General features: G+C 41.4%; 2 long non-coding RNA genes across 5 annotated transcripts; both read right to left on the reverse strand.

Annotated features, from left to right (window-relative positions):
• Positions 1-5944: 5944 nt before the first annotated feature.
• Positions 5945-43010, reverse strand: LOC141572200 (uncharacterized). 4 transcript variants are annotated; one of them, XR_012497426.1, is made up of 5 exons: positions 42699-43010; positions 21618-21760; positions 16747-17017; positions 12160-12385; positions 5945-8195 (listed from the first exon to the last, which is right to left on the reverse strand). It is a non-coding gene; the product is annotated as an uncharacterized LOC141572200 (long non-coding RNA). The 4 variants fall into 4 exon arrangements; XR_012497427.1 differs by lacking the exon at positions 5945-8195 and having other exon boundaries at positions 9579-12385; positions 16747-16968; XR_012497424.1 differs by lacking the exon at positions 5945-8195 and having other exon boundaries at positions 9579-12385.
• Positions 43011-45558: 2548 nt separating this feature from the next.
• Positions 45559-52189, reverse strand: LOC141572430 (uncharacterized). The gene is made up of 3 exons (XR_012497791.1): positions 51980-52189; positions 51261-51391; positions 45559-50331 (listed from the first exon to the last, which is right to left on the reverse strand). It is a non-coding gene; the product is annotated as an uncharacterized LOC141572430 (long non-coding RNA).
• Positions 52190-72089: the final 19900 nt, after the last annotated feature.

A 72089-nucleotide genomic window follows, 5' to 3' on the forward strand; every position in this document is an offset into this window, starting at 1 on the left:
CAGCACAGTTCCAGGCAGTCTGTATATAAAGCTACCTTGGGTCTTTCTAGTTGTCGCTGAAAGAAAGTTACTATATTGTTTTTTTAAATGAATGTAAATCAATTAGGTTTGTTAGCAGGGTTGGGGGAATAGAGACTTCTTGAAAGGTATGACTATCCTAAGACTTGGCACCTTCTGTAACTCAAACGAAAAAGGAATTGCCAAGGGAGAAATCAGAGTGGCTATGTGCAGGCTCTACTTTTTTTAAATAATAAATTTTATTTTTAAAACGGTTTCATGTTCACAGCAAAACTGAGCAGAAAGTACAGAGTTCCCATATGACCTTCTGTGTAGGTTGTATCTTTCCCCCCAAACTTACTCTGTGCCACAGGCAAGTTACTTAATTCATGCTTCCATTTAACCAGCTGTAAATTGAGGGTAAGATGAGTTATATTAAGGCTTTGAGTTTCTTTCAGGAAGGTGTTCTGTAATGTCAAAATCGTATTAGGAACCTTAAGAAGAAGGTGGCTTCCTTCTCCTGATTTCTGGGAGCCAGCTGCAAAGGACTAGGATTTAAGGAGTTACCAAGACAGTCTGTTATTTAAAAAACAATGAGATCAGTGCTTCCAGATCAATAAATATGTGTGATTGCCACAGGGGAGATGTGCCTGCCTGTCTTCACCAGTTCATAAAGATGGCTGTCTAGGCACCAGGCTGGAGTGTCCGTCTCCCCACAAGGCAGCCAGGTCTCCTGATTTGTGACACAGCTGTCAGAGCTCCCAAGACTGTCTCCTGGCTCCTTGACCTTGGGGCAGGTAGGCTGGGCTGGAGCCCTTCCACCAGCTCCTGGGCTCTTTCTAGGGCCCATGAATCTCTTGAGGGGCAGTGAGGTAATGGCTAGAACAGCACACCAGGCTTCCTGACACCCCCAGGCAACAGTGCTATTCTGTACACATAGGGTAGCCAGCTCACTCTGTTAGAAAGCACTTCGTCCTGTTGACGGATGATTGTCAAGCAGGATGAATTCAGTTCCTTGCCTCACACTTTCCACAGCTTCTCCTGCCAAGCTCTTGGGACTTTGAGAGAAGAAGGAAGTTAACTGAGCTAATTACCTTCAAGAACTGTCCCCACATTGGCTGCTCAGGGAATTTCAAACCTCAAGACCACAAGCTGTCTAAGTCCTAGTGTGACTCTAATCAGATTCCTGAAAGGTGGCTACTGTAAGAGAAAGTAAGGCAAACAGAATCAACAAGCTAAGCTCTGGATCTGACAGGAAATCCAGCGTGCCAATGAAGATGTGGCTGGAGCTGAGGAAGCCATCTTGAAAGCAAAGTTTCGTTGTTTGCAAAGAGTTCCACACCCCGTTCTTCATCACGCTCATCATCATTATGGCAGAAACACAAGTTGCTATTTTTCTAACACCTGGTGCATAAAGATTTTAAAAAGATGTGGTTTTTGTTCTCAAGCAAATTATAGTGGGAATCATGGAAAGATCACAGACTTACTGCTCCGGGACGGAATTCTAACTTTGTCACTTAATTGGTTTCGACATTCTGGGCAAGTTATTTGACCACTCTGAGCCCTAGTGTTTTTTTGTTGTTTGTTGTTGTTGTTTTGTTTTGTTTTATGTACAAAACATAAAACAATACTAGGTGACCTGCAGGGTTATGATGAGATATATAAAGCTCAGGCTCAGGCACGCTCTCCTAAGTAGGTAAGTGGAAGACATATTCTTGCTGCACTTAGCACCCTGCTTGGCACATAGTAAACACTCAAAACATGGTAGGTACCTATACTGAATGCACTTAATGTTGTGCAGAGCACATAGTAGGCACACTGTAAATGTTAATGCTCCACACATACCTGCTTCTACAGAAATATAAAGCGTTACTTTAATCTTTTGCAAGGCATCTCATCTCACCTTGTTACTTGGGTTATAAGATTTATCTCTTATTCTCCAGAGGCCATATAGTTCTGACATAGGCACTGAAAATAAAACATATTGTTGGTGTCTGTGCAGACCACATGGAGCTTATATTGCCTAACTATATATACAGGCATGAGTCCCTCTGCATCACAGAGCTTCCTTTCCAGAGGTAAAGAGCTTGAAGCCTTGTCTTTCAACAAGGTCTTTCCTCCTGTTGTCTGAAAATTCTCCTCTGAAATCAGAGATTCTCTAGGTACAATGTCAAAGTTACCATCTCTAGTGAAGTGAGCAAAAATTATAGGTATTGTCAGTAGAAGAAATTGAATTAACCTGGCATCAGACATTACAGAGTCTGATGTAGAACATTAGAATCACCTGACAACATCTGCTTGGCTGCAGTCATACTCCAAGGTGTCATAGACCCTTGCTCTCTTGGTCACTGCTCATAAGTCCCAGAACATATCTGCTCTCCCATAGTAGGGGGTTAGAATCAGAATGGAGGGAGTAACGATCCCTGTCCCGTGATTATCAATCTCATCTCTGTTCCTATCGAGCAGACTTGTTTGTGTGTAAGTCTAAAATAGGTACTTTAGTCTGTATCATATTTTCCGACTATTATTCATGCCTGGAGTGACCTTTATACCCCAACATTTGACTTAATAACTAAACTCCTACTTATACCCTCTTGCCTGGGTTGGATATATCAAGACACCAATTCCTGTCACCTACTTCAACTCCAAGCTTTCCCTACCTCTCCATTTTGGCTTGATACCTCGTGATGGATCCTTTCACTGTCAGGCTGAACAATGCTGTTCTTATCTATCTATCCTCTTTTTGCACGGTGGACTACCCACCATAGTTCATCAGCCTCCTTTTCTCCAGGCCTCCCCTGTTCTGGGAGTCGCCTATACCGCATCACTAACTTATTTGATTTGTTTGTTTCATCCCTATTTCACTGTTGTATGTTTTATCTTTCCAATGAGATTTTTAAAAAGGACCATATCAGATTTTTTTCTTCTCTGCTTTACATAAATAACTTGGTAAAGGACTAAGCAAATATGGACTGTCTCTTTATTTTAATGCAAAAATGTTCTTTAAAATTGGCTCTTACCATGACTTATCCTAAGATGAAACAGTGTTGGTGTATTTGTTTTTGCATCCATCCCTGCACATGTTTGACCTCTTGGGTAGAAACCACTAAATACCCAGGTGATAGTAATGAAAGGGGAGGTAAGGGTGTTTATTGAGCAGAGTACTGCAATTGAGTCTGGAAACAGAAGGGATTGACTATAGCAGACATTCAATCAAGGATTGGTGAATTAAATATTCCTGACCTTGGGAAAAAAAAACATGCCACTCTCCCTCTCTTCATTTAATTTCAGTCAGCTCAAAACTTTTCTGTGTACCCACTGTGGTTAGGCAGGATTTCATCTACCAAAATTCTTGGGAACTCTCATTCCCTACTTGAAGCTGACTTTTAAATTCACACTGATGCTTATTTGTTAGTTAATTTTCTAGAATAATTGTATCCAGGGATCCAGAGAAAGAATAGGAGTTGGAAATTACAGTGGAAAAGATACCTTACTCTGTGCTCTACTCCTGACTTCAAACCTCAGATGTGCTCTGGAGAATTCGGAAGCCCAGTGAAGCTTGATTACTGACTCAAATAGCTGGTACCAAATCTCATCTCCTTATCCATTCTCCTCCTTTGTTTTACAAAAAGAAGCCTGAATTTATTCCAGGTAAAAATATGCCTAACTAAAAGTCTATATTTATCCTTTCTTGCAGCTAAGGGTGACCAGTGTGATAGAAGTGAACATTATGAAGTGGGATTCCCTAGAAAGTGCCTTAAAAGGGGAAAGACAGTGGGCAGGAACTTTAAGTTTGCTATTCCTCCCTCCTTTCTACTTTTCGGCTAATCTTTCAGTAGCCATCATGGAACATGAGTAGAACATGAAAAGGGAAGACACACATTGAGGAGGGTGGAGCAAAATTATAGATGCGTGGCCCTGGGTATTGTGGCTCCCATTTCTCCCTGGATGGCTGTCTTGCATCTCCTTAGCATAAGAAATAAACCTGTTTCCTTTAAGCCAATGTATTGGACTTTCCATTATAAGCAGCCAGATCTGCTCTTGATATAAACAGTATTTCCACCCTCATCCACTGTAACCCTATTCATTATCTCCCCTCCTCTTATTTTACTATTTAATAATCATTTGGGTTAAATATCTTTTACTTAACTAGAAAGAAAACCAAGGGATTAATGTTTGTCAGTCATTCATAAATCAATATAAATTACACAGTAAAATAAGTATACCCCCGGGACACATAAGCCAGTGGGGACATAGATATGTTCAGGGGGTGGAGGAAGAGAGAAACTTTGAAACACGGATCAACGAGCGAGGACAGGTAGGACTTTGAACCGTAAAAAGCATCATCAGTTCCTTAGAAGACAAAGGAGAGGATGACTCAGGGCACAGGGTAGGGGGCCTGAAAGAGATGGAAGGGGCCCCAAAATCAACCTTCCCTCCGTTGATATTTTGTTTCAAGTCCTGGTAGGGGCTATGTGGATGTCACCAAAATCATTCCAAGTGCTGCCCTCAAAATTGTAGTTCCTCCTTTATCATTTTCATATGTGTAATAGCTATTTTTGAAATTATTTTCAATTGGAAAAAAGCTCTGTACCCAGTGACTGAGGAAATGAGACTTTATCATAGAAGGAATCGTAGTGGTTAATATGTTACATAGAAGGTTGAATGGGGCATCAGCACTTAAAGGCCAAAAGTTTGAGATCGAACTGCATATGGGCAAAGCAATTCCTTTATTCATCGAGCATTTTTAGAGCACCTACCCTGTTCCTGGCAATGTGCTCAGCCTAAGGCACAAACAAATAAAGCCCAGTCCCAGCTTTAAGGAATGCAGTCTGAAAGGAGGGGTGAGGGGCGAAGGAACCAGAAAGAAAATGAATAATTGCAAAGTCCTCTCCACCACCTTGCTCTTGGACAGACTTATAGACATCCTTTAAACATCCTGTTCAACACTCCAAAGCAAGGCAGACCCTTTAACAAGGGCATCCAGGAAGGTAAGCAGTCCATTTATGCTTAACAGTTAAGGACACAGCAGTCAGAGAGATCTGGCTTCAAGTCCCAGTTCTGTCACTTGCTGATTGTGTGATCTTGGGCAAATCAGCACTTCTTGCAACCTATTTTCTCATCTGTAATAATACGTAGGTTCTTGTGAGGTGTAAATGAAAGAATGTACATAAAGAGATGAGTATATGGACTGACCCACAGAAGAACCTCAGAATGGTTAGTTACTGTTGTTCTGTGTTCCTCAGCTCTAATGAGCTGGGCCTTTAAGAAACCTGCCCATAGCCTTTGAGAAAGCGGGAGCCACCTGCATCTAGCAGGTAGTTTGCAGGCAGTGGGTTAAGGGAACAATGGTGGGGGATAGCGAGAAAACCCGTTCAGGGCACACTGATCTAGGATCTGAGAAATGCAGCACAGCTAGGGGCATTGGGATCTCCAGGAGTGAAGACTGACAAGTGGCCTCAGGAGGCCTGGAGAACATTTATTCTGTGCCAATGTGGGTCACCTGAAGATAAGGAGCTGAGATTCAATAATGGTCAACACATGCTGGCAATATAAAGGTGAAGAGGACTCTGTCCATGTTCAACAGCTCCTGGTCCACTGGGGAAGACGAACACATGTACAGACTGATTACACAGAGTGGCGAGCATAGTGATAGAATAAGAACATGCAGGGGGTTTTCAGCCAGTTTGCCTGACTTTTTTCTATGCCTGTAAAATGGAACAAGGATGATACTACTTACCTTAGAGGGTTGTTGTGAGAATTAAGTAAGAGAAGAATGCATACAAACATAGGTGTATATGCAGATATATTATGTGTATTATCTATAATATATATTCATATATATATAATACACTCACACATATAAACAATTTGTAAATTATGTAGTGCTATAAAAACATTAATTTATTTCATAATTAATCATTCGTATCTACACGTGTAACCTTTCTGTGGAAAACTATGGTCTTACATTTCTCTTTATCAGTGAATAATGCTGAGAACAAGGCTAACCACAAAGTGATACATATTTGTTAAAATATATATAATCAAAGTCCAGACTACAAGTCATTAAAACGCCCTCTCATTTCTGTCAATCCCATTTTCCACTGCTCTTGGCTTTAGAGAGCTACTCTTTGGGGGGGGGGGGGGAGGGGAATTACCAGGCCGACCGGGTGGCTCAGGTGGTTAGAGCTCCATGCTCCTAACTCCGAAGGTTGCCAGTTCAATTCCCACATGGGCCAGTGGGCGCTCAACCACAAGGTTGCCGGTTCGACTCCCGCAAGCGATGGTGGGCTGCGCCCCCTACAACTAGTAACGGCAACTGGACCTGTAGCTGAGCTGCGCCTTCCGCAACTAAGATTGAAAGGACAACAACTTGACTTGGAAAAAAGTCCTGGAAGTACTCACTGTTCCCCAATAAAGTCCTGTTCCTCTTCCCCAATAAAATCCTTAAAAAAAAAAAAAAAAATTACCCAGCAAACCTAGTTTCCATTTGCATAGATGGGTATCTTTCCCACTGGCTTCAGCAAAAGCAGCAAGTTAATTCAAAGGCAGAATTTGCCCTGAGATGGTTGCAGTGGGCCAAACTCTCTGCTCCCAAGATGAGCTGTGACCAGAAGATTACCTGGGAATCAATGATGGGCTGTGAGAAATGGACTACTAGGCCCAGTCTAATAAATACACTGCACTCCTACTCACTTGTATCCTGAAAAAAACAGCCATTTGAATGTAATATTTTCCCCCTTGAATTGCTTGTCTGAGGAATCAGAAAATATACATACATAAAGAACAATCCATATGACTGGCTCAGGTTTCTGGAAATACATTAGAAGAATTCCACAAAAATAAGCTCTGTTCTCTATACAGTCTGTATTTAAACGTAAAATTTTTATAATAAGCTTATGTTGACCACAGAGTTAACAGTTCTATGGGAAAAAAATGCTCTCACTTAGAACTAATCATTATAATTATATTAAAATCAAATTTGATTATCTGCTCCCAGATTTTTCAAGTTGTGGACTATGAGATTGTTTCATGTCCTGTTTTTCATTTGTAGCTCTGTGGCTACTTTCCTTAATTGTTTAAGTCAAAGCTCTTTCGACCCATTTAAGTTACCACAAGTGATGGGAGGTTTTTTGTTCTTTTTGTTATAGAGATACATCTGCATGGGCCCCCAAGAACAGGTGACAACTTAGTCTCAAGATGAATAGGTATAGCTATTCAGTTGGGCCTCATGGGAACAGGAACAGAGAAATCATCATTACCCTCACAAGCTTTAGATACTGACTATTCTTTCCACCTCTCTCCAGTGCTATCTTTATTCTCTCATGCTTCAATGTACTCATCATCTATAATTTATGGCATCTCACCCAGTTTCAAACATCCCTACCAAGTGCCTTGTTCTTCTGAGAGAATTTGATCAAATGGGCTCATCTTTTATCCCATGGGACACTACATAGGTTATAGATTGGAGGCCTTTAGGTCAGATGCTCATCCCTGAAAACAGCGATACATGGCTGTTAAAATATGGCAAGCAAACTGAGTTGCATGGTCCAAATATGGCTATCCTTTACAGAAAGGACTGTTTAGGCTCTTCAGAAAGTGCCCAGTGGGACTGAGACCCACATGCCCAAAGTGGTAAAGAGCTCATTAATCATGCTGTATTGGTTTCTCACTTTTCTGTTTTATTTTCCCCATTTCCTCATGTAGGCTTCCTGGGATCACCTCCCGAACAAATAGTCAGCAATCGAGTCTTTCTCTAAGAATGTGCTTTTGGAGGAACCCAAACTAAGACTTTTTTAAAAACTTGTACGTATGGGACACAATCCACTTGTCATCCATTAATTGGTCTTCAGATTCATCTTGAGAGCTTTACAAAAAAGTACATAACCCTGACTTCCAGCGTGAAGCTGAGCCTTGGATGCTGCTAAGCCCAGAGATCTCCATTCATAAAAGCATTCAAGGGAATTCTAACAGTAAGACAGCTGAGGAAGTACAACAATACGCAATCATAAACTTCCAAAGGTGGTTTTCAATTACTTCTGTTGTTCTATATCTGCAAACTAGCTTTCCTTTGCAGATGGCATGGACTAGAAACTCCTTTTTGATCAAAAGAAAAGTGTTACTTGGTGGTGGTAGTAATGGGGGTTGGTTGGTAATCCTGAATGTTTTCCTTCCTTTCTTAGCAATTCATTGGTTGCCTAGAAATAAATGATAAGAAATTAAAATGTGTTATTTAGAAAGAAATTTACAAGAAAACCTTGGACATTCATCTTATTCAAGGCTCTTCTAAAACCATATCTTACTTACATTTCAAGATACAATTCAAATGTCATCTTCTACCATAACTACCCCTATGAGTCAAAATTAGATTCTCCCGTCTTGATTCTCCCAGAGCCCTCTGCTTGGACATTTACTTAGAGCACTGCATTGAAACATTGTGTAGCTACGTGTTAGAGTCAGTAAGACTTATCTGCATGATTATGAGCTATTTGAGGACATTGTTCTTGCTATTTTAAAATTTATCTTGGAAACTCCGGTTCTTGGCATATAGCAGATGGCCAATAAATATTAAACGTGATCTTTTAAAATTATAAATCCAGTCTAACCGATCCTTTAGACTTATGCCCTTTGTATAGATTTCTACTGCATTGGGGATTACATATAAACTTCTTTTTATTTAAGATGTAGAAAACGGGACAGTCACTCCTGCGCTTACAAGAAAAAACTGGATAATAGACAGAATCAGAACCCATCAAACTGCTGAAGTCCCAAAGCAACCAACTAACCTGAAATCTAAGAAAAGACAGGTGCCTCCAAGGAGAGATGGAATTTAAGTTCTTGCTTACCTAGAGTAGATGCTGAATACCACATAAGTTAGGAAGAAAAAACTGGTAGTTTGAAATTTTTAACAGGTTGTGAAAGGCCAAGTATGGGCTAGCTTTAGATTATAGAACCCCTAGTAGCTGCAGATACAATAGCAAGTTTTTCCCCATAGACCTCACGAGTGTGCACAGGAGAGATGGGGGTCAAGGCAAGAGACAAGAGGAAAGCTCCCTTGTGGTAAAAGTTTGGGGCAGGGAAACAGCTACTACAAAAAAAAAAGCAGACTGTTTTTTCCCTAACTCCTCTTTGAAACAAAAGCCTTAAACTTTCTCCGAAAGTCTCTTGAAGAAAGAAAGGATTTTCCCAGACCTAAAAACTGGTGGGGGCCAGGGAGCTTTCAAGCTATACCTGTAAACCCTCCTAAAAAGTCTTGGAAATGTGTAAGGGTGGGCATCTCCAGAAAGAACTGGAAGACCTATGTGAACAGGTGGGGGAGGTGCAGAGCTATTGAAAGATAGGAAACATTATTGTAAATGTTAATGCTTTTTCTCACCCACCAGCTGGTGAAGCTGGATAGATGTCAGTTATACTCCTGATTGATTGAGCTGTGATCCTATCATTGTGGCCACAGTACCATTCCATCTGGCATTTAGACTCTGTGATTGGGATTCTTTGGGAAGATGGCCAAAACGATCATATCTAGCACACTGCAGTCTGCTTCAGCAGCCGCGTGTAAACCCAGTCCACAGCCCAAAATATACTAATCCAGACAAAATAAATTTTATTTGGGGTTTGATTTAGAAGAGATAATATCAAAGATGGGAACATTTTACATGAATGAGTGAACATAATCAGTGTGCTAAATTGTAAAAGTTCAACTTACGTTATTTAATAGGAGACTATTTAGAGTTATGGAAATTCCATAAGGAATCATATCTCATAATTATCATACAAATATATAAAACCAAATTACAGTTCATGCTGATAAATGCTGGGTTAGGTAAAGACACTCCGAGGTCATAAAATTTAGCAATGTGTAACATTTGCCAAGGCGACGATGAGACAGTGGACTTCTTTTGTTGCTTTTGAAAAAGAACTTTTACAGACCATGTCACCAAACGAGCAATTTATAAGAAGGAACACATCATTAAACTGTGCTCTCAGGTAATTTATATGCCACACTGTTCCTTGCTCATAACCCAGGCTTTTCTTAGTGAATCATAACATTGTCTTAATTATTACTACCACTCTCTGGTAATTGGTTTCCTTCCCTCTCATCCAGGAATAGGTTTTAAACCAAACCTTTGAACTCTTTTGCAAAGCACATACCATAGATGTCATGTGAATTGTCATCTTAGAAGCAAATTAACTCACATTTTCCCTTACAGTGTTCTCAGGTAATAAGAGTCCCAGGTGCCAGGAACAACAATGAAAAAAATGACTTCTTCCGTAACTACCACAAACTCTTTAATTGCTCAGTAACGCACAGCTTTTTGTTCTGAATTTTGTAAGGAGGTAATTCAAAGCTTAACATTTCTGGAGCCTTTGAAAATACAGTCTCTTATGAATATGATCTATCCTGGAATTCTTTATTCTTAGACAAATAGGCAGCAACCAGTTGATGCCAGCCTGACTTCATGCTGAGTTCACTTTACAGCGGTGGAGGGCAAGATTGATCTTTCTGGCCTGTCTTCAAAACAGATGCTGGCTGTAGTTATTCACACAACTGTGAATGAGGTTATTTCTATGGAAATCTAGACTTTTTCTTAAAAGAGTCTTGGGTGTAGCCAGGGTATCATGTAATTGGCCTGCCTGAATTGTGCACTTTTCAACCAATTGTTTTGATATCATATAAATCCAGTCAGAGAGGTAAATGAATAAATTTTGAAGTAGCTAGTCCTTCCTGAAAACTGTGAGGTGATCTTAGACCATGGACTCATGTTCCTTTGACATTAAATAGATATATTGGAAAAGTACCTGGGTAGAGAAGGTGAGTATAGTGCGGGGCAATACTTCCCAGACCTTAATACGTATACAAATAGCCTGGGGATCTTATTAAAATGCAGATTCTGACTCATGGGGCTTGGGGTGGGACCTGGGCTGCTTTATTTCAAACACATTCCCAGGTAGGGCCGATGCCGCCAGTCTAAAACCCTAGACGTGGGCCCAGTTATCAACGTCTCAGCTAGAATCAAACGTGATTATGAAACAGGTGAGAAACACCGGCGAGTGGCTTGGAGCACAGCTTTATAGTTGGAAAGACCTGGGTTTCAATCTCACCTCATCTACTCAACAACCAAGTGACTGAATTCACTGCACCCCTTGGAGCCCCGTCTGTAACCCAGGGATAACCGTGCCCACCTTAGAGGGCTGGTGTTGTATACAGAAATGTATAAACGACCTATTGTATTCCAAGTGCACAACTCAGAGCTTGGCATAGAGCAAGGGCTCAATACATGACTTGCGAGTATCATCCTGTGTCTAAGCATGGTTATGATGGACAAGAGGTGACCTGGGGTCCTTGTCCACGCTGTCTACCTGAGCTGACAGCTCACCTCCAAACTAATGACTGCTCATCTCATTTTTCCTTTTAGTTCGGTGATATGAATGTTGAACACTGCTTTTCCGAATTTCCAGATGGTAAAAAGTGCGTGCAGTCATAAAATAAATGAGCTTCAGGGGTATATTATATTGCTCTATCATATATATGCTCCCATACATAATTCTTTTTAATTATGACTTGCACTGATTTCTAAATACTATTCTGTGGCTATCTCCAGGCCCAAAAAAGTGATAAAATAATTTCAAGCCTCACCCAGCTGTAGTTTCACATATGTAGCTGAACACGTGGGCCTCATTCCTGCTCCCAGAAGTGGCTGCTCCCTCTACTCTGTGTACTATGGTCACTTCTGCTGCTTTTCCAAGCTGGCAGTACCCCAGTAGGCCAACCACTGCTGGTCCTCCATGTCTGGTGGGCCCCAGAGCTCCCCTCGCCCCACTACCAACTCTGAGCTCTTCAGGTGCCCACAGACCTGTCTTGTGGGGGAGTTTGAGGGGGGAACTCAGCGGAGAGAGAATGACTTCAATCTTCTTGTGAGGCATTTTGTTTAAGGTGAACCCGAGTGGCATGCTCATCTCCAAATGAGTTACAGAATTTAGTAAAAACTGTTTTTGTCCATTTACAGGCTCTTTGTTGTAGGATTCAGACAATGACTAGGAAAACAGAACAAAACAAAACTGTGATTAATATTTACTGTATCACCCTTCCCCTCTGGTAATGAGCTCAGTGTGTGTGGTGGAGGTGGGGGAGGGCGTCCCCCAGCCCCTCAAACCCCTCACCAGACGTGTCTCAGCTCCTGGCTGCTGGTGTCCAGTCCCATCCCAGACATGCTCTGTTGTTCCTGATCCCAGTGGCACAAAGCTTGCTTTCTTTCCCAGGAGGCTCCCACAGAGCCATGCAAAGAGATGGCTGATGGTCAGTCTCACAGACTTTTCTGAATATCCTTTCACTCAGGTCATACTTTGGTTCATTCTTCTAGTCTGAACATTGAAGTTCTAAGAACCTCTGAAGAGGAAAATTAGGGGAAAGAAAAGAAAGGAAAATAACATGTATTAATTACATAATATCTTTTTACTTAATAGGCACATGGTTAGTTTCTTTACATATAAATTCTATCTACAACAATCTAATGAAAGAGTTTGCTTTTCTATTCCTATTTAATAGATAAAGAAACTAAAGCTTATAAATATCAAGTAACTTGACCAAAGTTACCAGGTTAGTAAGTATCAGCCCGAGTTTGGCCTCAAAGAACATGCTGTTTCTACTACACCACAAAGACCTATATATTAAGAACAGAAGTGCCCACAGAAAGAAAGTCTATTAATGTGTTGAATGTTAATGAACATTAGTCAGTTTGATAGACATTAGCTGTGACATGTTTGCCAGGAATATGACCCTCTTTTTTGCAGAGTCTTGCTATTTATAGGCATTAAAAAGTGCTTCATTGGGTTCTGGCCACACAATGTATTAATCACATTTGGGTACAGTATTACTAGTTACTAAATTCTCATGTTATAATGCCCTATTTGCATGATGACACACAAGTGGTGAAATAATGAAGCCATTTAAACTATTGCTTACCCTTGTGACAGTGAAAAGATTTAACAGGTCTAAATTTTTACAGAATTAACTTTTTAAAAATCTAAATTGATTAAAGGAACTGATTGATTTAGGCTTTGAAATGTCAAGAAACCAAGCTCTCCTCAGTTCTCGTGAAGCACAGAACAAAGATTAATATCTATATCAGTGGTCCTGAACCCTCAGAAAAAAATCAAGGATCTCTTAAAATTTGATTTAAAAACTCAAAATAATACAAGTACATGGTGTGTTTTGTTTTGTTTTTTAAATGGTTTAGAGAAGATTATAATGACAACCAGTAGTCTCCCATCTCACTCTTTAGCGTTAAAGTGCATTTGGTTTTAAATCTAAGAAACAATTAAAATTGGCTTAAATATTTAAGAAATATTTTATCTCACATACTGAAGTCCATGCACAGAGCAGGCTCCAGATGTGTGTCTCAGAATTGGGACCCCACTACTCAGGAATCCTTAGTGTGTAGCTTTGTTCTCTCATAGTAACAAGATAGCTACAAGCTCCACCTGTTTAGAGCAGGGAACTAAAAGATTGTCTCCTTAATTAAGAAACAGATGTTCTTTTCTTCAGTTCGATGAGACCCCTCTTCCCTACCATGACTAAAAGTAGCCAATTCAGGCACTGTTTGTCCAGATCAATAAGTCTACTTTATCAGATCCAATGCCCTTTTGAAAACAATGTTTTCATGCTGCCCTCTTTCCTAGCCTGATAACATGTGATGAATATCATAACCCCTTGACACACAATTTCAGAAAGTACTTATATTAACAAAGTTTCTAAGACAAGCTCAATTATGTGTAGATTTTTGGGTAAAAGCTGAATAAGACACTCTCCATCCCAAACCCAAATCCATCATATATATAAGCTTGTGATGCGACTATCCTGTTTGCTTCAGCTTTTACTCTGATTTCTGTCTGCATTAACCAGTGCTGGGAAGTTCTGTGCTGCCATAAACACTCACTGTTGCTGCCCGAGCCTGAGGGGAGGGACTATCCTTTTGGAAGGAGGATCTTGAAGTCCGAATCCTCTTCTGTATGACTCATCAGTACTGATTCTTACAGGTTTAAACTCAGGCCATTGTCATAATTCATGAAACTGCTCTTCCTGGGATCTCAATTCCAGGGAAGGAAATATAAACAAACAGTTGAAGATACAAAGTTCAACATCATCTCCTTTAGGAAAGTACTCCTCAGAATGGATCTTAGAGACCTCATAGTTTTGGATTTTCTAAATTCAGCTTTTCCCTGGGTCATGTTTTCTCTACCTTACTAAAGGGGAAGGAGGGGAAGATAATGAATATTTATTAAACTCCTACTGTGTTTCAAGGACAATGTCCATGTGACACACTATTTAATGCTCGCTATGTAGGACACTCTGAGGCAGCTGTTTCTGCACTGGCTCTACAGATGACAGACTGCCTCAGAGGGTAGAGAGCAGCAAGAAAGTGGAGCTGCGGGTTGAGCTGGGTCCCATGTGAGCCCAACGCCCAGCCTCTTTCTAGACATTAGTGAAGTCATTCTCACCTTGTCTGCCACCTCATTTTTATTCTTATTTAAGTTAGAGTGTTCTTGAGTTCCCCTTATCCCAGGAAAATTCAGACTAATATAATTTCCAAGTCTCCAGGTCTAACTTCCACATTAGTTGCTTGAATTCCTTTTCTCACTCTGCTTAAACAATTTCAGCCTTTGGAAAGTTTCTGCTCTGGAGGTAGCCCAGCCCCTCTTCAGATGCAATTGTTGTTAGAAAGCTTTTTCACAATTTGCCTTCCCAAAGCTTGGCCCACTTGTCCTGCCAGTTCTGCTCTCTGAAGCCTCCTTAGAAAAGTCTAATTCCCATTTCACATGGTGGCCCTACAAATATTTACGCTAAAGTTCATTTGATTGTTTTCCATGCACAGTAAATGGGTCCACTACAGATCAAGTCATCAACACTTGATGTATTTTCTTATTTTGGAGTGCCCAACTCTTTCCTCTTTCTTCCCGAACATCAAGCTTTCTTTAATATATCACTTTGCAAATGGTGCCTATTTTCTAGCTTCCTGTCCTCTGACTGGTGCTTTTCTCATATACTTAGGTTTGATTTTTCTTCCAATTAGCATTAAACTCCATGCTGGCTCTTGTCCAATGACTGTACATCTACATTTATCAACCTGAACATTTTATTGAATATTGAGGAGGGAGGCTTGACAGCAGCAGAAAAGCATCACAAAAACCAGTTGGATTCTCTTCTCCTGTCTTAAAGTGTGTTAACTAGAGATAATGGAGAAAAACTGTATTTTACAAATATTTTTGAGTCTTAGAAACAATGCAAAAGAGAACAAAGTGAAATTTCACTGTAATCAATTTTGAGTTCAGGTATACTGTAAACCAGTGTGGCTCATGGACCAGTAGCATCAACATTACATGAGAATGTGTTAGAACTGCAAATTCTTGGGTGGGCCCTTAAACCTACTGAATCAGAATCTCCATGGTGGGGCCCAGCAATCTGTGTTTTAATAAACTCTCCCAATGATTCTGATGCACTGAAGTTTGAGAATTCCTATAAACTAACTGGGCTTATGTCCTTGATGAAAACAATATCTTCGGCATTCTTTACAAATTTGCAAAGTACTTTCGCCTACATTATTCAAACTCTCTAGACTCATTACCTTTCATGAAAAACAATGAAATTGAACTAGATCAAGGATGGCAAATAAATTTCATATTAGTCACCAACTCTGATCAATTTCTAGTGAATTAAGAATAATGGTTTCAGAGTCATAGAGACTTAAGAAAGTTATTTAACTTTTACATTTCTGTTTCTTTGTCTGTAAAATTGGAATTATATTACTATCTACACACATCCAGGCTTAATGGGAAAACACGCTCATTTGGTGATGTCCACCATGGGCAAGGGAGGGGGGACTGGAGGCATTTATACCACATAGTTACTTATCCTAGACTAAAAATTCTCCACTCTAAATTCTCTAGCTATAATTTTGGGGAGAGAACTTAGGGAAATAAGCCCTTTATTGAAATGAAAGTCATCCAGTTTTGAGCAGAGGAGGGTTCCTAAGAAAATGTTTCATTATAATTGGACCACAATAAGATATCAAACAAACTTGTGGGGAAAGGAAATCTCTTTTTATCATTTTCCCTCTCAGAGAAAACTAAAGAAAATAAATAGAAATATGCAAAAAGCATAAAAGTTATCACTTAAAAATACAATTTTCTGATCCCTAAGGATTTCAGCAAATGAAGCAAAGAAAGTTATAATGTCTCAAGTATCACAATAGTAAGATAACAACTAAGATTCTAAGATAACTAACTATGATCCAATCTAGACAGATTGACATAAATATCCAGGCAATTCTTCAGTGATCCTTTCCTTCTGGCTTCTTGTACATCTTCCAGTGTCATCTATCCCATATCTGGGAACTGATCTAACTAAAATCTTGTCCTCTTTGTAAGAACACCCAAAACTTAAATACTCTGTTTAAGAAAAACATTGCTCACCCACTTGGACCCTCCCACTCAGTTCTGTTTTCTAGTCTGAGTAGCAAGTTTAGCTCATCCTTGACACTAAGTGAGGTGATGATTAACACCTTTGAGCCCCAGTGGATGATTTAAGCTTTATTTGCTCAGATTATCAGGTCCACTGTCTATCTGTTGAATGACTTAATTAATGAATCCTTTTATTTTTCTTTTTAAAAAGATTTTTATTAAAAAATATAGCTAGCATACAATATTGTATTAGTTTCAGGGATACACCATAGTTATCCAACAGTTACATACTTAAAGAAGTGATCACCGGGGCGGCCACATGGGTCAATTTGTTGGAGCCCAAGCTCTGAATGGCAGGGTTGCCAGTTTGATTCCCACATGGGCCAGTGAGCTGTGCCCTCCACAACCAAATTGAAGACAACGAACTGCCACTGAGCTTCTGGAGGGGCAGCCAGATGTCTCAGTTGATTGGAGCGTGGGCTGTCAATGACATGGTTGCTGCGCCCTCCACGGCTGGATTGAAGGACAAGGACTTGGAGTGGATTGGCCCTGGAGAAACACACTATGTCCCAATATTCCCCAATAAAAAAATAATTAAATTTAAAAGAAAGATAAAAGAAGTGATCACCATGATAAATCCAGCAACCATCTGACACTGTATGATGCTATCACAATATTATTGACTATATTCCCCATGCTGTACATTACATCCCCATGACTTATTTGTTTTATACCTGGAAATTTTGACCACTTGTTACCCTTCCCCTTTTTAAATGTATCAATTAGAGTTAACATTCAGTATTAATTTATATTAATTTCAGGTGTACAGCATAGTGGTTGGACATTTATATAATTTAAGAAGTGATCCCCCTGACTAGTCTAGTACCCACCTAGCACTATACGTAGTTATTACCATATCATTGACTATATTCCTTATGCTTTACTTTACATCCCCATGACTATTTAGTAACTACCAATTTGTATTTTTTAATCCCTTGACCTTTATCACCTTGCCCCCCAACTCCCTCCCATCTATCACCCCAACAAGTCTAGTACCCATCTGACACCATACATAGTTATTACCATATCATTGACTATATTCCTTATGCTTTACTTTATATCCCCATAACTGCTTTGTAACAACCAATTTGTACTTCTTAATCCATTCCCCTTTTTTCACCCACACTTCAAACCCCTCCCATCTGGCAACCATCAAAGTGTTTTCTGTATATAGGAGTTGTTTCTGTTATGTTTGTTAATTTTGTGCTTATATTCCACATATAAGTGAAATCACATTGCATCTGTCTTTCTCTGTCTGACATGTTCTATTCAGCACAAGACCCTCCACGCTGCTGCAGATGGCAAGAACACTTTCTCTTTCATGACCAAGCAATATTCCATTGTATACATGCACCACCTACTCTTTATCCATCTACAGACTCCCAGGCTGCCTGCACATCTTGGCCACTGTAAACAATGCTGCAATGAACATATGGATGCACATGTCCCCTCGAAGTAGCATTTTGGGTTTCTTCAGAAAAATACCCTGAAGTGGGATTACTGGTCCTTCATTGTCCCTTCTTATAGCCTTTGTTTTAACGTCTATTTTGTCTAGTATAAGTATTGCTACCCTAACTTTTTTTGTTGTTTTTTTATTTCCATTTTCATGAAATATCTTTTTCCATCCTCTTACTTTCTGTCTGTGTGTGTCTTTCAATCTGAAGTAAGTCTCTTGTAGACAGCATATACAAGAGTTTTGTTTTCTTATTCATTCATCCCTCCTATGTCTTTTGATTGGAGCATTTATTCTGTTTACATGGAAAATATTGTTGACAGATATGTAGTTATTGCCATTTTATTATTCATAATTTTGATTCTTTTCTCCATTTTAAATAAGTTTCTCTAACATTCCTTGTAATACTGGTTTGATGGTGATGAACTCCTGTAGCTTTTTCTTGTCTGGGAAGCTCTTTATACGCCCTTCAATTTTAAATGATAGCCTTGCTGGGTAGAGTACTCTTGGTTGTAGGTCCCCGCTTTTTATCATGTTGGATATGTTGTACTGATGTTTTCTGGCCCGAAAAGTTTCTGTTGAGAAATCAGCTGACAGTCTTATGGGAGCTCCTTCATAAGTTCCTACCGTGTTTCCCCAAAAATAAGACCTAACTGGAAAATAAGCCCTAATAGGATTTTTCAGGATGACATCCCCTGAACATAAGCCCTAATGCATCTTTTGGAGCAAGAATTAATATATGACCTAGTCTTATTTTCAGGGAAACATGGTAGTTGCCTTCTCATTGTTGCTTTTAGGATTCTCTCATTGTCTTTAAACTTTGCCATTTTAATTATAATATGTCTAGGTGTCGGTTTGGGCTTATCCAGTTTGGGACTCTCTGCATTTCCTGGATTTGTATGTCTATTTCCTTCACTAGGTTAGGAAAGTTTTCAGTCATTATTTCTTCAAATAGGTTCTCAATCTCTTGCTTTCTCTCTTCTCCTTCTGGTACCATTATGATGTGAATGTTGTTATGCTTGAGGTTGTCTCAGAGGTCTCTCAAACTATTCTCTTTTTTGAAATTTCGGGTGTTTTATGCTACCTTATCTTCCAAATTGCTGATTCGATCCTCTGCTTTATCTAATCTGCTGGTGATTCCTTCCCCTGCATTTCAGTTATTGTATTCTTCACTTCCAACTGGTTCTTTTTTATGGTTTCTATGTCCTTTTTTATTATGCTTGCTATCTCTTTGTTGAAGTTCTCACTAAGTTTCTTGAGCATTCTTATAACTATTATTTTGAATTCTGTCTCTGGTAGGTTGCTTGCCTCCATTTTGGTTAGTTATTTTTTTGGATTTCATTTGCAATGCATTTCTTTGTGTCCTATTTTGACTGCCGCTCTGTATTTGTTTCTATGTATTAGGTAGATCTGCTATGTCTCCCAGTCTTAACCAGGTGGCCTTACGTAGTAGGTGTCCTGTGGGGCCCAGTGGCATAGTCTTCCTTGTCACCTATTTCAGGTGCTCCAGGAATGTCCCTTGTGTGTGTTTTGTGAGAGATTGACCCTGAGGCTGACTTGCTGTGGGGTTTGGCCACATTCACAGTTTATAGGCTGAGATGGTGGGGGGGGGCCTTACCCCACTGAGCAAGATTCACCCCAGCAGGCTCTGGTCCCTGTTGAGACTGCCCTTTGGGTGTGCTACTTGTGGGGTTAATTGGGCAGCACTCTGCTGTGGTTTGAAGATAACCTCCAAGTACGTTCATTCTGGGGCCTCTTGCGAGGGGCTCCAGTGCACACCCAAGTCAGCCACTGCCTGTGAGCAGCTGGGGGCTACCTGGTAGGAGCTACAAAGCAATCTGCATTTGGTTGTTGCCAGTGCTGGACATGAAGGCACATGGGAGAGGCCACGTTTTGAACTGAGGACAGCTGCCACCAGTACCAGGCCTCGGGTAGCTCTGAAAAAAGCCAGGACACCCTAAGGCCTGCTGTCATCTGCTGGCTCCCTTAAGATTCAGCCACTGATAACACCTTGTGTGGTATACAAGTTGGATAAGGCAGTATGTCAGAGAGTCACTAGAATGGAAAGAATTATAGTCATCAGGATAATGGAAATTCTGGTTTGGTGCCAGTGCTGAGCCTGGAGCAAATCAGCAAGACTCAGAGAACACCAAGGCCAATTGCCACCCACCTAGGGCCTGCAGGACTCTGATAGTTTTCTAAAAAAGAGTGCAATGGAGGTGGAGCTGGCTGGGAAAGTGTCTCCAGTGGTGCATGAGTAGGGTGGGGTGGGTTCCCAGTGAGTCAGCAGGGTGGAGTAGCTGAGCTCCTTAGGCCAATCAGATTCAGATTTGGCTGGAAGGGGTGGGCTCAACACAGGAAATATAGTGCCCACCTGGGGGCTGCATGAACGTGGACCCACCAGAAAAATGCTGACTGTCCTCCAGTCTCCTCTCAAAGCCACACACCTCAGTCTGCCCCCTGTATGTCTTGGAGGCTCCCTGAGTCATTCTCTCTGCTGGAGTCCAAGGTGGGTGCTTGCAAATGAGTGTTTGTGAGCAGGCCATTTAAGAGGATGTCTGGGTTTCCCACAGCTTTCCAGCCTACCAAAATGGTTGGAATCCCCACTGTTTTTGACAGCCAGATGTTTTGGGGCACCTCTTATCAGCACCAGTACTCCTGTATGGGGAGCCTGGTGTGGGGGGCTGGGGTTCCTTGCTCTCCTGGGAAGAACAAAGGCAGCCTAGATATCCCTCCACATTTGCAACTGCCACATGCAGGTGTGAGGCCCATTCCACATCTCCGCCCCTCCTACCAGTGTCGACCTGGTTTCTTCTTTATATTTTTCGTTGTAAGACTTCTGTTCGGCTACACTGCAGATGGTTCTTTGGGTTGATTGTTCTATAATTTAGTTGCAATTTTAATGTGTTCATGGAAGAATGCAGGCACAGTGTTTAACTACTCCACCATCTTATATCTCTCCCAGTGAATCCTTCTTTACAGTTTCACTCCACCAAGCCGCACACACATACAAAAAGAAGTGGTTTTGCAGAAGTCTACATATTATACTTCCAATATAATGATAGATGAATCAGATAATAAAAGGCTGGACAGCAGAAATTAGTACACATTCTCATATATAGGAGATTGGTCATTGTCTAATAGGTCCTGTTAGTAGGGTTTCCGGGCGGGAATTCCCATTTGTTCTCAGGAATTTTTTTTCGCTTTCCCATTCCTGAATTCCAAGAAAAGTTGGTCAGGAAATTGGGAAAATCGGCTCCTTGAACCCAGGTAGTTGGTAGTATTGGCCGTCACTTTGTGGAAACTATTCATCGTGGAGAACAGAAAACAATTTATATCTCGGGATTCGGGAACGGGAAAGCAAAAAAAATTCCTGAGAATGAGCAGGAATTCCCCCTTGGAAACCTACCTATTAGTAACCATTTCAAATAAGACATTGCAGACTAATCTGAGAATTTTGAACACACACTCAAAGGGCACTAAATAAGTTAGTTTTAATATAAAATCATCCACTACTAGTGGGACATAAGTATTCTATATTTCTATATTCATGACTGATTTTCCCAATGTAATGGCAATATTTGGTAAGTAAGAAGAGATCACTGTATTTGGATTTTATCCAAACATCTACCTTCAGTAATTTACTTACTTGGTTACAGTCTCAGTTTCTCTATATTCCTCTTCTTAATGTTGCTATAGGAGACGGGTTCAGGATGTCAATAAAGAAGGATCCTGAACTTACCTCCTCCCATGGACACACCCAATCTACAGCTACATATGGAACAGTTTCCTCTGAAAAAGAAAATTAAAAACTAGCTGAGCAACACTTACACATTGGGAGAATGAAAAAAATCTAAACAAATAAACAAAAACCCCACATCAAAGTGGATAGGAGAGGCTAAGACACAATCTTGCCATAAACCCCACCTCAGCATGAAGACCCACAATTGGGAGGGAACTCACAACCCCAAGCTTCTCCCTGAGGAATGAAGGGTTTGAAACCCACATCTGGCACCCAAATTTTAAGACCTGCACTGAGAGACAAACACCCAGAACATCTGGCTTTGAAAGTCAAAATTGCTATACCACACTGATTTTTAATCCAAAAATTGTTGTGCAGATGATGGTGTTTCCATATTGGATTTTTTAATGTAGATATAAATAAACCCTAAGATAATCATTTCAAACTAGAGCTATAATAATGACACTACAGAGAGTTCATGACATTTTTATTTATTGTTTTTACAATTTTTATTTGATAGTTGCTCTCCTTTGTTTTGCTTTTGTTCTGACAAGCAGGGGAATGGGTACTAAGGCAATATGCTGATGGGTAGAAAACCGTAATAAATTGTACATCAAGGGCCTCTTTTCTGGGCACTTGTTCACTTAAACCATATGTAGTGTCCAGTAGCCTGGCTATTGCTTCCCAGTTCATTGGCAAACTGTGATTTCAGAACCCTGGAATACCTCGGGCATGTTAGCAGTCCCAGCTCTGAGAATCTTGTCCAAAATGGCAGCTCTGGTAATCCCACCCAGGCAGCCGTTCCCATTGCTTAGGCATTCAGTGGCATGCACAGAGGACTCACTAGGCAGAGAGCTGGAGAAGCTGAAAGAGGAGGCATGCTTCTCTCATCTGTTGGCCTCATGCCCAGGGCATCAGGCTACTGCCTGAGTGATATCACTAAGAAGGGGGCAGAATAACCCCATCTGTCTCTAAATATATCACTCACTGAGCTTGTCCCTTATAACTCATTATTCAAATGAGATAATGACATAATGCACACAATATCCATGACATAATTTATATAAAATCCCTAAGCACAGTGTCTGGCACATAGTGAGATGTCAATAAATTTAACTCTTAGAAACATTATGAATAGTTGTTCATATGAGTTGAGGCATTCAAGCCACTTTAGACAAGCAGCAACATACTGAGCCGTGAACAATCATTAATACTCATTTCAACAATAACTCTTTAGATTCAATACCAAGCCCTGGTAGGACATGTAGGAACAGGGTACAGAGGAAAAAGAGTGGGACACTATGATTTGAAAGATGCAGGGCTTTGAAAATGGAGGGGCGGAGTCAATAGGACATTGTGATAGGACAAGATGGGGATACGATGGTCCTATTGGGCAAATAAGAGCTAAAAGTGGAAGAGAAAGGTGAAAATACATGACATAACAGAAAGAATCCTGCTCAAGAATCAAGAGACATAGTTCTCATGTAAGCTCAGCCCCTAGCTGGCTGTGTGACTTTCACAAGTCACTCAGCCCTTCTAGGTGTTAGTATATTCAGCTCTGAAGTGATGGAATGAAATGAGATCACCCCTAGGGCCCTTCCAAGAGTACCATAGGCAAAGTTTTCCTATCTTGCTTTAAATTAGATTCTATATATAATAAGTTTATAGTATAGACGGAAACTTTGAAGAGTTCTGTAAATGTAAAAACTGTCGGAGCTCTATAAAGTGATTTACAAATGAGTGAAAATCGAAAATCTACACTTTATAAAAGCACATTCAACAGTGTCTGTTGTCTCAAGTTTCCAATAAATCTTAACTGGCATTTTTCATGTATGATATGATTGGCAACATAAAAAACCTAAGGGAAACTAGGGGAAATATTATAATTAATAAGTAACTTTATGGATAAAAAACTGACATAAAAAATCAATTGCAAAAAAATCAGTTGGTTTTTATATACCAGCTATACAGATCAAAATACATAACTTAAAATGCTATTTGTAATATTTTCAAAAATATAAAATATCCACAGATACGCCTAATAAATGATGTGAAAACTTTATGGAGAAAATTATAATCCTTATTAAAAGATGAGCTAAATAAATGAACAAAGAAGCCTTGCTATCACAAAGATGTCAATTCTCCTTAGTAGATCTATAGATTTAATGCAACTCCAATTAAAATCCTATTCGGATTTTTGTGGACCTTGATCAGATAATTACAAAATTTAAAGGGAAAAACAAAGGGCCAAGAAACACCCAAAAGTCCTTTAGAAGAAGAAGAACACAGGATAGGGAGGGATTGGCCTACCATATATCAAGAGTTATTATAAAGATAATAAAATCAAGCAGAGTGATACTGGCTAAAGGAGAGACAAACAGTTCAAAAGAGAAAGCCTAGAAGCAGACCTGCACGTACAGGTAGATTCTCCTTACATATAACAGAGGGGTCATTGTGAATCAGTGGGAAAGAAGAGACTAGTCAATAAATACTGCAGGAACAATGAGTTATTCTCATGGAAAATAATAAAACTGGATTCCTACGAAGCCTAATCAATTCTGAATGGCTTGAGACACAAAGGTGAAACGCAAAATATAAAATTTTAGAGTGATATATAGGAGAATACATTTATGACTTCAGTTCAGGGAAGAATTTGCCATACTACACACCAACCATAAGAGAAGGCTGATAAATTCAACTATAGTAAAGTTAAGAATATTGAGCCTTGATGAACGTAATATCATTCTGTTTGTGAAAAGGCAGCATAAAGGAAATGAAAAGAGAATCCAGAAACCGGAATAAATGTCTGCAACATATAACCAATAAAGAATTACAATGTATAAAAGATATAAGATGCTCCTATATTCCTCATATCAGAATAAAACCGATAACCTAATGAAAAATGGATAAGTATATAACAGATGAGGAAGCACAAATGACAAATAAACATACGAAAATATGCCTGGCCTCATTAGTAAAACTGCAGTGAGGTACCATTTTATACCTATCAGTTTGAAAAATATTAAGAAGCCTAAGCATATGCCGCTGGTAAGAACAATGGCAACGCTTATACATTGTCAGTAGGAGTTTAAATTGGCACTATCACCCTGAAACACCATGTAGCATTATCTACTACAGCTGATTATGTCATACACTGAGACCTGGCAGTTTCGTTACTAGGACGAAAATCTAGAAAAACTCTGCTCATATTCCTCAGAAGACATGGACAAAAATGTTCAGAACAGCATTGTTTACAATGATAAAAATTTGAAACAACCCACATTTTCACCGACAGGAAAATGATAACCAAACTGCAGTATACTCATATAATGCAGTACTATATATAGTGCTATATATGTCTGGGATGACCATATAGCCCTCATCCAAAAATATATGCAGCACTATATATGGTGAAAATGTGGGTTGTTTCAAATTTTTATCATTGTAAACAATGCTGTTCTGAACATGCTTGTCCAAGTCTTCTGATGAATATGACACACACACACACACACACACACACACACACACACACACACACGATTGAAAATATCTGGAGTTAGTTTACATGCATCCATATAGATAAACCTCACAAATGTCAAAGTGAACATAACACGCATGTTGCAGAATAAACTCAGTGTGAGTCCACTTAGAACGCGTTAAGGGATATTATCATATGTGGTTTTAAAACAAACCCTGGGATAAGTAAACACAATATTCACTATAGTGGTTAAGTCTGGGGAGGGAGAGGGTTGCATCAGTGAGGGCTTCATGGGGCTTCACATGCCCTCCTGGTAATAATCTCTTTCTGACACTGCAGTGGTGAGTGTGCAGATGTTCGTTTTTGTCTTTTTTAAAATAATTTACTCATACGCTATAAATATTCTTTTGTATGTGTAAATATTTAATTTAAGTGTTTTTAAAAATTCTCTGATTTTCTATGCTAATGAAATGCTAAAAGATGGGAGAGAAGTCACCTAACCCCTGCCCCATAGTTTCACAACAAAAAAGAATGTTCCTTTCTGCATATCTCTCTGTAATTAAACATTTCTTTTCATCTCCTTGCTTGCTTCGATAAAGCATAAAATAAATGTCCTTTAGGGAAAACCAGGGACCATTCTAGCTACCACCTCCATATTTGAGACTTGTTTGCTCTTTATTTAAATGATAAATCAGCAGTAACTATTTGGCCTTTCTCTGAACTATAAGAAAGCAGATTGCAAAGAGAAGGATCAAGTCTCAACCAAGAGGACACAAGAACAGACAGAACGGGTGATAAAATGCCTGTTACTTTTCAAGAGCTTTTACACCAAAAGGGCAACTGTTCTTACACATATTTTACCATGAGGTTTATGAGAGAAGGGAAAAGACATGGACACAATTAGCAGCTCTTCGTGAGAGAATCAAGGCAAGGATTCAATTTTCCTGATTCCTAGTCCTGCATTCATTTAAGAAAAAATAAACACATTAAGTTATTCATGAAGGACAAATTCACTGATGGTAAATAAAAGTTTTAGGCAGCTGACAGGCCAATAAGAGATATTTTTGGATGACGGATATATGGTCATCCCACCCCTATGCAATCTCTCTCTCTCTCTCTCTCTCTCTCTCTCTCTCTCTCTCTCTCACACACACACACACACACACACACACTCACGCACAGAATGGTGGCTTCTCTGTGTCAACACACCATTTTGACACAGAGAAACGAAACTTTAATGACTTGACATAGGTCGTTACTTTAATTTCTAGCACTATAAAGATTTGCTTAGCATGGCCTACGAGGACCTGCGTGATTGGGCCCCCGCCTGCCTCTGCCACAGGAAGGCCAGATTCACTTTATATCATTAGCCCTTTCCAACATAGTCTTATAATCTCTTACTTTAATCTTCTTTCCAGGTTAATGCTTTATTCCTCTCTTTCCTTGGAAAAGTAATTTAGTGCAAGCCTCATTTTTTTGTCTGGTGGAAAATAAAAATATTACCAATTAATATCACAAGATTGTTAAAAAATGTCACAGGACTTTGAATGTCCCTGTAGGGGAACTAGTGGCCATGGGAGGGAGGGGGGTGAATACTAAAAAAGGAGCTTATGACGGAGTATAGGGAACTTTGGGGATGATAGAAATGTTCTATATCTTTATTGTGGTGGTGTTTACACAGGCATATGTGTTTCCAAATGTCCACTTAAATAGGTTCGTTGATTGCATATAAAGTTACTCCTAGATAAAGTTGGCAAAACTTGAGAGTGTGTCTTGAATAATTAGAACAATTGCCCTCCACCCCCCTCCAGGGCTTGTTAAGAGGAGGCAGAATCAGCTTAAGGATAGCACTGCCTCTTAGCATCCTCTTTGGACTACACACAGAAAAGATGGGGGGAAGGAGGAGGGAGGAGAGGAAGGTTCAGGCCTGGGGGGAAGCCTGTAGCCTCATGTACATTCAGCGGTAAGGGGCAGGCAAGGGTAGAGAGGTGTCCTCCCCGCAAAGCCTAGGGAAACATTGAAGTTCTAAGAGAATCACTCATAGATCTAGGAGTTCCTGTAAGAAGGGGAACTTGGTATCTTGTTGCCCTGCTGGATTCTTGCTGAGATGTAGAATCTGCAAGCCCACTCGGGATTGCCACAGGCGCTAAGTGGGGCACGATGAGGTAGTTCTTGGGAGAGTCTGCCACGCATATCCTGGAGTTTTGTGATGTAAGTAAACATTGAGCCTGGTGCCACTTATTTCTGGATATGTCTGAAGGACAAAGTCTTATTGGAGAACTTCAGTAAGGTGAGAAGGGACCCTGGTTGATAGTGCCTGGGAATAAGATGGAGGAGGCCACCAATCTCTCCAGCTCTCACAGCCATTAGAGTGAGAAAGATAACCCTGATGGTTCTCAGGATCCACTGGAAGGAGTCCATAGGTTAGAGCAAGGAGCAAAAGCTACACAGTGGCCAAACGAGGCAAAGCTCTACATGGAAAGGGGTAGGAGTGTGACGCACTGGTAGCAAAGATAGGAGCACAGGCCACCTCTTGGAGGGGTCCTTGCTGATGAAGGGAGTCAAGGTGAAGTGTTTACACCACCCATCTCCCCCTCAGGAAAACTACATGTGTTTGCTCCACCATCCTAGCAGAGTGTCCAGGAGCAGACAGAACCAGACCAAACCACCATAGCACCTGGGACACTTGGTCACCACCAAATGGCTAGGTATTGAAGAAGCTTCTTCCTCTACTCTCCTCATCTGCCCCTATCCTCACCAGGAGCATTAGGACTTGAAGTACAGGGAGGGACAAAACATTTCAAAGCCTGGGCATGACTTGCCAGCTGCCACCTTCACTCCAAGCAGACTATGCTGAGGGGAGAAGAGAACATTTTGGGGTTTAAGTCTGAGCTTGAAGTTTCAAACTAGATAGAGCTTTTAATAATAAAAAAGGTGACCCTAAAATATAGCTTGTGTCCAGCATGTCATTAAAGAATTAAGGAATTGGAAGATTTGGTTAGCATAGCTCTGTTGGAAACAGTGATTTAAACATAAATTCATTTTATGTGTACAGCCTACTGAGGGGAGATGAGATAGTTGCATAAGGAAAAAGAGATAATGCTTGGTAAGTCCTTAACCAAGCTCCTGGTTAAGTGGCTGATGTCCATATTTATCCAGGTAGTGAGGAACCATTAAAATGAGTTTTACTTTATTTCATGAATTTAAAACCCATTCATTATTCTACTCATTTAGCAACTATTTATTGAGCATCCAGAATGTTCTAGGGCAATAAGAGGAATGTGGTCCCTGTTTCTTGGAGTGTGCTGTGTGCCAGGCCTCATGAGGTTCCACAGTGCCCCTGAGGACCCATGCTGACCAATTTCCACAGTGTCATCTGCTCCCTTGCTGCACCTCTCAGACCCGACCTTCCTCTTTCTATCTGCCCTCTGGGATTCCTTCTAAACCACTTTTCTTGGCCCAATAAAATCTCAGCCTTCTTAATAAGACAATTCTTCCCATTTTAAATAATGTTTTGGAAACATAAGCCTACCAGTGCATATTGGAAAACGCACAGGATCTCAATCAGCTTGGGTTCTGAGTGGGAACTCATTCCCTGTACCAGCTCTACCTCTTCCCAGCTGGGTGATTTGACTGTGGGCAGGGTCTGCCTCCCAGCTTCAGTGTTCCTGGGGAGAATATCATCTCCACCTCTTAACAGAGCTGTCAGCATTAAATGATATAATTTATGGAAAGCACTTAAATACCCTGTAAATGATACTTATTATCATAACACAGGTGAATTTGAGCAAATCACTTAACCCCACTGAACCTTAATGCCCTGGTTTTTAAAATGAAGTTATTATTACAGACTCCTCTACTTTATAAGGTTGGTGTCACACCCATTGAGATAATAGATGTGAAAAACATTTTATGTATTATAAAGATGTATTCAATGGTAAGCTATTGTTATTGTTTTCAATAATGTGCTGAGCAGAAAGCCTCTTTTAAAAAGACACCAAAGAAAAGTGAAAAAAGAGGGAAGAGAGCCATGGTGTTGCTGCTGCCTTTCTACGACATTTATAAGAGATCTGGAAATCATCCAACTCCACGAGTTAACTTGATTCCCCTTTGATTCGCAGAAGTGAGGTTGGCGCGTTCTGGTTTGCTCATCTCTTCCTCAGCCTTGACTTAACATGCTCAGAGTCAGTGGAGAAGACACCAGGTTTGGAATGAGCTGGAGCCTCTCCTCGCTGCCTTTGGACCTCACCCTGGAAGGCTTCATCTCCTCCCAAGAGTTTCGAATCCTCCCATGGGAGAAAGACCAGCTCTCATGAAGCAAGACCAGAGTGTGAATGAGCATTGTTCTACTGGATGTGGGAAATGGTCCCACAAGAGCAGACATGGTGCCCTGGCAACTGCCATGCTACTGATTGCTTGAGAGAGAAGCAATTATCTGCCATGGGAAAGACTTCCCTGGCAGGGCGTCCTCTCCAATGGAAACACTCAAGTGGAGGGAGGAGGTACTCAGTGCACGTTACATTCCTGAAAGGCCCAGGAATGAAGCTCCTCGCACTTATTTACTCTGTCACTGCCAAGGTCTAAACTTGTTGCTTCCCAGAACAGAGACCAATCCTTCAACATCTCGGGCTCTAGGGTGAGTGGAGGTAATATTTGCCCCATGAGCTACAAGGTGTAAATGTAAAAGGAAACATGTGTGAAATGCTTAGAACAATGCCTGATGAATAGTAAAATCTCACTAGATGTAGGATGACCATATCATTTATCATCTTCTATAATTTATCTGGACATTTTTGAGAGTGACCGGGTGTTGGAGCAACAGGTATAACCAGGACTGTCACAAGCAAACCAGGATGGACAGTGCAGTAAGGGTGTGATATTAGCTAGTATTGGTCACAGGGCTGGGTATGCAGACACCAGTGGCTGGGACTCAGGTACTATGGGTGTGCCTGGGGCTGGCTCACTAGGTCACTGGGGTCACTGACACTGCTGGAGGGTTGGGTGGAGGTACCTGTCCCCACTGATCTTCTCAGTTCCAGAGAGCCAGGGAAGGACAGTTCCCAAGTGCCAGCTCTCTCTGTTGTAGTAGGGGAGTCATCCTGCAGCATCGGAGTTCTAGCAAGGAACCGCTAAAGACCACGGCTCACCCTGGGGCCTCAGTGTCACAGGGTCCCTCTTTCTCCCATTGACATTCCACAGGGACAGGCCAAAAAGCACCTTTTATTCTGCTCAGCCTATTTGCCAACTGATGTGGGGAGGGTAAAAAAAAAAAAAAAAAAAAAAAATGCAAAGAAGACATCTTCCCCTACTTGGCACATCCTGCCTAATTAAGAGGTTGAGATGGAGAGTCGGTGAGACGCTCATCTTCTATGTCCCCAAACCATCCCCCAGCATGGCCACAATTTCCAACGGGCCTTAAAACATTTTGTGTAGACACCTCTTATAATCTACTGCTCTCCCCAACTGCCATATTCATTTGTTTGCCCATTCATTCATTCATTCATTCATTCATTCAGCAAGGCCTGTAGGCCAGATTCTGTTCTGAGGACCGAGAATATAGCAGTGTGCTTGATAGCCACATGGCTACTGTTATTGGACAGCTTAGAAAGAGAACATTTCCATCATTGCAGAAACTTCTATTGGATGGCACTGTTCTTGAGGGAGGAGAAAAATAAACATAGAATAAACAAGTCCATAAACAATATACATTGCAGATCGGATGGTCATACAAGTGCCTGGACAAATATCAATTAAAACAAGGTAAGGAGATGGCAGACAGGGTGGTGGAAGAACATCTTCTTGATAATCAGAGATGTTCTCTCTGTTAAATGTTCAAATATGTCCTTAATAATTGTTTAAAAGGCACAGCCTGGAGCCCCTCTACTGTTGACTTCTCTACCAAACTGTCTGTCCTGGCCCCTCTTTTGGAACATTCTCCACAATACAGCAATTAAAAGATGAATTCCTAGCTTCAACCAGGACCCTGATTCTGCTCTGTGCCCTTTACTATTCTGGTTGGTCAGTCCTAAAGCCACAGTGTTTACATAAACCTTTGGAATATCACCCTTGCAGAAGTGTTATTTAAGCATGTTTCAGAAGAAACAATGGGAGTAGGCATGGAGATATGTGGAACAAAGTATTTCAGACAGAGAAAATAGCAAGTGCAAAGGCCCTGAGGCTGGACCCTACTTGGTGTAGTCCAGGAAAAACAAGGTCACTGTGGCTAGAGCCTGGTGAACAAGGCTTCCAGAAAGTAGTAGAAGATGAAATCAGAGACATAAGGGAAGTTGTGGATCACAGAGGGCCTTATAAGTCATTTGTATCGGTTTTTATTGCCACAAAAATGGGGCATAAAAAACAACCACAAAACCCAGTGGTTTAGATCAATAAGCTTCTTTTACTGCTCCCGAGTCCATAGTTCAGCTGGGCTCTGATGATCTTTGCCAGGCTGAGCTCATTGCAGCTGGACTTGCTCATTGAGGGTCAGGTGTAGCGAGGCCCAAGGCTGGCTGTTCTACGACAGCCTCATTCCCAGGTCTACCGTTGACTGGCTGCCAGCTGGGGCAAGAAGGGGACAAGACCACATATCTCTTACTATACGGCGGTCTAGCCTGTGCTTGTTTACATGGGCACTGCAGGGTTCCGAGAAAAGTCCCGGCTCAGAGGTGGCACACTTTCCTTTACACTGCATTCTGCCACAGCAAATTACAGCGCCAGCCCAGATTCAAGGGGTGGGGAAATAGACTCCACCTCTTGCTAGGAGGACCTGTTAGTGTTGCTTTGCAAAGGAGGCAGATACAGGGAGGGGTAGAGAATTGCAGCCATTTATGTAATCAATTTACTACACCATTGTAGACTTTGACTTTGACTCTGAGTACCAAGGAATGCCATTAAGGTTTGCCATTAAGGGGAAGAGGGATGTCCCATGATTCAACTTATGTTTTAAAGTGATCCCTCTGGCAGCTGTGCTGAGAATATATTGTAGGGGGCACAGGGAAGAGAGCCAGGGAAACCAGTTAGAAAGTGTTGTAACAAACTGAGGAGGGATAATGGTGACCTGGGAAATGATACTAGCAGTGGAGTTATGAGAAGTGGGAGATTCTGGATTAGATTAATGTCCAACCAGTGGATTAGATGTGAATTAGAGAAAGAGAGGTGTCCAGGATGGCTCCAAGGTTGTTGGCCTGAGCAGCTGGAAAAGTGGAGTTGCCATCAACTGGAGTGGCGAGAGCTATAGGCAAAGCAGGTTTGTGAAGAAAGGTTAGGAGTTTCTGTTGAACTATTAAGCTTAGTGTATCTATTAAATATCAAAGTGGCAACGTTGGTTACACCAGCCTGGATTTGGTGTGGAGAAATAAATGTGGGGGGTGTTGGCATAGAGGTGGTATTTAAAGGCACGAGATTGGATGAGATCACTAAGGGAGTGAGTGTAGTTAGGGAAGGGAAGACAAAGGACTGAGCCTTGGCGCCTCCAGCATGAAGAGGAGAAAACCTCACAGGAGCCTGAGAAGCTACAACTAGTGAGATGGAAGGAAAACCAGGGAACACAGTAAATGTGTAGAAAGCACATAAAGAAGGGGCGAGTGGACCAGCTGTGTCACCACTACATCCAGCTCCCATGGGAGAAGTTCTTGGAAGATCGAGGGCTTTGGAGTGTTTCTCTGGAATGAAAAAATGTCTTTCCTCAATCGTATGTTTATTAATAGAAAAACATGTGGACTTAGTCTTTGCCGGAGGGTATCAGTAAAAATGGTGAGGTTCAGCTGTTGCTAGAGTTCTCTAAGAGGCTGTCTCTGGCTCCCAGGACAGGAACATCGGCCCTTTGGCTGTGCAGGGGTGCACGTACCTCCACAGAAAGCTGAGGAAAGAGAAGCACCACTGCCCAGAATGTTGTAGATACCAAGAAATGTTGAGTAAAGAGTGAGTGAAGGAATGAGGGAACAGATGAATAAATGAAGAGTAACTGTGGTCAGAAACTACAGTCAGTGAATGAGAAAATGAAAGTGAAAAGGCAAATCCTGGAGGAGCCTGAGAAAGAAAAACATGGCTGACTTGACCCAGGACGTTTCCTGTGAGATTTGCATTGAGCAGAGCCCTGGTCTCTACCTCCTCACATCGTTTCATCCTCTACTCCACCCTCAGAGATCCTTCTTCTCCTCCCTCCCTCTACAAAAGTCCCTGGTTCTTCCTGAGAGGTACATGGACACTGAGCACGAGGTCACATAACCTAGATGTAAGGCCCAGTTCTATCAGGTACTAAATTAATATCTGAGTTTCATAGGGATTATTGTGAAAATTTCTTTTTACTGAGGCTGGTGAAAACACCATGTAAACTGTAAAGTACTATCCAAATATAAGGAAACTTATTTTCCAGAGAACTAACTGAGGAAATACTCACTGTCAAATAGTGTCAGAGGGGAAAAGAGAGAGAGTCAAAAGACAGCTTCACACTGAGGCAAATGTGAGAAAAGGGAGAGCGTAGACCTATGAGAAAGGTGGCAACGCAAAAAGAAAACTAATGGAAAGATGGCGGCCAGAAGTTATAATTGGATAACACCATTATCCCCCAACTCTTAGTGAAATTTATGCATTTGTGAGACTTTTGTCATAGCTGGGTTTTATTCCACCCCCCAAAGAAATCTGCAGCTTTGAGGTAGATGATGTGGGAGAGGGGAGGCCGCAGTCTCTGGAGTGGAGACATTGAGAAGCCTAAGGATGTAAGGGGGAAGATGCAGACAACAGAACAAAATGCCTTTGGTCATTTGCTATGGAGTAGAATTCAGGCCAAAGAGTAGGACAATCTCTGAAGGGAAAGCAAGCCTAGAGCAGCATTTAGATCACAAACCTGTGTACAATGTGAGGGGAATTATTTGGTGTGTGTAATAGATTCCATAGAACCTCAAATGATATGGCTGAAGTCATCTAGGAGAGATTTATTGAAGAAACATTATCTCCCATTTTTTACCTTCTTTCCTATCTCCCCGATCTATTTGTTTTCCTTGTATTGTGTCTCCCTCTTTTCCCCTTCCCCTGCCTGTGCTTGAGGGTGGCTTTACAGTTTTAAGGATTGAATCTATTATAAACAGTTGTCTCACCAACACCCTCACTGGCTCCCTCTCCCGTGGGGCTGGGAACAAGCCCGGCATGATACAACGCAGACTGTCTTGACTTGTGCATGACCCCTTCCCCACCCCACTCTCATGCCATACCATTCACCCTGTCAGACAAAAAGGAGAAATGCAGGCACCGTGAGATTAACCCAGAACAATGTACACAGTTTCCAACATAAACTGTGCAGCTCAGGGCTCCGACCCTGCAGAGCATCAAATAACTTTTGCTGAGCCATCCAAGCCCAAGAAAAAGCAACCTACTGTGAAAGAACAAAGGCGTCCTTAGCTCAGGCCTGTCCCCACCAGTCAGGAGAGGCAGGCGACAGCACCTCCAGGCAAGCATGGTCCTTGGAGAGCTGCCAAGTGGACTGCCCTGACCATGACAAGGCAAGGGAGGGGCCCAACAAGCCCCAGTCAATGAGAAACAGATCTGCCCTAAAAATAATAATGAATGTAAAGGCATAGTTACAAAGCCTTGCCTCTGAGCTGGGCTGGCCCCTAGTCAGACCTAACGATATATTCAGAAGGAAAAATCCAAGGTCAGGATTTGGAATCCAAAGATCTTGCATTGGTTTTACCAGCAGGCATTTCGAGAAAGGACTCTTGGCCCTGACAGCTGTGCTTCTCCAACAGACTCAGCACTTGGCAGCGCTGGAATGACTGAAAGTCGCCTATTAGGGAGCAGAAGGATGGACTAGATGAACTTAGGAGGTCATACCATTCAGGTCAAACAGGCAGTGCTAACAAGACTGGTACCTGTGAAGGAGAAAGAATCTATTGGTAGGGGAGCAGAAGCAAAGATCGAAAGAGGGAAGCAGGAGTGGGGGCATCCTTCTCGAGCCTCAAATATTTGTTGAACTCTCCTTGAGAGCCAAGCACGGTGAAGGAAGGGTACAAAAATAACAGACACTATGCCACCCTTAAGATGCTTATCAGATTATATGTATTTACAAGAGCTTTAAAAATAAGTTTAAGGGGTTAGAGATAATTATTATTGTTACCAAAGATGCCTGGAGATCATCTGGCTCTTGGGCCAACAATGATTGATCCACAGAGCTGCCTGGAAGTCTGTACTGAGGACGTTTGTGATGATGGCTTGTGTGGGTACAGGCTCAGCAAAAATGAGTGCCTTGATCTATCAGTGTGGTTTGTCATGGCTGGAAGAGAATGCTGTGTATTCGATAACTGAGTTCCAGTCTAGCAGCCTATTTTACAAATATGAAAGCTGAGCTCCAGGAAGGGGAGGTGGCAAAGTTGAACAGAACCAGCACTAGACTGTCACAATTGTTGAGCCTGCCTTGGAAAGCAGGACACAGGAGCACAGTGGGGAAGGAGCAGGCATCCAATGGCGCACAGGGGCCCAATTCTGGGGAGGGGGGAGAGAGCGGAAGGGAGGGGCTGGGAAAGCCTCAAGACACTGCCCAGCAGCCCCACACAAACCCACATTTGCTTTTCAATGAAACAAGAGTTCCTGTTTTACCTTCCTCCCTTCTCTTTCCCTGAGCTTACTGTAAAGTCAAGGGGAAAGCTCCCAGGAAAATGGCAAAACTTTTCCATAGACCTACCTGGCTTGAATTCTGAAGGGATATTATTGATTTCTTACAAAGTCAAGTGTCATAAGCCACAGCTTACTATGATTAGGCGGGAGTTAAGGCACATTTTACTCTGCATGCTAATACGCTGGGTTGTGTGTGAGTCTCTCTGTATGAAATTGAAGAATCCATGAAGATGGCGCTGTCATCTCTGCATTTCCTAGCACCTAATCAAACTGTACAGGTTAGGCATGCAGGTGAATGCTTATTGACTGGAGAAATGAATGAAGGAATGAATCATTTAATTTCATTGGGGGGAGGGGCGGAATCCAGAGATTTAGGAGTCAATCTTCTGGGGAGGGGAGAGAACAAAAATGCACTTGTAGTATTAAGTCTTGTGTAAGGATGGTGGGCTTGGAACTTGTCCATTCATCCATTCCAGCCAGGGAGAAAATACTACTACTACTAATAATAATAGCTAATATTTATTAAGGAATTACTATGTGCTTTATGAGAATGAATAAATCAGAACAAACATTTTAAGAAAAATCTCTAAAAATCTCAGTAGCTCAACCCATGATCCACTACAGGTCGGCCGGAGCAGAGAGAGGAGTGATATGCCCCGTCATTCAGACACCAAGGTTCCTTCCACAGAGAAGCTCCGCCTTCCTTGAGCCCTGAATCCTCTGTATTCACCCAGCAGATGAGGAGAGAATGTGTGCAAAAGATCACCAGAAAGTTTTAGGGGTGAGGCTTAGCCTATGTAGCATGTATCACTTCCATCTACATTCCACTGACCAGAGCTTAGTCTCACAGCTTCACCTAGGTAAAACGAGGCTGAGAAATGTAGTCTATTGATGACCCCAGAAGGAGAGGAAACAGAATTGTTGCGTATCTAGCAAGTCTCTGCCACAATGCATTATCTCATTTAATTCTCAAGACAACTCAATGAAGCAAATACTATTTTTATTCCAATTTTGCAGACGAGCAAACTGAGGCTCAGAGAAGAGAGTACTGTCCACATAGAAATAGGTCTGACTCTAAAATGTGTATTCTAGACCCATTAAATTACAGCATCTTTAATTATGCAAGTAGGACAAATTACTTTGTCCTAATTGAAGTTCTGTTATGTTGCCCTATTCTTCCCTCTTTCTTCCTGCCACACAGATCTTCAGCGCTGATTTTGGCTATCCTGGATTTAAACTGCTAGTGACATGTAGCCATTTGGTCCCCAAACTTGCATTATCTTATCTATTTCTCGTTCCCCTCCCATGTGGTAGGTATGATTAGCTCCACTTCACTGGGGAGGAAACTGAAATTAGATAGGTTATAGAGCTTGGCCAAGAACATACAGCTAATGAGAGGCACATTGAATACTGTATCTTGCTCTTTGGCCTGGAACTTTGGAAGATCTTTCTCTGAAATTGAAGGGGAAAAAAAAAAAAGAAAGTCGAATCCTAAAAAAAATCCAACAGTCCACTTTCCCGTAGCACATCCCAACGTGTTTGGCACTGAGGTCACCAAGGTCAGACAGGCCTGATTCCATCTGCAAGGTAGGAAAATCAAGAGCATTCAGGAGTTGCTGGCCTTATGCATTATAATTGGATTGGCACATCAATTCTTGAAGAAGTTCTCCCAGCCAAAATCATCCAGGAAACAAAGAATCAGATAAATAACAAGGCTGATGCAAGTCTAGGGAAATGGTCCAGACTCAAGTAGGGGATGGTCTTTCCAGGCCAACAGCATTATTCATGGCTGGGTCACTGGGTGCCAATGTGGAAGCAACAGCCAGAGCAGGTTTGTTGGCTGGGCTGTCTTCTTTCCTCTCCCAGCCTCACCCCTTCCCTGATCAGGCCACCCTTTTCCCAAGCTGTGAGCTCACAGAGTTTGTTCCTTTATCCCACCCTCACTATGCATGCAGGTGCCATCAGATTGGTCCCTAAAGGAAGAAAATCAGACCTAAAGCTAATTAGGACTGCTACACTATAAAAAAAAATAAATAAATAAAATAAAATAAAATAATTCATGAGAATAACAATAATGCATCTGAAGACTTGGTCAGATTGACAGATGAAAGAAAACAACAGTGGTTTATGAATCTTTAGGGCATTTGTCTTTACAGCATCTTTTTTTTTTAATTAAAGTTTGTTTTAATTAAAGTTTACAATTGTTAGTAAAGTTAAATAGATTTCAGGTGTACAATTCTGTAATACATTATCTGTATCTCACATTGTGGGTTCCCCACTCAGAGTCAGTTCTCTTTCCATCACCATATATTAGACCCCGTTTACCTTCTTCTAGGGCCCCCTTCCCCTCTGTTAACCCCTAAACTACTGTCTATGTCTATGAGTTTTGTTCCTTCATTTGTTTAGAGAACATATGATTTCACTGATATGTGGTATATAAAACTGAAAACAACCAAAAAAACAAGACAAACAAATATAGCGTCTTTTATTATGCAAGCTACAGTGGTCATAGAAGCATAGTATAGAGTCCCAGATCCTGTGGGATGCCAGTGCCCTGCCTTCCCTACACTAGCCAGACTGAATTCTTTCTCATGCCTACAGCATCAGCTCTTCCTTCCCAGGTTGTCATTCACCCTGTCATATACTCTCTCTCAGACCACTCTCCATGAGATTGCCAGCCACTGGCATGATGGCCTATGAAGATGTGAACAGGTCTTTGAGCTCATCGACTCCTATACCCAGTGAGTCAACTGGGACCAAACTGGTTAAATGACTGGCCCAAGGTCACACTGCTTGTTTGGGGAGCCAGGACACCCAGGTCTCTAGCCTTCAAGTTTGGAAAGTGTCTCTGTTATACTATACTTGGCTGTGCAACTCCAGGTGCATGAAATGGTTATAGAGTCTACTCTATTTCTCGTAAAACACAAAACCTACCAAAATGCCTCAGTCAAAGGCTCCCTGCAGTGCTACTTGCTGGATGCCTGAGAGGTTAGTGGTGTCTCTCTCAACGGTGAACGATAGCTCTTTCCCTCCCTCAATTTCTCCCAGGGGCCTGGGTTCTATAATTTCCCACTTCTCTCCATGTGAGCTGCACTTATTTGCCACCTACCCTGTTTCCCCGAAAATAAGACCTAGCCGGACAATCAGCGCTAATATGTCTTTTGGAGCAAAAATTAATGTAAGACCCAGTAGGATAGGATAGGATAGGATAGGATAGGATAGGATAGGATAGGATAGGATAGGATAGGATAGGATAGGATAGGATAGGATAGGATAGGATAGGATAGGACAGGACAGGATAGGATAGGATAGGATTTAAGACCAGGTCTTATATCATAGTAAAATAAGACCGGGTCTTATATTAATTTTTGCTCCAAATGATGCATTAGAGCTAATTATCCGGCTAGGTCTTATTTTTGGGGAAATACGGTACCTAAGGAGTCTGTCTTCTGTCCTAATTCCCACAGCAATGAAGTCAGTTTACCCTTTTCTGTGCTCTCCCTCACACTCTGCCAGAAATCTAATACCCTGATGGAGACATAAAATCATCCTTTAGCCACACACCTAAAAGTTCTCCACATAAAGATAAAGTCACAGATGATTTCACCAGGGCTTGCAACTGCCAACCTCCTCACCCACTTGCCGCACTATTCTGCCATGCTCTGGCCATACTGGTCTCTGCTCAGTTCGTTAGAAAACACCAAATTCTCTCTTTTGTCTCATACTCTTTGACATGCCATTTCCTCTGACAGCATCTCACACCACAACCCACTCTTCCCTCACCTGCTGTTGGCAAGCTTCTTACTTATGTGTCACGACTCAGTTTATGTGCTACTTTCTGCAGAAAACCTTCCCTGATGCCTCTCATTAGTATAACTGCCCCACTAAATGCTTTCAGATAACCCTGTACTTTTCTTTTATACCCTTTATCATAAAGGTGATTGTACAATTATTTTTATAATTTTAATGTATTGCATATGTTCTCCAACAGAACCTAAGTAAGCTCAATGAGCAAATGACCAGAAAGAACAGACGCTGTATACACACGCATTCTACTGCTCTCAGGACACTTCGCTGATGTGCCGTGTCACGAAATTGTTTGCATATATGTGGAAGCACCTGGCAGGACTGTAAACCCAATTGTGGCAGAAACCCTTACGGTGATGGATACATCATCAATGTTCATTGAATGAATAAATAGATGGATGGATGTTGATAAAGCCCTCACAAAAACTTGAGGAAAGAGAGGGGTGGGTGCCAGTTTGCTAGTAAATGCTTGACAATAGATATAAAACATTGCCAGTATGGAAGTATATCTGTTATTTCTCTTGTCACTTCGGTGTTTTTGTTTCTCTTTCTTTCTAGGAATCTCTGTATTAGTTTTCTGTGCTGTCGGACAAATTATCAAAAGCACAGTGGCTTAAAACAGCACCGGTTTATTACTGTACAGTTTCTGTGGGCCAGGAGTCCAGCACAGCTTAGTTGGATCCTTTGCTTAGGGTCCCCTAAGACTGCAATTAAGGTGACGGGCAGTGCTGTGGTTCTTGACTGGGGAAAGATTTGCTTCCCAACTCCTCCCTCAGGTTGTTCGTAGAATTTATTTCCTTGAATCTGTAGGTTTCATGGCAGCTTCTTTTTTTCAAAGTCAGCCACCAAGGAAGGGAGGGAGCGAGGGAGAGAGAGAAAGAGAGAGAGACTCTAGCAAGACAGACACTACACTCTTATGTAATCACCTGCCCATAATCAGTTATGTCCATTATGTTTGCCACATTCCATTGCTTAGAAGTAAGTCATGGTCCTGCTAACACTCAAGGGCAAGGGTTTGCACTAAGACATGAATATCAGATCATGGGCTGCCTTAGAGTCTATCCATCACAACCCTCTAAAACAAGGGTGAGAGATTGATAGATAGATGATAGAAAGATAGATGATAGATAGATAGATAGATAGATAGATAGATAGATAGATAGATGATAGATAGATAGATAGATAGATAGATAGATAGATAGATAGATAGATCAATCCCTGGTGATAGCATAACTTTTCCACAAAATTTTGTAAGTTAACACTACTGCACAAAATCTAACTGAAGACTAATAATTTTTCACTAAGAAGACTTGCATATACATATGTTTGCATTTGTATGTGTTTGTGTTTTAAGGGGGCCAGTAAGATTGTAAGAGGAGGGAGAGAGGCAAGTCACTTAGTTTAGATCAAAGAGAAGAGAGGAGGTAGAGGTTGCTCAGCGAGGAAGAGGGCACCTGCTAGAAGGAGGGAGGAAGATGCAGTTCCCAGCAGAAAGAAGCCAGGAGAGCACTGCTCAGTCAGGTCCCCATCCCACCACACCCCCTGGTTGTGCTCAGGGATTCCCCTGATCCTTAGCTCTGACACTGACCCCCACCACAAAGAACCTTGAAATTAATGCCTCCCTCAAGCTGACCCTAAAAACACTCATTCAGCCTGGTTTGCATTCCCTATGTCTGTACCCCATGCTCCAGGTCTCCTTCGAGTCCCATCCCCACTTTGACCCAGGCTGGTCAAATTACCAGGCCCATGTAGCGCACTCAGACCGATGCCTTAATTCCCACAAAGCACACCTCATACACTGCAGGTGAGCTCTCCTCCCAAACTGTCCTCTTGGCCTTCTGTAACAAAATGCCATAGGCTGGATGACTTAAACAATAAAAATGTATTTTCTCACAGTTCTAGAAGCTAGAACTATTTAAGATTAGAATGCCAACCCATTAGCTTGCTGGGGAGATCTCTCTGCCTAGCTTCTCACTATGTCCTCACATGGCTTTTTCTCTGTGTGTATGTGTGTGAGAGAGTGTGAGTTCTCTGGTGCTTCTTCTTATAAAGATACGAATCTGTGGGATCAGAGTTCTACCCTTATGATCTCATTTCACCTTAGAGACACCATCTCCAAATACAGTCACACTGGGGGTTAGGGCTTCAACATACGACTTTTGGGGGGACACAAACATTCAGTGCATAACATTGACCAAGAAGGCCAGGGTCCAACCCCTTTCTAACCAACCACCTGCTGTGGCCTCAAAAGAATGAATCTCTCAGTGAAACAGAAACACAGGGCATCCAGCAGGAGGAGGCCCAGAATTCTCCTTCAGACCTGGGAGGCTCTGTATTTGTTTTCCTTAAGGGAGGAGGTCTCCAATACTTGATTTAGGAAACTTCCCGCCAGCCAGATGGATAAGGACAAAGGCCCGAGATGGTCTGGACTAGAGCTTGTCACCAGAGCCTTCATTTATTTTTTATGTTTTAAAACCACACTATTTTAGTTCTAAGTCAAGATAGATGACCACTGCCAAAGGCACGCCTTCAATTACCGCTATCACCCGTGATATGTCTTTCATTACATTATCACTGCTAATTTTGAGATACAAGAAGTGGTACACATGTCTAATCCTCTATGTCAGATGGTACTCTTTTTGAGGACAAAACTCCCTTTTTTCGTTAATCCATCTTTCCTAAAACTGCCCCATACAGTGACATGCACAGAGAAAAAGTCCATTCTTATTTTGTTGTTGCTGTTGTACAAATAACTAACATATCAGTTAATCAAATAATCTATGGTCCAACAAGATGTTTGAACTTCACAATTCCTCAGTTTTCCCAATGCATTTTAAAGACTTTTAAATTCACTGTCTGCTGCAGACCCTAGAATCTCAAAAGAAAGGGGTCTTGCTAAGCAAATTAGGAGTGCTAAACAAAAGCGAGGCATGTTTTTTAACCTATTTTAAGAGAACAAAATGCTTTCAAGTGCTTCAGAGGAATCTATTTTTACACAGACAGGATCACTGAAATATCAGTGGAGCCAGCTGCCACCAAGTAAGTGCCTCAGATAGACGGGCTCACTGCAAACCCTTCTCACCCACCATACTTACCCCTTTTCTGGCTAACAGAGAGTCCCTTGAAGTAGGTAACTTCAAAGAGGCAGCACCGTACACTGGCAAGTCCTCAGATCCCTTATCTGAAAAGCCAGTAAATGAATCTGACCACACACAGAACGTCTAACAATAGTAGTAGCCGTTCCCATGCAATGGGCCTTTGCCACTCGGGTTGATCTCTAAAGAGCATTGCAGTTCTACCTGGTGTGATGGAGAGCATCGGGAGGTCTGGGTTTAAGTGCCCCTTCCCTCTGTCACTTCCTAGCTGTGTGACTTGTAGCAATTCACCTGCTCTCTCTGACCTTTAGTTTCTTTCTAGATCTGTCCTTCTATCCTGACAAGAATATTGCGAAGATCAAATGAGGAAATGAGATAATGGGTAGGCGAGCTCTTTGTGAACTGTAAACAGATATACAGATGTTAGTTCTCTATTTTAAAGTACCCCATCAATCAGATTATGATTTTATTAGCACAGGCCATTTCCCCCAAGCTAATTCAAGTCATAGGAATTTGTCTGAATTGTGTTAGCACATCAAGTATATATCTGATTACCGGCTCCTTATGCAGACGCACTGGGAAGCAATCGGCTGTAATAGTTAATAGTACAGCATTAGAGGCAGCTAGACCTGGATTTGAATCACACTTTCATAAGCTAGGATTTGGGGAAAGCTACTCTACATCTCCTAGTCTCAGTTTCCCAATCTGCAAAGTAGCATTAAATAAGACAAATAATATCTATGTTATAAGCTGAACATTGTGTCCCCACAAAACTTATATGTTGAAATCCTAACCCCCAATGTGATGTTAGTTGGAGGTAGGGCCTTTGGGAGATAACTTGGGTTGGCTGAGGTCCTGAGGGTGGGGCTGTCATGGTGGAATTCGTGTCCTTATAAGAAGAGACCCTGCGGGACTCCACCCATATGTCAGCCTTTAGCCCACTTGCTCTCAAACCCAACCCTCACCTCCCTGCTGTGCTGTGTAACTTAAGGGGTTATCACCATGTGTTTCCTGGGTGCCAGTGTCCCCTGGACTCAGTTGGATTCAGCCACTGAGAGGTACTGGGAGGAGTTTGGCGGGAGGAGAGAGGCAGAGGTGAGGTTGTTTTCCTCATTCTCTGTTTGCAGCAACAGCTTTATCTCCTCCAAAGTCCCTGCTTCTTCCACACAGCTCACTATGTCTCAGCTTCCAATGGGTGCCCTGGCCCCTGGGCCCTCAGAACCCCACTTCCCTTTGTCCCTGTAGTTTTGGGATGACAGGAGCTTCTGCTGTCGTAAAACTCTGAGTTACCTCATTGTCCCCTGCTGGCTTTTCAGCTTTTCAAACACTTGTGTCATTAATTTCTTGGTTCAAAGTCTCAGGTTTCAATACTCAGAGTGTTGTCATCTTTCTCTTATTTTTCTACTCTAGTAGGTTATCTTAGTCTGCTTGGACTGCCATAAAAAAGAAAAAATACCATTGACTATGTGGTTTAAACAACAGAAATTAATTTTCTCAGGGTTCTGGTGACTGGAAGTCCAAGATCGGGGCGCCATCATGGGCCAGTCCTGGTGAGAGCTGTCTGGCTGCCTTTGCTTTGTGTTCCCACTGGGGATGGGGGGAGAGGAAGCACTCCACTGCGATTAATGTCAATTAAAGATTAATATCAATTTTATGGGAAATCCTGGCTATTTAATCAATATTTTGTACAAAATAACTTAATGCTCAGTTAGTTATAACACGGTTCAATTAGTGGCAGATCTTACTATATTAGACACCCTGAGTCAAATGTCCAATATATATTTCACATATGTAATCTCACTTAATTCCAAATAAGTTATGTTGTTTTCCATTCCCCTTCCTATCTGCTCAATGGTCTTTGCCCCTAGCAACTGAGAGGTGCCAGGACCTTGGGTTCAGCGCTCAGCCCTTTCTCATCAAGCTCCAGCCTCGCTGCACAGGGAAATGCCCTGCCAGCTCTCCACAGTGACCTGTATGCTACACGCACAAAGGACTGCCTACCAGTTCCCAGAGTGCCCAGCCTTTCATGAGTCCCTGAGATGGTTCATACTGTCCCGTGCAGGGAACGTCTTCATTTCAGGATCAGCTTGTTGTCACCTCCTCTTGGAAACCTCACGTCCAGCTCACTCAGAGAACTAATCACTTCCTCCTCTGTGCCACCTGATGTGCCCTTGGTTCCTAAAATTACTGTAGGGATTATCTGATCTTATATTGGTTCACAAGGTATACAACCTCTTCCCCTGCCAGCCATCGTCTCTTGGTCAGCAGCTCACAAACACGGAATCTGGAGACTGATTTCTGGGGGCAAAGGCTCTTTGCTTGCAGGGCTTGGGTCTAGAACTCAAGAGACCTAAGTCCCAGTCTGAGCTCTGCCACTTCTTAGCTGTGAATTTAGGGAAGCAAATTTATTTTGAGCCTCAGTTTTTCCTCTGGCTGAAATGGGGACAGCAAGTACAAACCATGTCTTAGGGTCATTTTAAGGATTGGATTAGATAAGCCATGTCCTGGGCTGGTGGCTGTAGGAGATCCTTACAGGGGTTGGTCTCCTTTCCTTTTCTTTTTCTCCTACAGCTGACCTAGGCTAGTGAGGCCTAAGAGTCATGTCAGGCCTGTGCAGGGGTAAAGGGCCTAAAAGTAAATATTCTAGGCTTTAGAGGCCATATTTGGTCTTGCTCATATGTTCTTTTTTTGTCTTATTTTATTCATTTGTTTTCAACGCTTTAAAAATGTAAAAACCATCAAACAATCTGAAAACAGTTTATTGGACCAGGTTTGACCCCATGGCCCCCAGTCTAGTATGTTGCTTGTGCTTAGCCTGAGCTCAAAACGGCCCCTTCTTGTTTCCTTTCTTCTACTTTTCTTCTTTTTCCTTTCCTTTCATTTCATCCACGTCCCTTCAGTATGGGAGTTAAGAACTTAAAGTGTGCAATCAGACAGGCCTGGGTATAAATCCTGGCCCCACTCCCAACTGGTTTAGGGACTCCAAGCAATTTACTGCCTCTGAGCCTCAGTTCCAACACCTTTAACATCACCCTGCGAAAAATCTCCTCCCAGAGCTGGTGGGAAGGTTGAGAGAGACGGTGGTTCGGTTCGACAGTGGATTGCTGAGTGGATTGCTGAGCAAGCTCCAACGTCTTCTGAGAGCCAATTGTTAAATTCTCAGGAAATTTACAAGCCAGCTCTTAAATCGCCGGTGTCTTGAAATCAGCCACAGTGAGCATCCTTACACCGCAGAAATTGGCAAACACTACAGATCAGCCTTCCCCACTCTCCCAAGCTGGTTGTTCAAGTTTGCCGGCACACCACGGCACTGTAAGTGCTTTCCTTACTCACTCTTCTTGCTTCCTTGGCTCTCCCTGTTTCCAGTTTCCCACTGTGAGGAATTAATGATGTACCAGGAGGAATCCTGAGAGAGGAAAACATGGTCTCCCAGGGAAGTCTCAACAATAAGACCTTTACATTTCACACATCCACTTAGCCACTGTTGTATTTTCAGGCTCCACTTCGTTACCCACTCAGTGAACACCAGTTATGTTGAAAAGCATTTGGTTTTCACAAGGAGGAATCAAGGATTTCCTTAAGTGCTCATGAGTTACCAAAATGCCAAGAGCCCCAGGAAGCCTCCAGCCAGATGAAAGCAAATGGAATTTCTAAACATGCTATGTAAAACTGATAGGTTCTGCTAATAAACCCAAGAGAAAAAAAGAATTAGTGAGGGAAAAACACTTAGGTAAGCTGAACGGACATTTCAGACTGGAAATCTGGTAGATTTTCTTCTTCCTGATGGCAGAACATTAAAGTTGTAATTATCTTTTTGTAGAATAAAATACTCTTCCTTTTTTAATTGAGGAATAATTGACATAGCATTATTTTAGTTTCATGTGTACAACATAATAATTCCATATTTAAATATACTGCAAAATGATCACCACAATAAATCCACTTAACATCTCTCACCATACATTATTATCTTCTTCTTGACTTATAATTTTGGGGTTCACTATTTGATTCAAAAAAATGAAGATGCAATATTTAAATTCTTTTTGGAAAATCCATTGCTTTGTTTCAATTTAGCAAACTATTGAATCCTCTATCAGCTAGAAATTGTGTTTGGCTTCGAGCCACAGAGACCAGAAAGGATAGTGGGTTGAAGGAGATAAAACTTTATCCTACTGTCATGTAAAAAGAACTCCTGGGTTGGGCAGCCTGGGGCTGATGTGACAGCTCTTCCTGTTTTTGTTTTTCTCTAACCACAGCTCAGGGCATTCATCTTCAAATTTCCCTCATACCCCAAGTTGACTGCCAAAGCTTTATTCATCATATTCACATTCTTGGCAAAAAGGAGGAAGAAGGAAAGGGAAATGCCGGATATGGACTTCTTCGAAGATGTCCTAGAATTCCCACCCAACACCTCTGCCTTGGTCTCATTGACCATCCTGAGCTGTGAGAGAGGCTGGGAAAGAGTCTTGAAACAGCACATCGCCACCTGAAATAAATGTTGGGCTTATTCACTTAACACAAAGGGAAAAGGGTCATTGGGTGGACACCAGTAGTGATTGCCATAAACACCTTCTTTGTTCACATTTCTGTTTGGGGAAAGGGTGTGTGTGTGTGTGTGTGTGTGGAGTGTGAGTATGTTTCACACTAAAATGATTTATGCATTCCTTAACTCAGAGAATGTATAGTCTAGTCAACAAAACTCACACCCCAATACACACATACGCACACATGCACACACATATGCACAGCGAGCCCTTAAGAGGTGAAAAAAAAAAAAAAAATGGATTCAAGAAGCAAAGCCAAAGAGCCATGGAAGCACTAGGTTAATTCAGCTGCCAGGGCTCCAGAGTATATTAAGTGTAAGCTCTCTGCTTGGTTTTCCCAGTTTGGTCTAGAATTCTGAGTGTATTCGTGTACATGTTTGTCAAGGTACTCATCCTTACTTGGAAGGATAGAAATGAGTGGAAAATAAAATGGAGAACTCTTTCCCAGTTTGTGTTCCTTTCCTTCATGTTCTATATTAAGAAAAAAAGCATTTACACTACATATATAATTATTATTCCTTGTATTTTTCCTTTTAAAAAAAGCGAATTGAGATCTACAGACAGACATAAAAACAACTTCTAAAAATCAGGTAATGAGAGCGCCTAGTCCTAACCACTAGACAACCAAGGAACTTAAAAAATCAGGTAATGAGAGTGACAAGAAAATAATTGGGAAAACAGGTACTATAGAAAGTGGTGAAGAGCTTGGATTCCAAGACTTTGTTTCAGCCCTGCTCCCTTCCTTTGTTAGTTGCACAACTTTGAGCAAATAATCTGACATTTCTGTGCTTTAATTAGACCACCTATAGAATGGGGATTGTTAAACCCACCTCAGCTACATTGAGTGAGTTTGTATGTATAAAAATTAGTACCTGGCACATAATAAAAGATAAATGGGTGTTTGTTGTTATTATTATTACTATAGGAAAATGAATTGAAATCAAGATACGGACGGTATTCAGAAAAAACACTATTAAGTCTTGTTATAATGTCCCCCTTGTTGCCACAGTGCTGCCACTAAATTCCACTTTTTCATTTGTCTTTCTATATGTCTGTAAAATCAAAATCACATTGCCTACTTCATATGGGCGCCATGAGGATCAAATGGGACAGTGTATAGCACAGTGCGTGGCACGCTGTAGGCGCTCAGTCTGTGTTTTCTCCGTTTCCTTTCCCCTTTCACCTCCCCTCTTGGTTGAGGACCAGTCCTGTCTTTTACCCTGAACCTCACATACCACTGGCTGCCATCTTACATGGCAGATTAGGAAGCCACAAGGACAGTCTTTGCCTGGTTCATCTTGGTATCTACACACCAAGTTTGATAACTCTGACATCTAACGGGAGCTTGGTGGTATTTGAATGAGTGTACACTCAATAAAGGCAAAATAAAGATAATGAAGTGAAGGGCAGGGATGGAAAGGAGGATATTGCATGGAATTTAGGATTTTACCATGGTTTATCTCATGTCACTTGTCTTCTATGAAAAATGGGAGCCAGACACCACCTTCTCTGTGCTTGACAAAAGAAATCTGGTAGAGAAAATGCTTTCTCCTCACTTTTATGTCAGCAAAGGATAAAAGAATGGTGGTCCCTTTAAACTTCTTGCTAAGGGAAAATTATCAACAATTCAGTTATTAGATTTACTTTTTTGCCCTTTGGAGCCCATCTGATACCCTGAGAGAGATTCTCTGCAGTTTTCATCACCACGTGTTCCCAAAGACACAGAGGGATGAGATCATCCCTTCTCCGGTCCTCAAACAGGTGCTGAGAGGCTGCTAAAACTCTGGAATCAGGAGAACCCTGTCTGGGACTATTTGCATCTTCCCCCAAAACCCTTAGCCTTGTCTAGAAACACTGTTCACTGCCAGAGTATCATGGTGACAATAATCATAACAGTTAATCATTGGGAGTTTACTCAACCCCTGGCCTGGGGTTAAACAACTCTATATACTCTATCTCACTGAGTTGTCCCAAGTGCTCTATGACGTTAGTGATACTATTATCATCATTTGGCAAGAAACTAAACTGAAGCTCAGAGAGGTTGGGTCACCCACCCAAGTTCACAGCTAATTAAATGCTGGAAGGAGGATTTGAATGCAGGATAGGGTTCTTTGACTGGATGGTGCCTGGATGTGCTCACTGACAGGTCTTCTTTGAGTGGGCAGAATATACCTGAGGCCCTTGCTAGCTTGGTGTGAACTTAATTTTCATAGGAAGGCAGTGGAGAGTGGTTCAGAGCCCAGGGCACCCTGAGTGAGACAGATCTATGTGGCAGCTAGGAGACAAGCTGAGGGCCTTGAGCACAGGGAGAGGGTGAGAAGCTACCGGGCAGGCCGTGGCGTCGGAAGAGGAGGTTCAGGCATTCATCCATTGTTGTAATCCACAAACGTTATCCACAATGTCCCAGGTACTGGAAATAGCGGTGAGTGGGAGGGGAAGACACGGCCTCTGCTCCATGAAGCTCACAATCAAGTGCGGAGATACATGTGTTATTTGTAAAATCCTACAACAACTGTGGAATTATAATTGTGATAAGTGAGTGGCATGGTACCATGAGATTCGGATTATGAAGGATTTTAGATTCAGGGCTCTGTCTCTTAGCAATTCAACAACTCCTACCTCATTTGCAAAGGCTTTGAAAACAGGTAAATGCCATTTACCAGGCTCTTTGGTGATTTGAAAAGCTCTAGGAAAATGAAACCAGTCGCCACCTTTGGAAAGAAAGGAAAGGTGCTCCATATACTGGGTCATATATTGTGTACACACTTCTCGGGGATGCAGGCTCAGGGTGAGCTCACATGTAAATACCCAGGGACTGGTAACAGGAGGAATACTCAAGAAAACAATGTTTGGGACAACTGTGCCCCCACGGGCAGCTGGGCATTGATCCAAGTAATACGATCTTTTACTTGCTTCTGGAGGTAGGCAGAAGAGCAGCAATGGCCAAAAATCACACAATTTGTCTGACCTTGCTGTTCTGGGGAGATTGTCTGACTCCAAAACATTTGCACGCAAATTATTTCAGGCTGTTGCTGGCTGAAAATAAGAGTTCTGGAGATAAGGTGTCTCCAATCCCACGATGTAAAATCCTATCAAAAAAACAAAAACAAAAAAAAGAGGCCTAGAAAATTATACTGAACAGCACAAATGGTTTAGGAATCTAAGTCAATCTGTGGGTGAAGTATTCACAAAACACAGGAACTGGGGTCTCCCAGTCTACCTATGACCTGCTGGGCCCTCCTCCCCTGATATCTCTGTATATCTGTGGGTCTGAACCTCTTAACCCTTTCCACTGGGCCCTCTGAAACTCGTGCTGTGTCACTGGAAAATGCCCATGTCTTCAACTTCTCTGAATTTGCCCTTCGCACTCTGGCTGTGTCTCACAGCCCAGAAAGGTACTGTTCACAATATCACCCATGAAAATGGTACCATTGAAGTTAGAGAATGTTGGCAGCCCTACTGCCGCCTGTTGCCTTAGTGAGTCCTGGCTCTCACATCTAATCCTTGTTTTCCACTGTTACTTCAAGATCATTTTCCTCTCACCTTCAAAATCCCCAGCTCCTTTAACCACTTCACTAGTCCTCGTTACTATTAACTACCAACCCCTTAGTCCTCCCCTCTTCAGGGATAACTACAGCCCAAGTCGTCTGTTGTAGTACCATTCTCACCATCATATTTTAAAATTTCAGTATTCACATGGATAATCTATCCATCGCTCTGGCCATCCCATTCTTCAACTTCTTCACTTCCAGGAATCTACCCCTTCATTTCACCTTATTTATCCAACCCCACATATGCCGTCAACCTTCTGGTTTTCTCTGATATTGAAATTTCAGGTGCCTTGTTTTCTGATTACTAGCTCTTATACTTCTAATTCACTTCCTCTCGATATACTTACTCCAAAAATTCTTTACTCTCATCACAATGACCTGTCTATTGGTGCTACAGTCAGTCAACCCATTCATGTTCTTCCCTCCTTACCTAGTGAAGAGTTCACGGTCTATTATTATAATCATACCTTTGTAAACACTCTTAAACCACCAGCCTTTCCTTCCTTCTGTAGCACCAACCAGGCTACAAGTAAGTCCCAACTTGATCAAATCTTGCTATCATTTATTCTGGGCTTGCAATCCTCACAGCTTGCTATGTCTAAATTAAAAGAAAAGAAAAAAAGAAAGAAAAGAAAAACAACCATATACTATGTGACCACAAACAGGCATTAAAGTAAATCTATAATATTCCACTCTTCAAAACTGTTGCACATTTTTTTCTCTCCTCAAATTTCATGCACACTTCCACCCTTGACCTTGTCTTATATTTTACTAAAAAAATAGAAGCAGATTATAAACAAAAAGCTCCCTTTTCTTCTAATATCTAAACTCCCAATATGTCTGCACTGGAAGTACTGTTTCACCTCATGTCAGTTTGAATAAAGGGTTTCCATTCCTTGCAAAGTTGATAGCTCTGCTTTTGCCCTGCATCTCAACTTTCTCACTTTCTCCTAGAATCTGCTCCTGTAATTATTCCTTCTTTCTCCTGCATTATGGGTCTTTCTCTCTCTGCTAACTCATCCAAGTCAACACACAAGCATGCTCTGATATCTCTATCTTAAAAGAAATAACAAAAGATCTCAAGCCAATATTCCTTCCAACTCCCACAACAACCCCATAATTCCCTTAATAGCAAACTTTTTGAAAATGCTGATTATAGTCACACTGTCCCTATGCTTCCCCTTACCTTGTCTCTTCCGTTCACTGCTATAGGGCTTCTGCCCCAGCCACACTGCTACGCCTGTTCTTATTGAGGTCAACAATGACTCCACGTTCCCGAACCCAGAGATTGTCTATTCTTAACTTCCTTCTCCATATCAGAAATGTTTGACATAGCAGCCACTATTTTCTCCTTGAAACACTTTCTTCTCTTAGCAGCTGTGACTGCACCCTGACAAAATAACACTATTGGTAGCTCAAGCTAATAATCTAGCACTATCAATGGTTCTTTCAATTTCCTCTCTCCATACCTCAAAACCATCAGTAAATCCTATTGGTTCTACTTTGAAACACTTCCTGAATCCATCCATGTCTCCCTCTCTCCACCACTACTGACCTAATACAAGCCCCCTGCATCTCTCCCTGGTAAGCTTAGGACTCATTTTTCTGCCTCTACTTTTGCTCCTGTCCATTCTACACACATTAGTCAGAGCAGTATTTTGTAAACATAAATCTTATCATGTTTGTCCCTGCTTAAAGTGCTTCAGCAGCTTTCCATTACACTCAGAAAGTGGCACCAAGCTGTTCTTCCACTGCTCCCCAAGCTTCCAGAGCCTGGGTGATTTGGACCTGCCCACCTTTCTTACTTAATTTCATTCCTCCCTCCCCCTCCCCCACTAAGTTTCAACTGCTTGACCTTTCAGTTCCTCTGTCAGGCCAAGTTTGCTCCTGTCTCAAGGCCTTTGCACTGGCTCCTTCCTCAGTCTGGACTATGTCTTGTCTACTACACCCCCGTATTTGCACAACTGGTTCCTCTTCTTACTCACAGCTTAAATGTCAATTCTTTAAAGAAGACTTCCTTAACTACTCAAACTAAAATAGTCACTGCACTATCCCTCTACTTCTCTAAGTAGTACTTACTACTCTCTGACATTTTTCTTATATCATTTATTTCTATATTGTCTGTCTCCTTCTACAAGAATATAAGCATCGGGAGTATAGAAGCTTATTTCGTATTGTTCATCCCTGTATGCCCAGTACCTAGAACTGTGCTTAGTTAGCACTTACCAGGCCTTATTGTGACGCGTGCACCAAATGAGCCTAGGAACCACACTGCACTGTAATTAAGTATTGTGTGAGAGGACATAAAAGAAGTCCCCTTAGAAGCTTAAACTCTGTCTCAGACTCTCCTCTGAAATCCTCCACTCTTCTCAGCCACTATTATAAGCTTCCTAAAAGCAGAGACCCTACGTTTTATTTCCTACTATACATAACACCTACACACTACTAAACGTAGAGCTGGCGCTCAGCATATTATGTGTTGATTATATAGCCTGAGATAACTACTGAGCAATGCAAGTCAAACAGTGTTACACTTGACCTATTTCGAACCATGTATCTGTCAAATTTCTTTAGTGGTTACGTACCAGAAACCAGAGTAGCTACCAAGAGGTAGACAAAAAGAACCCAGAACATTCAAAACAGATGTCACAAATTCCATGTTCTAAAACACATGCAAATTACAAAGAGCAAAACTCTTTACTCAGAGCTTTCTGATTCTTCCTTTATGGAACGTCTAAGAAGTTTAGTTGATTTCCAGGTCTGCCTGATACTGTTCCCTCATTAATTCCACAAGTATTTATTGAATTGCTCCTATGCTAAGCACTTACGTTGGGCACTCAGTGGAAATCCAATACTGTAAGAAGACAACAGTTTTTGCCCTTATGAAGGTCGTAATCTTGGGGGAAGGTAGACATAAATATTTTAAAGCATGTAAACTAATATGTAATTTTAAAATAACATAAATGCCATAACAGAAAAGAACAGGGTAGAAATTGTATTATTCTTTGTTTTCTTTATAATATTTCTCATTATAAAAAAAAGATGTATGCTTATTGTAAGAAGTTAAAAACCAAAAAGCTATAAGAAAAAAGTTTATAACCTCCCAAACTCCTGCCTTCCAGGGTTGAATTTAGAACCTAAGACAGACATTATAAGAAATGACAGCTGGCATCCCAATTGTAGAGAGAATTTCCTTTTTTTAATCAGATATAGAAAGTAAAACAAAATAAACAAGGAAAACAAAACACCTCAGTCTCAGGTTACTATGAACAAATAGTCCTGTAATACCTACTAGGTTCCCAGGGCAATGTCACCTGGGAGGCTGGCACCATATCTAAGGTCTATAATGAGGATCCCGAACTAGCTCAAAGAGTGAAATATAATCTAGATCCTGTTTAAAATAGAAATCACAATATGTGTTGGAAAGATATTCATCTAAAATTTTTAAAATGGTGCTTCTTTGCATCCTCTTAAGGAAATCTGTAATAAAGGTATTTTCCCAGAAACTTCACAGTTTTTCTTTTAAATTTAGGTCTACAATCCATCTCAAATTGTTTTTGTGAATGGAATGAGCTTCTTTTCATTGCAGATGTCCAGTTGTTGCAGAACTATTTGTTTTAAAAAGATTTTTCTTTCCCCCCATTGAATTGTCTTGGCATCCTTGCTACTCATATTTAAGACTAAAAAAGTGGACATGTATTTCCCTGTGGATTGGCAGAGCTCTGCTGTAGAGTGAGTGGGTATTAAGTCAGCTTTTTAATTGGTGATTGTCCTGCATATCATCAAATCCATGGGTCTTAATTTTGGGTTTTTCTGTTTTTTCCAGAGAAAGAGACAACATCCTCTTGCCTAATAGCATAAAGCTGGTTTCAGGCATTCCAGGAGCTAAATGGGGGAAGGGATGATAAGACTGTCACCATTTAATATGAATTTTCTTTTTGGTTTGCAACCTTTCCCTTTCTCTTTGCCTGCTGAAGTAGATCCATTTTGGTCTAATTTCACCAACAAATAAATCTTTCATCTTTCTTTGGTTTGGAGGAAAGATTGACACCCAACTGTGAGGTTGGAAGTATTGTTCTAACTCTTCTTTGACAGATTTCTAACCAATACCCCTATTTTTAGTCCATGTTATTATTTCCACCTAATTCTTCAGCCTTTCCAAGGATGCTAAGGACCACAGAGTCTGCATTTTTTGGTGTTTCCTTTTGCCATCATGGCTTATTCTACTCTGCAAAGTTCATGACATTCTACTACGTTTTCAGATATTATGTAGTTGTGTGACACAAGTCTCTTAATTTCACTGAAGATAAAATTTTTATTATTATTTCTTGTTGTCTTTGCTATATTTGTGTGATGTTTCTGAGAGAAGTAGAAAATGAATAGGAAGATCCAGTTGGGATGCAGATGAGTTTAAAGACATTAAACAACAATATAATGTGGATCCATATAGAATGTCCAATTCCTTTTAATTGTACCCTTTACACTTAAAAGAATATCACCCAGCTGCCAACTGGGAAAGTCCTATCGATTCCCTGCACAACCTTTCTGATCTCTTGCCCTTACCCACCCTTACCTTTCTTTCAGTGAGCATTTTTTTTAGCACTTATTTTGTTCTAGTCACTACACTAGAAAATGTGTGCAATTATCAACGTGAGAGACACATTTCCAGCACTCAAATGTCTTCTAGTCCAGTAATGGATAGAACCAGTAACCAGGCAATTAGCATATGCTGAGATCAGTGCTATCATAATGGCATTATCCATGAGTATTAGGGGAACACCTGCGAGGTACACTTAGCAACAGACTTGAAGGCTTAAGCTTTAGGAAGTCACCCAGAGAAAGTGACATCGGTGAGAGTTAAAAATGAGCGCTAGTTAGCTAGGCTGGGATAGCGAAGTGGGGGTAGAAAACTGGTACAGATAATAATGATTCAGCGTGAGACAACCACATGGGCAAAGATCCGGAGATGAAAACATAATCTGTTCACAAGAATGCATGACGAGTAAATACTTAGGCTTCAGTGCTCTATTTTCTATGAAGCACTTCTCAGGAAGTGGTCTGCAGAACCCTGGTTTAGAATCACCTGAGGTCAGTGATTAAAATGCAAATTCCTGGGCCCCACCCCAGATGTAGGAAACCTAACCTCTGAGGACAAGGCCTGGGAATTTATTTCACAAACTCTCCAGGTGCTTCTTTTACATACTGAAATTTGAGCATGCGAAAATGGTAAACCAGATCTAAATAAGGGTACTGCAAGCCATGTTAAGGAGTTTGAGCATTAGTCTAGGAGTACACACTGAACTAGAAGTGTCTTCAGATCAGTTGTTAGACAAGCGACCACTGTACATTGCGTGCTTGGTTGTGCATCATGTACCATAAAGCCTTCTAGACACAAAACATCAGTATAATGAAAAAAGGAATTAAGAAGTATTATCCAAAAAGAGAAAAAGAAATAAGGTCTGTAAAAAGATGGAAGGGGAGAGAAAGAGTGAGAGGGAGAAACACTACTAATAAAAATCCGAGATTATGTCCATACCCTAGTGAAAATGATTGCCTCACATCACAGTCAAGCTCTTTCCAGAAATACTTCCCACAGTGATTGAGCATCTATCGTAGAGATTTCTCGTGCTCTCCCATCCTGTTTTCCCCTCCTCCAGGGCATATTGGATGTTTACATTTCCCACATACAGCATCCTGCTCTTTTTTTATAGTTAAATTTAACTGTTACATTAATGAGACGTTTTACGTCCACACCTTGCCATAGGTTCTATTGTTTTTAACTTGTGTCGCTCCACAAAATGATACATTATTTAAATCTTGCTTGGCCAGTGTTATAATACAAAACACATTCTTCTGTCCTTGCCATATATAGTTTTGATTTGTTAGCATTACAAAAGTATGCATACTCTTTTATTATAGCTTAATAAGAGCTATCAAGAGTTTTTATCTCCTACAACATGAGAAGTAAAGTCTACATATTTATCTTTTCTCCTGAGGATATTTGGTGAATTCATCTTCGTGGAACACTGTGTTGAACCTGCTTTCCATTGGGTGATGGTGTGTGGCCACTGGCTCTGTTTAGTTGTTCAATCCTCTTTCTCCTTGATTATTAGGTGTGACCACCAATGCTGATCAGTCCATCTCCCCTGCCCTTGACACAGTTCCCACTTTTACTGGGTGGACTCAACAGTAACTCCTCGTTTACACAAATAGAAACAATTGAATTTCTGTATTTTAGAATAGTCATATATTTAACAAAGACATAATATCTGTCATTCTATTTTATTATATATAGTTATTTACTACATATGTATATATGTGTATATATATATATATATATATATATATATATATATATATATATATATCTTTACCTGAGAGTTGCCCCTTTTATCATTTCGATACCAACACTGACAACTTTAGAAAAATACTCTAATTTAGTTTTGTAAACAAAAAATATTCCAGACTCTCCCTGACCTTTTCTTGTCCCAAAAAAGAGTATCAACCACTGTATTACATAGAGTAGGCTAAGCTGTAATAATAAATAGACAAAAATATAAAATAGCTGAAACACAATAGAAGTTTATTTCTACTCATATGTTGGTGCAAGGTAGTTGTTTCTGGTTGGGGTCACTCTCCTCCATGTGGGGATGAGGACCCAGCATCCTTCCACCTTGGAGCTTTGCCATCCTTTAGGTCTCGGCTTCATTCTTATTTTTATTCAACTGGCAGAAGGGGACAAAGTACGGAGGAGGCACGCCTGCTTCATGCCTAGAAGAGGTGAGCATCATGTCTGCCCACATCTTGTAGTAAGAATGAGTCACATGACTACATCTAACTGAAGGGAGACTGGAAAACATCATCTCGTCATGGCCCTGACTGCAAACCTGTTAACAAGAAAGGAGACCACAGACTGCAGTGGACAGCTAGCAGTCTTGCTGTAGCTACTCTCCAAATTGCCCTGGTCTCTTTTGGTAGAAAACTGTATTTGAGAACAAAATCTGAGTATTAAAAGATACACATAAGAATAAATGGTAAAAACGGAATGAGGGAAGATGTTCAGCTACTCTTGATAGGAAAACACTGGAAAATTTTTATTTTTAATCCTGGGAATTCACCCTGACTTTTCCTTATATAGCCAAATACATCACTGTTTCTCTATTTCCTACTGTAAATGTTTCATCAACCACTAAGACCTGCTAGAACCCTGACATTGAGAATGGAGACTAGGTGCCCAGTGATCTGACTGGACACACTGCAAGGATCAGGGGTCTATATAACCTGCAAGGAAAGGTGAGAACTGGGACCCAGAAAACTAACGATGCCATCGCTCACTGAATGCAATCTCTACTATGCGTGTCAAGTTGCTTATCTGTGAGCTGAGAGTATAAACATAGGCCTTCCTTGTAGGACATTATATGAAAGAGAAGTAAATGGTCCTATTTCTGGAGACAAAGTCAAAGAATAACGTAGATGGTAATGCCCGAGATGATTTTTTTCTTCGGTCTTACATCCCAGGAACTTCTCCCACAAGCCCAGCATTCAACTCCTTAAATTGGTAAATGACCAACATGAAAAACCCTCAGAAACAGTGAACCTGAAGGTCAAGTTTCCAATCGATAGAACTCACTAGGTGTTCTTAAGAGAGAAAAGGTGATGCCTGCTCTTGTTCCACATACTCAGATTGGATGACCAGAAAGGGCTGTCTGTCATCTCATTTCTTTTTCATAGTGCTCTGGCTCCAGAACCTATGATATTGTGAGTCAGCTCCCCAAAAACCATTCACTGATTTTTCTCCTTGAGAATTTCTCAACTTCCAAAGAATTACAACAATGCAGAGCTCAGATCCTCCAGTGCCATTCCAAATCATCTAGAGCGACAGCCAATGTCTTTACAATGTCCTCCATGGCCTGTCATGCTCCGGACACTGTTACCCTTCTGACCTCAGTTCCTGCCCCTCTCGCCTTTGATCTCTGGACTCCAGCCACTTTGGCCTCCTTCCTGTCTGTCAAATACTCCAGCTATGCTCCCAGCTTTGGGTCATGGCACTGCTGTTCCCTTCTGACTGGATTGCTTTCCTCCAGATATCCACAGGCTTCAAGTGTTTGTACAAATGCCATCTTCTTAATGAAGGCCATCCTGACCACCCTATTTCAAACTGCAACCAGCTTCTTCACCTCTCTGCACCCCCGTCCCCTTTACCTTGAGGGAGCAAATGCTACTGGTATCCTGATAGCCCTTCCGCCCAACTTGGGCTCTCACCTGCAGCTGTGGTGGATGGGTCCTCATAGCTTTCCCTGTTAGGCACCTCATGTTTCTCTTTCACTTCCTAAGGATTTCTCCACCCTGAAGCTTGCTGAGCCACTTGGGGGCAGCTCTGAAGGCAGGAAAACTTAATGTCCTCAGGGGTATTCCTCAACGAATGAGGGACCAAATTGGTGGATAAATAACGCAGATTTTCTAGCCCTTAGGGAAACAATTCTGAGATATTTTTACATGATTTCTCAGTTGTTCTGCAGCAGGATGGTGTTCTCTGTTCAATACAATGGTAAACGGCTCATTAACAAAACAGTCCATTGGCTGTCTCCCTTCCCTGTCTCTATTTTTCTCCTCCCTCACTTGTGCTCTGTGGGATTGTCTCCTAAATAAACTAACTGCACCAAACCCCTTATCTCAGTATCTTCTTTTAGGGGAGCCCAAACTGAGACACTGTTCTATATTTTTCTTTTTTCTTAGCACTTATTCTCTAACATACTTATCATTTACTTATTTACATGTCCTTTGTTTGTGGTCTGTCTGTCCCACTGAGATATAAGCCCATGAAAACCAGGACTTTTGTCTATTTTGTTCATTGATGTACTAAGGTCAAACAATTTTGTGAATTCATCCTAGAAAAGTGCTACATACCTTATTGCTGAAGATCACTACAGTCACCTTCGAAGTACTCCCCTTGGGAAGCTATGCACTGATGCCAGCACCTAATTCACCCTTCACAGCAATTTTGGAACTCTTTTTCTGGAATGGCCATTAGAACTGTCATCATATTACCCTTGATGTGCTGAATGTGATCAAAATGTCTTCCTTTCAATATTTCCTTTATCCTCAGGTAAAGAAAGAAGTCACTGGGGGCCAAATCAGGTGAGTAGGGTGGATGTTCCAATACAGTAATTTGTTTACTGGCTAAAATCTCCCTGACAGACAGTGCCGTTTGAGCTGGTGGATTGTCGTGATGCAAGAGCCATGAGTTGTTGGCAAAAATTTCAGGTCGTCTAACTTTTTCACACAGGCTTTTCAGCACTTCCAAATAGCAAACTTGGTTAACTGTTTGTCCAGTTGGTACAAATTCAAAATGAATAATCCCACTGATATAAAAAATGGTTAGCAACATTGTTGCAACAAGTTCGCAAACTTAATTGTCAGACCTTCATATTTCGAGTACCTAGAGCAACGCCTGGTATAAATGAGCTGCTCAAAAAGTACTTGTTGAAAGAATCATTGAAAGAGTAAGGCTTACTTAAATCCATTCTTGAAACAGTACCTGTGTCAATTAGGATGATTTAGGCTGCAAATAATAGAAAATCCAATTCAAAACAGCTTAAAGCGTACAATTTGTCTTCTCACCTAACTGGAAGCCCAGAGTTAGCATGGGCCCAGGAAGGAGGAAGGTGGAAAAGGATGGTGGGTGGGCAAACTGCAGTGTCCACCAATGTCTTATGGGTCATAGTGAGTCCATCTTTCTGATAGGTACTTAGGGGGGGAAATTAAGTTGTCCTCTTGTCACTTAAATTAGTTCTATTAACTTATGATAAAGAAGACAGAGAATCTCTATTGGCCAAATATAAATTTGTTATTAGCTGTAGACAACAAATGAGAGCACCTAGAAGACAGAATGTGTCAGAAGAAGAGTGGCCAGCAGTGGAAGGATTAATGGGAGCCGTGTGTGTGTGTGTGTGTGTGTGTGTGTGTGTGTGTGTGTCCTACTGTGCCTGGAGAGGGTCTTTGAACCTGGTCCTGAGAAGCCCGCCCTCCCTGGTTGACCTGAGAGCTCTCAGATCTTGCCTCCTCATTATCTTCTCATTGCTGCTCACCAAATATAGTTGACCCTTGAACACCACAAGCACGAACTGCGTGCGTCCACTTATACAAGGTTTATTAAAAACTAAATACTTGCTCTGTTTTCAATTTGTGGTTAGGATTCCATGGATGCAGAGAGCTGACTGTATGCATTGTTCTACATTTTATATAGAGGACTTGAGCACCCATGATTTTGGTATCTACAGGGGGCCTGGGACCAACCCCCTGAGGAGACCAAGGGGAGTTAAGTTTCGGGGGCATCAAAGTTCTACGCAGATTTTCAACTGTGTGGGGAGTCAGCACCCCTAACTCCTTTATTGTTTAAGGGTCATCTGTAATTTCCTGATTTCTGACTCAGCTCCTGGGATATCTCAACACTGCTAGGGACCCCAAGCATTCTGGTCACTGGAGAGTTAAGCAAATGAGCCATGTGTCTGACTCAGCTGTGTCTTCTGAGTTCTGTAGTTCTTGTCCTTCAGCAAAAGTCTAATAATCAGAGTGTATTAATCAGTCCGATTTTGGTTTCTGCAAGAAGAAATCGTATTGCAGAGTGATTAGAAATACCGGCTTTGGCGTCAGAAAGGCGTATGTCTGAGTTCCTGCTCTGTATGTTATGAGCCATGGATCTTGAAGCAAGTCACCTAATCTTCTGAGTCGTGTGGAAGGTGAAGCTACTCATACCCGCTTTGCAGGCCCGCTGTGAGGTTTAAACAAAGTAGTGTATGAAAGTGTTTAGCTCAGGCGTTGGCCTGGGGTAAGAGGTATTGAATAAAGGGTAGCTCTTCTGATCAAGGCTGAGAACCAGACCTTGGTCCGTTATAAATTCACTCTCCTGCTAGATCATGGCAGTCAGTCAGCCAGCCAGTCAACCTTCCCCTGGCAATACCTACACCCCATCAGGTGGCATCTTTTAACTGACTGTAGCCTCTGAAGAAAAACCATCTGTTTAAGATGTTTGAGCCAGGGGAGTGTATTAATACTGCAATGCCACATTTGTCTTGATGACTAAATACACATCACAGCAGCAGTTTCCATGCCTGCTTCCTCCATTCATCGTGTTCGCACGCACACACACACACACACACACGCACACACACTTATAAGCACAGTGCCCTATTGTCCACGCAGATAGTCCATGCAGTCTCCCTGTGAACAAGGATTTGCTTGGCACTAACCTAAGAGATGGAACCTTGACAGCAAACCAAGGGAACTGACTTCATTTTGGGTGATACCTTCAACACACTGTTGCCTCTGTGCTCATTCCGATTAAAGGGGTAGTTGCCCACAAACCTGTGCTGGCTCTCTCTGGCATTTGAAGAAAGAACAAAACCATAATTCCACAGTATCCTATTACATGATACTGATCAAGTGAGAGTTCCTTTGAGATTTTTAGACAATTTGATCAAGTATGTACAGTATCCCCCCAAAACAAACAAACAAACAAAAAAACCCAGCCTCCTATGGTCCCCAGCCTTCGTTGCTGACAGGTAACAGAAGGAGTGAAATCGTCAAGAAAGAGTAGAAAGTTCATAGGGCTCCCCCCACACACACTTCTTTGAGCTCAGACTAAAGTACCTACAACACTTAATTAACAGTTTGGGGCTGGAAAAACGCCGTCTACTTCTGTAAAGTAATAACCAAGAAATTATGTCCAAAAAATACCTTTGTTAGTTTTCTGGCGAAAATTAAATATAGAAATACCTCGAAGGAGCAGTAATTCTGTTCTTTCCCCCTTTCTCACCTCTTAAATAATCTCAACTCTCCTCTTCTCTCCTTCTTTCAGTCTTTCTCTTCTTGTGTCCAGCCTGTCACTCAAGCGACTAAATTGATGGGATGACGCTGTTTATCAAAATTATACTTTCCTATCTGCATCTGAACCTGGGCCTCAGAAAACCCTAGAATCTTTTGTTAGAAAAATCACACATTCTGACTGGATCCCCCCATCTTCCAGAACTGAAATAGGAGCTTCCAGCAGAGTGTGGCTACAAGTAGCACTGATGCAGAACAAGAGGCCAGGGCCTGGGGATCCAAATGACAGCCAGAGTCAGAACGCCAAGGGTGAAACTAGAATCTGTTGAGAACTGCCAAGGTCAGAGCCAAAAATAGAGTCAGGGGCCAAATTTGAATATTGAAGTGAGACTGAATATGGGAGAATAAGAAATAATATGGTGAATCAGGGGCGAGAAATGGACAGATATAGATCTTTTACGGGCTCTACTTGTCAGTTTCAATGAGCCAGTTAAGACAGAACCAACGAATCTCCGCCCAACTGCATCTTCAACCCTGATAGATAAAACTTTAATTAAGCACGTGTCTGTGTCCTCCTCCCCTGGGCAGTCAGGGCCCAACAGTTGGCCCAGTATGGAGTTTCCCACGGTGTGAGGCTGATGAAAGGTGGGTGTTCTTTGAAGCTGGAGAGAGGTGAGGTGAAGGCAGCTTGGAATCCAGAAGCAAATAGGGTCCCAAGAATGAAGTCTGGGCAGGTCTCCAAACCAAGGAGCCAGAAGGAAATATTGGAAACCTGTGAGGCCCACAGGAGAAGTAAGTAGCAAAGTGTGGTCCTGGGAAATTATCTGAATTACCTGAGCAGGTAGGGGATGGTGTCTTCAGGGGCTGTAACAAGTCTGGGAGCGCAAAGTGCAGAAGAGTCTGTCGCGCTGAAAGGGCCAGGTCATAGATCATCTTCCTCCCTCTCCACAGCTTGTGTTAGAGACAAGCAACCATGCCTAGAGAGTTCACATAATCCTCAGGTCGTTGGGGTTGAAAGGAGAAGGCAGACAGATAGCCCTTAAACAGCAGCTAAAGCTTGAGTACTCCCACTGACCGGGCAAAGTCTGCCCCTGGGAACTAATAGAACCTCTTAGTTTTTGTTTGATCCATTTGATAAAACAGTAACCATGGAAACATCAACATGAAACCTGACGTTTTTGGAGTGGTGTCATTCAGGTAGGAAAACTCATGTGTATTGTTTTTGTAGAGGGATGTGCAGACCACTGTGTTTCTCTCCCTGCAGCTCCAAGGGTGCTGCTGGGATCTTTGGAGTTCTGGGAGGGGCCGATCCGGCTGATTGTCATCAACAAAGAGCAGTGACATTGATTGCTGAGAACACTGGGCTGGTAAATGAGGCCTCTTGTTCACGTGTAAATTATCATGTAAATTATGGCCTGAGAATGCGGCCCATAATGAGGTCTCTAAACAGACCATCCTTTAGTCAATAAGTGTTTACTAAGAAGCTATCACATCCAGGAAGGGGGCTAAAACTGAGGAAGCATCACTCTGCCTTTGGGGTGTCAAGACACTCAGGTAACACAATGAACAACCCTTAGTTCTACTTTTCAGTAGTGACTATAAGTATCAAATAACAATATAATATAATATATATTTAATATATATTTAATATAATATAAATAATATAATATAAATAATATAATATAAATAATATAATATAAATATTATAATATAATATCAAAGAAGGCAAAGATAATATAGGCTAGTACATTTTCTTCTTCCTTCCTTCCTTCCTTCCTTCCTTCCTTCCTTCCTTCCTCCTTTCCTTCCTTCCTCCTTCCTTTTCTTCCTTCCTTTCCTTCTTTTCTTCCTTCCTTCCCTCCACAATATCTATGGAGAGCCTGAGCCAGCCACTGGGGTATTCAATAAACAATTTGCATAGGCCTCTGCCTTTGTGGAGCTCACAATCTAGTCGGGAAATCTCCACTGCCTTGAAGAATGGGCAGAGTTTAAAATGCCTAAAGGGAGGAGGATGGGCATTATGGCAGGTCAACTATAGGAGCACAGAGAAGTCTGGGGGCCAGGAGGCAGGGAGGGAGAAAATCATTGTACAGCCAAAGGGATGCTTGGCAGTGTCATCCTGGATATAGGAGCTCCTTTTTAAGGTGGGGGAGCCAAGGGAACAGTTGAAGTTTGTCCATCCACTTGTCTTCTTTTCATCCTCATGTGTACCTTCCTCAAGAGAATGGTTTCTTTCTCACTGATTCAAATTTCCAGCTTGGTTTTTACCTTCTTTGCATGATCTGATTTATGTTAATTGCTTATAGTAAAGCATTGTAGTTCAGGATGGAGCCAGCCATAGTGGAAAAAGCCCAGCCTGGGAACTGGTTGGTCTGGACAGATATCAGTGAGTGTGGGGATATGGAAATACAGGGAGAGAGTCACCAATGATGACAAAGTCATGCAGGAGAACTGCAGCTCCTGCCCCAGCCCAAGCACTGTAACCCAAACGTGGCCGTGCAGCTGTCAGGCACCTTGCTTGCTCACAGACAAAACTGGCAATGACAGCTCAGCTCAGTCAAGTGCATTAATTAACCTACTCTATATACCAGGTAAACTCCTAGGGGGGTAAGGAGGAAATCACTATAGCACGGTCCCAGTCTCCACCTTTGTACACCACAGGCACCTGCGAAGAGACCATTGGAATAATATTAATAATAATGTTCTAGAATCCAAAGTTCCTGTGTGGTAGTAGGGAAGGGGAAAGCTGACTACCTGACAGGAAGCTTGCAAAGAAGGAGAGGACTAAGTCGCCTAGGCCACGCTGGCATCTGGGCTGGCCTGGAATCTGTAGTCATTCTTTGGGCACACAGGGGACCTAAACAGCACTGGAGCCAGACCCCCTGCTAGACACAGCTACTACGTATTCTATGCTGGGAGCCTTACATGAGTGACCCAAATACCAGCTGGGGTCACCAAACGTCACCTAGTCACTTTAGAACTAGATGAAATCAGTTAAAATGACTATTCCATGTCTTGTGGAAGTTCAAAGCCTTTTTTCTTTTTAATATTTCTGCCAATTCTTGAGGGATTTACGATGCATCCAATGTACACTCATTGTGATACACTAGAACAACCCAGAAACAAATCTCATCTCCTTCCTCTATTTGGAGGCAAAAGCAAAACAAAATAAACAAACTCCTTACATAGTTGAAAACATTTGTAAATATAATAATTACAATTTTAATATCACAACTAAAGAGCCAACAAAAACAATTTTAAGTTAAACATTAGTCATCTCCCTTTTAAAATTGTTCTTCAGCCTTCCTGATTCAGGAATTTTCACTGGCTATTTGCCTGTGTGCCCATGGTAGTTTCCCAGGACCAACTGCCTTCTCTCAATAGTCTCTCTCTCTCTCTCTCTCTCTCTCTCTCTCTCTCTCTCTCTCTCTCTCTCTCTCTCTCTCTCCCCCTCTCTTCCCCCCTTCCACTGCCCACCCCCAAAGACAGATTCAGTGTTGAAAGCCTTGGCCATTTATAGAGACAGACTATAAGACAAAGAGGATCTGAGGATCCGAGTAAGGGTGAATAACCTCTAAAATGTTGACTTCCAATTGCATTCTAGCTTTTGGCATGTTTACCAGAGTTAGGAGAGGAGTTTGAAAAAAAGAAGCTGTGGTTGGACAGTTGATCCAAGACATGCCCATGCTTTCACTACTTCTTTCCTCCAAATCAAAATCTTACTGTCCTGGATCCCGATCCCTGCTCATTTTCCTGGGAATGGGTGAGCAGGCCAACAGGCCAATCACACACTGAATCGTGGAATGCAAACCTGAGAGGAGAAACGGGGGAGCCAAGACCAACCAACCTTCATCAAACATCTGTTACTTGCCAGGCACTTTATTAAGTTACCCCTAAGGGATCTTACAGGCCCTCATCCAAGCCCCTGGTTTTATAGTGGAGAAAATTGAAATTCTCCAAAGTGAGAGAGTTGTTCAACATTTTGTTGCACAGTTTATTGGTGTCAAAGCCAATACCAGAAGCATTTTAAACTTGACTCAGCCTAGTTTTCTAATGGGCTTCATCCACAAGAAAATCCCTAAGAAGGACACTCAGGGTGTGACTGTGTATAGTAGGGTAGCTTGGTCATTTTAGAGAAGGTGAGAGAAACAATTGGGTATAGTGGTGGTAAGCTGAAGGGCAGATCAGATCTAGCCCACACTTGTAAGAAGACTCCAGAAGCTTACTGTGATTCACTGACCTGTACAGGAGCATGAGGGTATTTGGATTTTTACAACATTTCTCTTTTGTCTAGTGTTAATGCTGTTACATTTGGCTTTTGGGTCAAGGAAACACAGCTCATCTTCCCAGAGTAAGAAGTCAATGAAATTATTTCTCTCCAAAATTCTTGTGTAATAGATTTGAATGGGCTACTCAAGTCTTCAGCCTTCTCCAAGGTAGTAGCCCTCCTACAAGAAAATATCCTTAAGGCCAATGGCTTCTCTTACATTTGGAGCATCAGTGAGGCTTTGCAGGACCTCAGGAAGCCAGGTTCTCCTTCAGGTGTTTAAACTCTAAGATAGCATGTAGTCCACCAGGCAGAATTGACTCCGTGAGATGACTTGGTTTTGGTCATCCCGCAACAGCCAAAGGGGAAGCATTTGACCCAGCACTTGACCCAGTCAGAGACCCTCCATCCCCTTGGTTAAAGGAACTGGTTCAATGACAGGCAAATGATTCATGCTAGACTAATACTGAAGATCTTTCTTCAAATATAGGTAACACTCTACTATGTGCAATACTTGGCTTAAGCTAGTTTGAATTGATTCCTATCACTTTCAATTAGAGTCCTGAAAAATATAGGAATGTCCTAATTTAAAAAATAGAAAATGACCAAAGGTCAGCTGAATTTTATTTCCATTCGGCCTGAGTCATAAGTATTTCTGCAGTCTCCCTCTATGCTAGGCCTAGCAGTGGTAAAGACAGCACTGTGGAAAGTTAGAGTTCTCTCATTAGTTGCTATAGCCTTGCCTCTTGCAAAACAGAAGTACAAAACTTAATGGCCTGCAAATGAAATGGAAAAGCAAGTTCAAATTTAAAATAAAGTGGCAAAATGTCCCAGGTCACCTTTACTCAACTCTGACATTCTTGTTTATAATTATTAGAAGGATTTAGATATATATCTATATCTATATCTATATCTATATCTATATCTATATCTATATCTATATCTATATCTATATCTTTATCTTTAAGGGTGGGGATTATGTCTTGCTCACTTCTGTGACCCTCACAATGCCCAGGATAATAACATCATTTATTGAATGCCTGCTGTCAAGGACACTCGGTATGACTCTCAGTATAGTAGGATAGCTTGGACAGTTTAGAAAGACACTTGTACTAAGTGCCTCTCATACATTAAGACATAATTTAAACAAAATCTTAAAGATGAACATTATTATCCACATTTTTCACATAAGGAAACTGAGATTCTAGGTTCTTAAAGCCATGCAACAAATAAATATCAAGATCAGAATTTGAAATCAGGTCTTTCTAATTCTAAGCTTGTGCTCATGAAATTATACTATACTATAGAATATGTAGTATAAAATATGTAAGTTATAACTTCTTTTAAAATTAAATTGAAAATCAGAGCAGTTTTGTGAATAGGTAGAAAATCGCAATCATAAAGCCAGTAGCTTCCAAAACAACCTAAATTGGGTTTTAATTATTTCAGGTGTGTTAATCTTATTTCTTCCATCGAAGGGAAAATACTAGGACACTGAATTTCTGATTTATATAATCTGGTATTTTCTAAAAAATGTTGTATACACAGTAGGTATTCAGGAATTTTTTATTTTATTGAAGAGTTCTGAATGTAGTTAGAACCCCCAGTGTTTAATGATACAATCCCTTTGCAAAGGTTATCCAGAGGTCACATGCTAGAGCACCATTAATAATTAATCTCAGTAAAAAAAAAAAAAAGAATGCAAACTTCTGCTTAGCCCACTTCATCACTATCCAGGAGGTGCCAATCTTTAGCAAGTCACACAAATAATGGAGCTTTCATCATATCCTTGGGCATATAATAAACCTTCTCTCTCATATGCCTGCCAAGGCCTGTATTCTAACCTGGAGGCTATTGTTTCCTGTACTGCCTTTGCCATTAAATATTGCTGACTTCATCAGCTATTGAGAACTTGGGTTCAGGTTTCAACAGGTAGGAAGGCTTTGAACTTGCCATCTCTGTAATACTGTAAACTCCACAATTTTCAGTCATCTCAGCTTTCTGGCTGCAGGGGCTTAATTATTGATTCAAATGGTAGAGGAGGGATGCCTGGCAAAGGCAGGAGTGGGAGGAGAAAGGAGAGTTGCTGTCAAAGTTGAAATGTTGGGAAGCGCTAACTCCTTGGGAGGAGTCAAGCTTAACACCTTGCCATCAGCCAACACGACCAGTCTCTAATTTGCCAGTGCCTTCTTAATGTCACCACATGTATTAATTAGATAGCTGGGTGTCAAGAAGGAGGACTAGTGGGATAAAGGAAAGGGGAAAATAATTTTAGGATGAATTGATGTCCCTGCTACCTCTGCAATCAGGGAAGAGAGTTGACCTTGGAATAGGTCTTCACCCAAGTAAAAAAAGGAGAAGGAGGAGGCAAGGGAAGAAGTAGAAGAGGAAAGAAAGAAGAAAATAAATCAGGAATTCCTCTTTGGATCTGAATTCCTCTTTGGATCTGAATTCTTCTTTGGACCATAATCTCCTGATGAGATTGTCAATGCAAAAGCTGTCATCCTAGACGTAGAGGTCATGTGGTCAAGCTTCAGAAGAGATTATAACAACCTAGAGACCTTCACCATTAAATAGCCAACTTGGGTGGTCGCTTGACTTCTTTGAGCCTAGGTCTTTGTCTACTACATGAAAAAGTAGGAGCAAACCAGCTCTCTGCACACTTTGCTGTTAAGGTTGCAGAATTGTATTTTATGCAGAAGCATAAGAAAATGAACTAAGTAAAAGCCAAATGGGTTTTGCAGAAGTAGGACTAGAGTGCTGACATTGCCCAGTTTGTCATCCTGATATAACCCTACCATTGCCCTTGCATAGGGGCTTTTGAATGTTTCCAAAGGAGTGTTTGAAAACTTCTACTTTATAGATTTAGAATGGCCCTTCCAGCATTAATAGTCTATGACCCGTGATGCATGTCAACAACTCTGCGAGGTGTTGTCTGGGTGGTATTATGAAAAACCTACACTCCCAGCCTTGACCTGATGTAGAAATTACCTTGGCAGAGAAGTAGGTGGAGAAAGGGGTCAGAAGAACAGACCTGTCTCTGATACTGGAATAGTCAGTTCCAGACCTGTTCCGTAGCCCCATCACTCAGATTATACACTGAGTACAGTTTGTTTCTCACTGAGGATATCTAATAGTGTCATTCAGGGCCTGCCTTATGAGTATTTGAGAAAGAAAGAACAAACTGCAATGACTTGATTTGCCAGATGGGCTCAGTCTTTGTGAGCAGAGAGAAGTATCGCTATGTGAAGTGACATAGTTAAATATGTAAGTGTAGGCATGTGTAAGTTTGTGTGTAGATAGAATCCATATTTTATCCCATTAGTACTCTTTTCAATCACCTCTCTTCTAACTTGTAATTCTCTGAAAATATCTAACAAATTCTCCAAAATACATCCTTGTAGAGCACCTTAAATCTCATGTCTCCCATGCAGCTTTCTCTAGCCATTCTGATTTCTCTCCTGGTAACTCAGGAGTTACCAATCTTTGTATGCCTAATCTCTACAGCAATGTAATCTGTTGATTAAGTTTCCATCAGAGTCAGTATCATCTCCCCAGCAAGATTAAACTTTCATGGAATCAGGGAAAGATCATGTTTTTCTGTATCCCACAGTGCTATGCAGAGTACGATGGATAGAACACAGTCTCTGAGTTTGACATACCTGGCCCTGCCATTTTCTAGTTGCATGACTTTGACTTAGTTTAAATTATCCTTTTCTGCCTCATCTTAAAAATTAGGTATTACTCATGACTTTACAGGAGTCATGTGGAAGTAAGAAGTACTGCACATGAAGTGCCTGGGACAGTGCGTGGCAGGTAGCTTCTGATACTATTACCCTTGAGTCAATGCATTGATACTAATGAGCTGAGCAAGATGTGAGTTTTGTGCCTGCTTTCCTTGAAATGAATCTTTACTTTTTTCCTTGTAAAAAGTGGGCTTCCAGGTAAGTCACAAAAGGTAGGAAAGACGATGTGATTAGTCAGAAGAACCTGGAAAGGAATGTCTTAGACAAGGCTGGAAAAGGGATTTAGTCTGAAGGCTTGTCTAGAAGTAATGGGGTGTGGCTGAGGTATACCCTGAGGAGGAAGGATAGTCTACATACAAATTGGCAGAAGTTCTTGAATCCCAGGAGTTTGCTGCAGATCTAGAAGGTGATGGGGGAACCATGATGGCTAGGAGAACAAATGACATAGCAGGTTTATCCAATGGTAAGTAAGAAAGTATGTTAAGAGTCATCTAACCCAACCTCCTTTCTTTCCTCCGTGGACCCCAATTCCTCCTTCCATCCTAATGAATGTAGCTACAGCATTCGAAGCTAAGCAGATGCTGACTCTGAAAGTTTCATACAGGCTAAAGTCATACCATCATGGATCCAAGATTGACAAAATTCAGGGTCATTTCCTGCCAATCTCTTCAGCCACCAGGCCAGGAAACTACCAAAGTTCTAAATGATTTGACATGACAGGTCTTAAACCTGAACTGGGTAATAATGGCAGTAGTTGTGGTCATCACGACCATGAGTTCTAAAGACCCAGAATGCTGGAAGTCAACTACATTGCTGATTTCTAGGCATTCAGGAGATCTGTCTCTTGAAGAACAATAGAGAAACTTTGCTTCCTTGCAGCCAATTACCCTGAAGTTGGTAATTGCAATAATTTGTACCATAACAGTGATCCACAGATTAGTTTACAAGCTGTGTCACTAACTCCCAGAGTGAGGGCATAGAATTCTATATCTAGGAATCCCTAGAAATTAGGAAATCCACTGTTTGTGTGTAGCTGAGGCAGATGAGCCATCAGTTAGAGAATGAACTGCAAGTTGTTATAAAAGAGGTGTGCCTGTGACTCGTTTGTCCACAGCATTATCTGGGTAGAAATGGGGACACCAGCCAACAAACATGTGAGGAGATGCTAAACTTCATTCATGACTAAAGAAATGCAAATTAAAATAACAGTGAAATACCATTTCTTTTCACCTATCAGATTGGCAAACATCCTAAGTTTAATAATACCCCTTGCTGGCAAGGATGCAAGCCAAAAGTCATTTTTATATACTTTACATAAAATGCAAGTGGATGCAATCTTCTGGAAGATAATTTAGCATTATCTCTCATAATTAAACAGGCATACAACTATTCAACTAATAATTTTCCTGCTAGGAATGGCCCTATGATATGGTTGTATTTATAAGAATCTGTCAATATCT

Source organism: Rhinolophus sinicus, linkage group LG06 (genome assembly GCF_036562045.2).
Source record: "Rhinolophus sinicus isolate RSC01 linkage group LG06, ASM3656204v1, whole genome shotgun sequence".
NCBI lineage: Eukaryota > Metazoa > Chordata > Mammalia > Chiroptera > Rhinolophidae > Rhinolophus > Rhinolophus sinicus.